The sequence below is a fragment of the Emydura macquarii genome, unplaced genomic scaffold (assembly GCF_026122565.2).
Source record: "Emydura macquarii macquarii isolate MOO-44397 ecotype Brisbane River unplaced genomic scaffold, CSIRO-AGI_Emac_v2 contig_2422, whole genome shotgun sequence".
Taxonomy (NCBI): domain Eukaryota; kingdom Metazoa; phylum Chordata; order Testudines; family Chelidae; genus Emydura; species Emydura macquarii.
Genome location: NW_027132559.1, coordinates 26,123,097 through 26,195,185, shown reverse-complemented (window position 1 = coordinate 26,195,185; position 72,089 = coordinate 26,123,097). Strand labels below are relative to the sequence as shown.

Here is a 72,089-nt window from a genome sequence, read left to right as displayed (position 1 = left end):
GCGATTTAGGCCAACGGAACTGATGTGCCAGTGGAGATGCATACTTTAGGGGGTTGATGTAACGCCATTTGTCCATTGTCAGTATAGACCAGGCCTCAGTATAGTATCCTGCCAGGATCAAAGTACATTGGCCAGTCCTGCCTAGAGTGACTAGATAGCAAGTGTGAAAAATTGGGATGGGGGTGGGGGTTAATAGGCACCTGTATAAGACAAAGCACTGAATAGGAGGATTTTCCCTATGAAATTGGGACATCTGATCACCCCAGTCCTAGCCCTGCGACGGTATTTCCTCTGCTGTGCTCTAGCACTGATTACAGATGTTATGTGGTCTCTCAGGAAAACGTCTTGTGCTTCCTTTTGAGCCGGGGAGAAATTGAGAGGCTCAGACGCAAACCAGTAGGTCCAGCTGAAGAGGACTGGGTCTGTGTAGGGAGGAAGGGCAGAGGCAGGAAGGGAAGGTAGTTTACCAAGTTGCAGCAGAGGGAGGGGGAGAGAGCGAGCGAGAGTAAGAGCGAGAGGAGGGCAGGTAAAATGAGTGAGAGCATGAGAGGGGGGAGTGAGCGGGGCACGAGTGAGGGGCTGAGGGGGATGACACAAGCACAAGGGCAGGAAGCAGACTGTGTATGTGAGGAGAGCGCTCTGCCTGGAACTGCTGCGGGGCCATGGTGCGCTGCGCTTTGGTGTGGGGTCCTAGCTGGGTGCTGCTGCTGGTGGCTGCGGCAGGCTCACTATGCCCTGGTGCCCTTGCTGTCGTTACCCCCCTTCCCCCCCCCCACGCAGCCCGGGGAGGGAGTGTTCCATTCATCTCGCAATGCGTGGCTAGGGTGACCAAGATAGCAAGTGTGAAAAGATCAGGATGCTTTCTTTTAGGAGGCAGGGGCATATAAGACAAAGCCCCTAATACTGGGACAGTCAGGATAATATCAGGACATTTGGGGACCCTATGTACAGCCTTCCTGCCGGTGCGGCAGCCTATGCACCAGGAATGGCACGTGCTTCTGCTCCAAGAGCTCCCAGGATGAGCTCTGCCAAGCACAGTCCCCAGCCCCCCAGCCAGTGCCCTCCAGCAGCTCCCCTGCCAGCCTGCCATGCAGCCGTCTGACCTGGCCTGGCTTAGGGCCAGGGCTGCGTGGGATCATCTGCTCTCAGATAGCGATGGGCTGTTCCTTTCCTGCCTGCCCCGGATGCAGAGAAGGGCTCCTCCGTCCCTGGTGGGGGGCAGAACTTCAGGGCAGAAGGAGGTGGGCAAGACCTCTCCCAGTTGTGAGGGGTCACATTCTTTCAGTCTCATCTAACCCCAGTGAAATGAAGCAGAATCTGTCTGAAAGAGCGCAGTAGGTAAAGCAGCTGGGCCAACGTCTTTCTGAGTCAGCCCTCATGGGCGATCAGCTGCCAGAAGGCACAAGGCAATGGGCTGTCCAGCCATGAATCACTGCCTCTTAGCTCTTCACGTAGTCCAGGAGACCTTGCAATGGCCAAGATGCTTAGAAAGAATGAGAGAGGAGGAGAAAATGCCTTTTCTAGCCCCAACTCATTGCCCCTCTAGAAACCTGGATGAATAAGGGCTTGCTAAGCTTTAAAGCAGAGTATTAATGTGAGTTCCAGCTCTTCTGTGAAGAGCCCTGGCATTGAGGATGATTTAATACCATTCCTGAGACAGGGAGCGCAGGTGCAGCAGGCAAGAAATAAGGTGGGTGATTCACTTGCTGTGCTGACGGCAGCCAAGAGTGCAGGCTTGGGTGAGGAAGGATAAGAAGTGGATTCCATTTTTCCCAATATGCTTTGTGTGTTAATTTCATGATGTTTGTACACTTTGCTTATAATTTTGTGACTCATGTACTGTATGTGTGGATTTCAGCATGAACCCTCATTACTCCAAAGTATCTGCCTCTCTCTAGTTGTCATTAGTGATTAGCTTTTATTGCTTTTTTTTTTTAATTGCTAGCTTAATCTTAAAAATCTCACCCTTCTTTTTTGCAGGTAGAGCAGCTGAGCTGTTCAATTTCCTTTCGCTTCCAGTTGCCCACAGGAGTTCTTTCCAGTAAGATTTTCTGGTTAATTGTATTTTGCAGATATATGGAGACATCAGTCGTTTAAATGGGGTGGGATGGGTTGTGTTTTTTATTATTATGTTATACTGTATAATAGGCTTTAAGTGGGCCCAACAGGACTAGTTCTCATTTATAACTAAACAAATACCATGCCATAACTTCAGATTCCTTAGATCCCAGTGCTGTCAACAAACTGTATTTTACTATTTGAGTTGGGTACTACTGTCTGTCTGCTGATTGGTTGTTTGCAGCAGCTGTTCCACCTATTCCGTTTCCTGCACATAATTAAAAGCTTTGCTGAATTGGAATAGATATATTTAAAGGGGCTGGAATGCTTTTCAGAGATTGAAAATGTTAGAAATATTCCTGACTGGGATCACTTGATTTTAATGCAGGTGAGGAGATCAAAGTTGCAAAGTAAAATGCAATTTATCCCATAGTCCCTCAATTTATGTCATGCTTCCAGAAATAATGGAATTTACTCCATAGATATCATGACCAACTAACTGGTTTAAAAGAGTGTCCCATGCTTATTAAAATAATAATTATTACTAAATTATCAGTTATGAAGAAACCTAAGTCCCATCAACTTTCAGTGGAGTTCTCTAACTACCATTCGTGCCCTTTGAAAATCTCCGCCGCCCTCCACCCCAAAAAACCCCCACCTAAATTACACTAATTAACTTGGCATGTAAAATTTCTAGGTTGAAATTTCTTGCTGGAAGCTTTCTTGCTCAAAGATTTCTGAGTGTAGTGGATTATGAGCAGTATTTGTTAAAAGCAACTCAAATGTATGCCAAGAAGGATTATGTGAATTTATTTCTTGTTCTGTGTTAAAGGATAATGATATTCATACAGTATTTGGCTCAGTCCTCAGTCCATTTTGTTTCAAACAGGATTTGGTTTTTAACTTTGAAATAGGATGTTGAAGGCTCATTGATACATGTTTTGGAGATTATCTACACTGCACTGCAGAAGTGTGAATTGCATAGCGTACGGAAGAGTTGCACTCTCACTGTCCCATGTGGATGCTGTTGGCACAAAATAAACAATACCTAGTTCATGTTAATGTACTCTGATTTCAAAGAGGATTACATTAACATGAACTAGGTGGCTTTTAGTTCGCACCCGTGGTATCCACATGGGACTTTTAGAGTGCAACTCTTTGGTGCACTGTGCAGTTCATACCCTTGTAGTCCATGTTACAGTGCAGTGTGGACATAGCATTAATAGTGCCTAGAGTGTCAATCAGAATCTCAGGACTAGCATAATGTATGATTAGTCACATGTCTAACGCACTGGTGAGGATTTGTTAAAGGTACCCTGCTGTGCTGCTCCACAGAGGATATGAGTTGTCACAGTCCCCTAGCTACAAGAGCTTGGCCTGTTAGCTCAAGTTGCAGTAGCTTATGCCTTTGTTTCTGGAGGTCCTCATCTCAATCCCTAATGCGTTAGCTAAAAGGGCAGGCAGTTGTCACATAAGCACTATACCATTATTGTGGCATAACTATATATAGCAACTGTGTTCCCACTAGTTGCTTTAGTAAACTTGTGCATTTCAGGAAGAGACTAATATAGGGCTTCATCGTGTGAGGTGCCCACAGAATCAAGCCCCCTGGTGAACTAGAGAGATGGCTGGGGCACTTTTCCTCGATCTGTTAATATGGAACCAAACTGCCTAGGATTCTCAAGGGAATCAATGAATGCTTTCTCTGATAAGATTATCCACACAGAAAGAAAGCGTACTGGGTAAATGAGACCCTTTATCTCAAGCTCCATCAACGGGACTCATTGAGATTAGTTACTTTTCTTCTCTCCCACACGAAGACATACAAAGGAAAGGTAACTTTGTCGTCTTAGCCTTTTTATCTGAGGCATCCTGGTCTTAGACCAGTGAATGAAGTGATTCTCTAATGTCTTCCACAGCACTTCCTGGTTGGATGGGAAAGGTTGAAATTGTACTCTATAGTGCAACAGTGACATAAGTATCATGTATTAATGTTGGTGTTGGCCTTTAATGCAAGCTTCACAGTCTAGTCAGATAAATGTTACCATGTTCTGCAGTTAAGTTGCAGACAGATGAATTCCAGCTGTTTGGAACTATTGTATTTCTTTCTAAAAAATGATGATCACAAATATTTTGGAAAGGAAGAGAATGACAGGAGCAGGAGTTACCTGCACTATTTGAAGTGAGAACCTAGTATCTTCCTTATAGACCATACAGCCTGTTTTACTCTCTTCCCCCTTGCTTCTTTCCTTTTAGTTTGTAATTCCAGTGTAATCAAGGTTATATAAGGCCACTCTCCTCTCTTTAAAATCCTCAAGACCCTCTTCTGCTGTGAGGCATATAGGAAATTGGCCAAGTGGGGATAACTAGATGTGGCAGCTGAGGATAAACTGACACTACTTATTTATTGAAAAACAAAGTCTTTTAAACATTTAGGATCTAATTCTTAAGTTATGCACACAGCCAGCCTTTGGGACCCCAGCACTGTTCCCTCATTTTCCTTCCCTTTTCACCCATTGTCGGCTGCTGTTTGCTTCACTTGTTGCATCTTGTGTCAAATTAAACTGTAAGGGCTTCAGGGTAAAGATACTCTTTTACTATATGTGTGTATAGTGTCTAGCACAATGCACTCCTGTTTGATTACCACTGCAATACAAATATTTTTCCTGCATAAACAGAGAAGGTGTAAGACTGTGAAATTATGATGATACACATTTTTTAAAATAGGCACTAATTTTTAAAAAAAATTAGTTTGATTCTGCAACGTGCTTCTAGTGAATAGGAGGGACTGGTCAAATATTGCAAAACAGTGTTTGTATAGTTGAATTTTGAATGGCTCCTTTGTTCAATCATGTTCGTATCATTTATTTACTAAACATCAATATTCGTGTGAATGAGGTTTTGTTCACATTAATATTTAGGGATGCTGTTTTTTATTCGAATACCTATATTCACATTCAACAAAGTGTATTTGGGTGCAAACAAAAGGATTTGCTATTCACTATTCGTTATTCACTGTTCAGCATTCGCTCTTAGTTATTTTTCCAATTTAAACTTTTCAGTCATCCAGTCAAAGAGGAGAAACAATAGCATGTGATTTAGGCAATCAATCACAATGATCAGTAATGGCTAGCCAACAGCCAAAATGAACAATTTGCAAAATCCCCATAATCTGACATTTGTTTGTGAATAACAAATTTGTTCACCAAAATCACGATAAATTCATGAATGATTTTAGAGTAGAGAGAAGGACTAAATGTGTCAGATAATTTATTTGCAAAGAATAATCAGACCTGCTGTTATAGTCAGAACCATGCAAGAGGGGGCTTCTTATTTGTAGTTTATGCTGCACATCTTTTAGTTGTCAGCAATAAAAGAGGCTGCTGAATGCATGAATATAGATACTGTCTCCTCAACAGATGCGGCAGATTTTCATCATAAACCATATTTATCTCAGATGAAGTCTAAGGAAACACTTTGCATTTTAGTAAGGCTGTCTGGGAAGAAAATTGAAGCAGGGCTTAGGTGGAAAGTGCTGATTTACCTTTGGACAGAGCCTGTGAAAGAGATGCTTAGAGAAGATGAGAAAATAGTGCAATTCAGTGACTGGAGAGGGATGCAGGGATCCATCTGTATTTAAAAAACTGACTGTGATATTAAATAAATCACAAGAACCAGAAGGGATCAGTGAAGCCATCACGTTTTTTTCTTTCTATTTTCATATTGACCTAAAATATCAAAAAAGTTTCTGTTGAAATTTTAGTACATTGTTGTGTTTCCTGTTCCTGTGTCTTTTTCATGTCTGTTTTGTAGGGGGCTCCAAATTCTCCTTTGTTGGGACTCTGTTTATTAAGTCTGAAAGTGCAAAAGGTTGAAATCAATGGTTTTCAACATTTTCCATCCTGGGAATCTTCGTCCCATCTAGGCAGGCTTTATCCAGGTGGCAATATGAGATGACAAGATGGCTATCATCCCTCACAGCTGTTCATGACCCCCAAGTTGAGGACTACTGTTATAGATCGACTCTGTAAGTTCCTTCAGAGTCTGCCATCTTTGCAGACTGGTATCATGCTTCCCACATCATAATTCGGTTCCTGAAGGAAAACCATGTATCTATTGTTGGCTATTTTTGACCAGGACTGGATTTAAAAGCACAAGAGTAAAGCATGTAAAAATATTTGAGATTTTGGGAGGTTCTTATCTTCATTAATACAAGAGTCTTAAGTCTTTTCCTATCTGCTATGTTGGTCAAATGTTAGAGTTAACTGGTGTGCTTTTATAGGGATCCCACTCAGAAGTGTCCTTCAGGAGATGTTCCTGTGAACATTTGTGGTATTTAATTAGGTTTGTTTGTCATATGTCTTACAGCAACTGTTATCCAAACTGCAAAAATGATGGGGAGTGTCAGATCTGAAAAATGCAGATGTCCACCTGGCTATGGAGGAAGCTACTATCATAAAGGTGAGTTAAAATAAAGCAAGCCACAGACTGGTAAGAGAACAGGACATTGGAGGAGAGGGAATGTAGTTGTCTTTCAACAAAGGCCTGATCCAAAACCCATAGAATGTCTCTACTGATTTAAATGGGAGCTGGATCAGGCCCTAACGCCTTTGCCATTAGTTTTTATTTTCTAAAGTAAGACCTACATCCATAGCATATCCTCTGAAAAGGTAGGGAAAACAGAATACCGTGTGGATTTGAGAGAATTTTGCCTTCAAAGCAGAAGCAGAGTGAATCTGTAGTTTGGGGGTTGTTAGCTAAATGTAGCTGATTTCTTCTAAGCTAATTCTTTTAACTTGGTGAGCTTGATTCTATGCTGATGTGATGAGGTAGGTATATCTTGATATCTGAGTTATAATTGTACATTCAGTTTCTGAACCTTTACATAATGTTTGTATGACTGGTGGTATTAGGACAAATGCTCATAAAAGTAGCTTGGCTAATATGACACTGATAGGTATTGGGAGATGTTAGAGGGAACAAAGGCCCACCTTTATGTTATTGGGTCATCATTAAACCTAACAATGATGTATACAGAACTGAAAAGGGTCGGCCAGAGAAGATATTACTAATTCTAGTTCTAAAATAGAGAATATCAACAATACCTATTGGGCTATGGAATAAAAGATGAATCAGACCCCAAACTGTTTGGGGAAAATGATGCAATTGGTAACTGGAGTCCTTGGGTGTGGAGGACAGAGTGGAAGAACAAAGCAAGCCCGGTTTCCCCTAAAGAACAATAAGGCTCCCCCTGGCATACAGAGACATCCCACCTTTCTGAGACACTGGAAGACAGACAAGCAATCAGCAGCTTACTGAGACAAAGCACTTTCCAATATGTTAGGCTTTCATCTTGCTTAATCAGTATGCTCTGTAATTCAATCAGACCCTGTCCCTAGCTAGCTAAACGTCCCAGGGATTAGTCTATCTTTGTTTGTAGTCAGTTTGATCTTTACTTTGTGCGGTTTTGCTTTATTTTCTGCCCAATGCCAAATAGCCACAGCTTGTGTTTAAGGTAACCTAGTGTTTCTTAAAACATGGAGTGTATTATGCTGTGGGGTGGGTCTGAACAACTTTTGCTCTGTGAAGTCTCAGCTTTCATTTAAGAAAATGTAAGACTCTAGCTGCTCTGGTTGTGAAGAAAACATGACTGTCAGCTGTGCTAGGAGTGGTCTCTTTTGAGGTTACAGCTTTCTCCTAACGAGTTCACCTCTATTTCTCTCAAATTAGCCTAATCCATCAATTCCTAAAATGCATCAATCAGCCATTACCCTCCAGGGCTGGTAATCTTCCTTTATCTCCCTTTCAGTGTCTTAGGGTACGTCTACACTGCTGGGGCTGCTCCGGGGCTGCACAGATCGATGCAGCAGGATTGATGGAGTGGGATCGGGCAGTGAAGATCCGCTCAATCGATCCCGGAAGTACTCTCTGGTTCACGCAGTAGATCCATCCCGCCCAAAAAGAGTAAGGCTGCGTCGATGGAGGGCATTTCCCGTTGACGCAGCGCAGTGGAGACGCCACAGTAAGGAAACTTTAGTAAGTCGAAGGGAGATATGCAAGCTACATGGGTCATTCAACATTTTGGAAGATGGGGCTCTGGACTGCAGGGAGTGGCAGGCTACAGCCAACATCAGAGTCTGGTTGCTGTTGTGTTAATACATATACTGAAAGTGTTAGATACAAGCTCTTTGCGCTCTAGTACAAAGAACAACTCAGAAGAAGAAGCTGGCATAGCCCAGAGGGTAGGGGGAGGCTCTGACCCAAGTGTATTATGGCTAGTTATAGGTTACCCAAAACAGAAACCCCTCCCCAATCAATAAGGCCTGATTCTCCAATTGAATTCAATGGGATTTGAGATCATGCTTAAAATTAATGAATTAATTATTAATTGTACTTAAGTGCTTCACTGAATCAGAGCCTAAGGACTCAATTCTAGAGTTGTGCAAATAAATGAGTTTTCACTTTTCTGGCTGATCTAAAAAAAAACTGAGGGGAATAAATTATTTCGGGACAAACAAAAGATTTCAGCTTTGAGGTATTTTTTTATCTTACAATTGAAGTAAAATTTGAAGCAAGTCATTTTGAATAAAAAATCAAAACATTGTCAAAATGCCATGTTGAAATGTTTAGGGTTTTTTTTTTTGTTTGGTTGGTTTTTTTTAGATTTTGTTATTGTTGATGGAAACAATTTGGCAGATTCTGTATCCATTCTCAAAATGTTTCAGTTAACTCAAACCTGCATTTTTCAGTGAAAAAAACTTTAGGCCAAAAAATTTCACCCATCTTTGCTGTATCCTGTGATCTTTTCTCGCACTGAATAGTTCCCTACTGTAGGGCTGCCGAATTAGACACTATGCTAATGCACATATGAACATTTTAAACCGTTGGTAGACATTCTGTTAATATTTAAGCAATATATTTATTTTAAATTTTAATAATATCTTGTAGCTAAAGAGCACACTGTAAATCTTAAGAAAATCAAACAGAAATAAATGCTAATAATTAATAACTGAGGAGACTAAAATTTCAATCCGTCAGCTTCCTCAGACTTGTGCTAAAATGAGAAAGTGGGCTATTTAAGGCTAATTATCTGCTGGATTTGTTCTGTGCCTGTGGTGGTCTTTTGTAGTAAGTTGTGAAGGAGGGTGTCAGAATGGTGGGGAAATGCATCTCTGTCGAAGGGATAGCAAAGTGTCTTTGTGCTTCTGGTTGGACTGGATCAAGATGCCAGGAAGGTAAGTGCCCAGATTTACACTTTGTTTGCACCTGAGGTAACTCAAATGCTAACAGTGCCTGAGGACTGTAAACATGCCCAGATGGCAACCTAATGAGAGATCTGTGGAAACGAAATCTTTTGCCAGACATGTGACTGCAGTCTGCTCAGATTGATTGCGATTGGCTGAATGTGTAAGCAGTAGTTGGGAGCAGACTCCTATGCTGTAAAAACTATTTAATTTGAAGAAACAGACTTTCTCCTGGTTAAAATGGCAGCATTGCTTTTCTATTAGGATGATAAAATGGAATTGGATTATATGCCGAGTATGCAGTGACCTCAGAAATAATGGAAATGTTTTGTTGGATCTTGAGGTATAACTGAAAAGCCAATAAAACATTTAAAAAGGAGTAAAGAGCTGCTAATTATGCAAATGGCAGCACTACCGTGAAAGTTGAGGAGCTCCACTATAGCTGGTGACATTAATCCAAACTAAAGTGCTATCAGGTTACTTTGTGCTACAGTGTTGTAGGTCCCTGTGCGACTCAATACAGGATGGGTTGCTCATTGAAATATTAAGTGAACAGTAGCTACAGGAATGCATTTAGATTATTCACTTTTAAATCTTTAAATATACAGGCCAGAACCTCAGCTAAGACCTGGTCTACGCTTACCTGGAGATTCAGCGGCAGTTGACGGAAGTTACTCAAACTACGCAGAGTAGCTTGCGTAACTCCTGTCGACTGCTGCGCCTTGTCCCTTCTGCGCGCCGTCTTCACTGCACCACGCCAACAGGAACCGTGTTCCCGTTGATGCAGCGCTACTCTACTTGAGGGGGTGGTTTTACTCATTCGACTTCCTGATCGATTGAGCGGGTCTACACTGACCGCTCGATTGATCCAGAAAGATTGATCTGGAGGCAGCGACTTTGCCGTCATCAGTATAGACATACCCTAAGAGAAAACTGGCATAGCTCTTTCGTGGCCCTACACTGATTTATATCACCTGAAGATCTGACTGTCAATCCTGAATATTTTATATCCCACATCAGATAACTAGTATCCTATTCATGACAACATTTATGATGCCTGAGGGAGGAACACACTTCTTTCTGTCTTCATTTTTTTTTCTTATGCTCTAATTAATACAACATATTTAAAGTGTAGCAAGTAACTTCTTTTTTTTTTTTTTTAAAAAGCCATTCTTTTTTTCCACCACTCTGTCCTCAGGGGTATTGGTATGATGGGTCTTCTGAGTCTCCTGGAATCTGCAGCTGTCCAGCCGAATGGGTTGGTGGAGCATGTCATTTCAGTAAAATACTGACATTTCTTTTTCACTATTTTATGTATTTGTTTGAATTACCATTTTAGTGTTCAGAACATGTACGCCTGATAAAGCCACAAAAGCATGACCACGTCCTACTCTGTTTCAGGGCTACCTTTGCGTAGGAGTGCCCCTGGACACCTACAGTAGGTGGGAAATATATGGCTTGTGAGGTTGGTACGGGACTACAGAGCCCTTCACCTCTAAGTCAGTGGTTCAAATCCAAGTTTTGGCTGGCAGTCACCAAAAATCATCTAGTGCCTTTTGAGGGCCTATGTGAAACGTATTTTGTGGTCTCAGATCAGTTCCTAGTCAACAAGTTTCCATGTCACAAACAAACCCACCACTGGCACTAGTTGGCAGTATCATGAGAGAGAGCCAAGGACTTAATGGGCATGGGAAATAAGACACCCTCTCACTAGAGATGTTTGCTCCTAGAGTTTCACAGGCTCTTGTTAAGGGGCATCCCCTGTTCCTCTTGTTTCAAAGGTAAATAAAGGGCTGCAGTAAGTAGGACTGTTAGTCCAATACCATGCCCAAGCTAGTTATGGCCAGATCCTCAAAGGTATTTAGGCACCTGTCAAAGGCACTAGACCTTTGAGGATTTGGGCCCTACCCGTTGCTGATTCAGATAAGAGCCATTCACATTTTCAAACAGTGATTCATATAGGGAGGGAAGGGTCATAAAATTTTAATCCACTCAGCACTGCCCCGTATGCTTTGTACCATCACTGCTCCTAGAGGCAGCTACTAGGAGGTACTATACGCCAAGAGTAAATGGTGCAGATTTCCTTCCTGCCATATCAGAGACCGAGAGAATTGCTTTCTAGTGATTGTCCTTGAATTCGGTCTCCTTTGTGGTAGCATTCAGTGCTACCCTTTGAGTCTCTGAATTAATCCTCTGGGTTAATCCTTTTGAAATGAATGACCTGGTGAAAAAGAACTATTTATGAAATCCCAGAGTCATCTGGGCCCCAGATTCCAAGCACTGTAGAAACACTAATGCAGCCGATATTGTCTAGGAAACCTGACCAATAAATGCTATAATCTACTCACATATAGAGGGACACCACAAATCATATCCCTGATGAAACAACTTATTGCTTGTTCTATTTAATGCAAGTAGACAGGGGAGCAGAGATTGCCCTGAGGTTCAAGGGCAGACATGGGGCATTGTGTTCAGAAATTACAAAATGCTTGGTCCCAAAGATTTCAGTTAGTTACAGTCTTGTGGAATATACAGTGATAGAAAGGAGCAGATGCTCCACATAATGTTTATTTTTATTTTTATTTTTTTTTGAGACTGCATCAATTGTAGAGCTAGTGATCATTTCAGTGACAGCAGCCACCAAACCTTTGTCACGTGGAACTTCACTTTTGGGGCTTGTGCCAACAGTAAATTACGACACTGCCACCCAGGCTGATTTAGCTGGCATGTTGTGGGGGGTGGGACCAAGGCACTGTCTATTCACTGCCTCTCCCTGCCCACTTGCTCTGGGAAGTGTGGTGGAAGTAGCACCTGAGAGACCTTTAACAAGACTTCTTGTTTTCCTTATGCTCCCCTTGCAGGCATATGGCCCAAGTCACAATCTACCCTTAAAGGGAGAACCGGATTTAAGTTTTATATTTCTCTGCCCATAAGAGGGAGAGGACAGAGAAGGGGAATGGAGTGTGAGTGAAATTAGACACATCACTGGATCCCAGTGAGGCGCATGCGGCTATAATTCAAAGAGAGTCAATGTTGCAGTACTTCCATTATGCTTTTATTGATATTGTCCCCGTACTGTCACTAGGGAACAATTCTGCTAGTACAATGAGACATGCAAGAAAAATTAAGCTGCATTGTATGGAAGATATACCATATATCTGGTGTCTCATTTCAACTGTTTGTAAACTGCCTTGTCAACATGAAGGGAAATGTGTAGCTCCAAATGTGTGCAGATGTTGCTTGCTATACTCTGGTTGGCAGGGTACAAAGAAAAGAAATGAATGAACCAACTTCCTCCGGATATGAGATGTGTTATTTTAATAATTTTGAAAAAGGGAGAGATTTTTTTAAAATATAATTGATCTTAAATTGCTTTTTGTTCCAAGTATTTTAAAGAAAAGCTCTTCCGCGTGAAAAGGCAGCTATTTAAAAAATATTCCAGACAATCACAAAGCAACTGAATATGCCTCCAAGTGCTTTTGTGTCCGTTCTTTATAAGCAGAATAATTTTATTTGTTGGTGGATGCACTTGATGTGGTAGTAAATATTTCCTTTTGAATAAAGCATTTCAGACTGAATACCTGCCCTTCTTTCTTACTTATTTCTCTTTGGTTACAAAAGCAGTGTCCCTCATGAATAAGTTTCCTGCATTAATAGCTCATTATAATAAACGGCTGTGTTTTTAAAACCTTTTGTTCATCTTTGTGGTCAAAAGTACATTGTAGCTGGAGTAATACTTACCTTTCATAAAAATCATCCAGCCACAAGGGGGAACTCTTCTCTATAGTAGTAATAATTTATAGGAGATGGAGTCTGCAGCTACAACAGTGGTCTCCTGTAAACAGAACAGATGTCACAGTAGGAAATCGTGGAAGGAACAGCAGCAAGCTGCAAAGCATCTTGTTGATGTGTCGCAAATCACTGAGCATCGCTGTGTGTGATGTACTATGACTGATCATGACCCCAATTATTTTATTTTTATTGTTAAACAGGTCTATGGGGTTTTTTTTTAGTGGAGTCAGAATCTGCAATCCCTGTCCTAACGTTCTTCTTCAAGTGATTGCTCATGTCCATTCCACTATAGGTGAGTGCACACCACCATGCATGGTTCCCGGAACTTTTTTCCCCCTTAGCAGACCCTTTAGGACCAGCTCTGATGCCCCCTAGAGTCCCACGCACATGCCACGGTATATGAGGCACTGCTGGCCCTATGCCCCCTCAGTTCCTTCTTTCCACCCGTGACGGTTTCTGGAACTAGCCTTGCTCTCTGCAAGTACTATTCCCCTTCTTTGAACTCTGTTATTCAAAGTAATTTAGTTAGTTTTAAGTAGTTGTTAAATAGCGTTAAGTGTAGTTAGATAAGAAGTCCCTAAGGGACTTAGAGTGGCCATGCCATGCCCCGGTCACCTGGATTTAAGCCGTGTACCTCCTGCGGGAAGGCTTTCCTGCTCAGCGACCCCCACGATCGGTGCCTTAAGTGCTTGGTGGAAGAGCACAGGAAAGACAAGTGTAAGATATGCAGCGCTTTTAAACCGCGGACTCAGAAGGACCGAGAGATCCAGTTAAAAGCCCTGCTCATGGAGGCAGTGCTCCACTGGTGTCTGAGCCATCCCGCTCCACTACTCGGCACCAGCCGTCACCTCGGTGCAGAGTGCACTGCTGGCACCGGGCTTGACTCAGCACCAAGCAACATCCCTGGTGCCGAAGAAGAGAGAGTGCGGACACTCCCCTGTGCCATCGGTACGGGCAGGGTCGAGTGCGGAGATGCACCGGCCACGGCCCGTCAAGTCTTCTCTGATGCCTGCATCTCCGAGCAGGGAGCCTCCCCTGACTCCTGGAAGTGGGAGAGTGCCTCTGCTGACGCCATCGACACCGGAGGCTTTTCAGGTGACAAGAGCCTTGTTGGCCTTGCCTGTGCCACCTCCGCCCCTCCCTCCGCCAAGGGAGAAGGGGCCGGTGTCCCGAGGCAAGGATGCATTGGGTTCCCCCGAAGGGCGGTGGAGATCCCTGGTACAGGGAGGAAGATCTCCCATCAGATGGCCACTGGGGGTAGAGTGAGGACGCTCCCCCAGCAGTCGTTCCAGGTCGGCGTTGTCAAGCCGGCCTGCTTCAACTCAGGATGCGGAGTCTCCCTCTTGGTGCCGACGTTGGTCCCCAGCACCAGAGGCAGTGCAGACCAAGAGGTGGCATCAGTCGCGGTCCACCAGGCAGCGCTCAGACACCTCCTGCTCCAGATCCCCGGCACCGAGGAGTTCGCCTGCACTGAGGTGGCATGGAACCCGGTTGCCACATGAAGACCCTGCACCACTCAGTCCCCGATGCGGAACCTGGTCGCTGGAGTCAGGCTCAGCACCACGGAGTTTGGAGCGGCACCGGTCTCGATCACCAAGGGGCAAGCGGTGCCACAATCCTCGGTACCAAGATGGCCCTCCGGTACCGAGAGCTCTTCAGAGCTTGCCTCCATCCATCAGCAGTGCTCGTGGTGACGGAGGCAATCCTCGTCATCCTCCACGTCAGAGGCATCGAAAGGATGGTCCCCAGCATGGCACAGCACCTGGGACCACCGGTCTACTGGCTTGGGATCCCACAGGGGTGACAGTCGTTGGGACAGCTGGCACCCCCACAAGGCGTCACAGCAGATGACACAGTCAGCCCCGGTTTGGCCCCAGGGACGATAGGCACAACAATGGCCTTATTGGGTCCCATGAGGCATCCCAATGGGACCGGGGGCCGCAATCCACCCTGTCATCAGGGATGCAGTCCATGCTCACAGCACACGAGAAGGCCCATAGACACCATTCCTTGGACGAGGAGTCGGACCCCATGGAGGGACCCTCTACGGATGCATCCCTTCGGCAGACGGGGGAGCACCTGCAGGATGCGCCTCGGCAGTCCTCTTTCTCCTCCCCGGACAAGGCAGTCTCCCGGGACCACATGGCACCACTGGAGGATTTCAGGGCGCGCTAGGAGCTGCTCAAGAGGGTGGCCTCTAACTTGGGGCTGGAGGTCAAGGAGTTAGTGGAGACCGATGAAACAATATGCTGGTGGCAGTTGCCCCAGGAAGAGTGGCCCTACCAGTCTACGATAGGGTCCTCAAAATTGTTAAGGTCCTGTGGCAAACCCCTTCCTCGGTCGCCCCTACGTCGAAGGTGACTGAGAACAAGTATTATGTCCTGGCCAAAGGTTCGAGTATCTGTTCACTCACCCAGCCCCGGGAACCCTGGTGGTAGACGCAGCCAACCAGCGGGACAGGCAAGGTCAACCTGGTTCCACACCCAAGAACAAAGACAACAAAAAGCTGTATTTTTTTGGGAGAAAAATGTATTCCACGGCAGCCCTGCAGTTCAGGATTGCCAACCATCAGGCCCTCCTGGGAAGATATAGGTGCGGCCTAATTAGCATATTAGGTGACCTGTAAGCTGATTGGCTGAGTTTGGGTGACCTTTGGATGCACTCCCTCCTAACATCACCCCTCCTTTATCCATTTTAACGTTCTGATAGCTATAAATAGTCAACTGTCAGCAGGCTAAGCTTTGTAGAGAGCTGAGATCACCTGAGGAGAAGCAGCGCTGTCCATCTAAAGAAGAAACGATGAAATCACTTGGAAGAAAAGAGCTGAAAAGAACCACAACATCCCGAAACCATCTGAACAGCCATTAGCATCACTGAAGCAAAGGTGCACCTTGGGCTTTGGCTAACCGGGCTAACTGAGTTCCCGCCCTGTGTCCAAGCCAGGGTAATCCTTCTACTAGGAAACCACACAGGTGCCTGTGGGCTTACAGGCAACTGGGCTAACTGTGTTCCCACTCTGTGTCTGAGCCTAAAATAATACTGCACAGCTGCCTCTGGGTTTACAGGCAACTGGGCTAACTGAGTCTGAGCCTGAGGTAACTCTCTTAAGAATCTTGGACAGAACAGAAGGACCTTCCATGATGAACAGAGGGATGTTTTAAAGGTTGTGTAAGTAAAAGACCACCTGAGTTTGCACGTCAATGAAGGAGGGGGTCGCAGGGAGGCAGAGAGAGAGAGAGAGAGAGAGAGGAACAGAGGACTTGTTCACACATACCCGGAAATTTGGCGGCAGTCGACGGGAGTTACACAAACTACACAGAGTAGTTTGTGTAACTCCCGTTGACTGCTTCCGCGTGCTGTTCACATTGCACTGAGCCAACGGGAAAAGCGTTCCCGTCGGCTCAGCGCTATGCTAGTTGAGGAGGTGGACTTATTAAGTCGACTTCCTCATCGACTGAGCGGGTCTCACTGACCGCTCAATCGATCATGAAAGATCTATCTGGCGGCGACGATTTTGCCACCACCAGTGTAAACCTAGGCTAGAGTGTGACTGCAAAAAGGGGTGTCAGCCTTGCAGAGCTAATCCCCGGAACTGCCAGGAGGGGGTATCCCTAGCAGTGAGTAGAGACAGCCACAGAGATGACTCACTATTTAGAAATGATTAAAAGTCGGGGAAGCTGTAAGGTGACCGCAAAAGGGCTTGAGGAATTAAATTCTAATATTTTCTGATCTCAAAAGTATAGCGGCAAAGAAAATATATATAGCCCAATCCACAAAGAGCTTAGAAAAGCAGCAGGAAATCAATGTGAAAAGCACAATTGTGACTACTATGTTTTCAAACAAGAATTCTCAGAAATCTATCCATATTTAAAAGCAATTTTTTCATGGGATGGAAGGAATTTAACTTTTAAGCATTTGTCATTGGAATAAGCCTAATCTAAAGTAAAAAAAAATGTCTGAACTACAAAAAAACAGAATATTTTTTGGGGTTGTCCTTTAAACTGATGGAAGACTTCCAGGGCTACAATAATTGAATAGGAAACACAATTTGACTATCTTTCAGCTATTTCTGGGTCATATCTAAAAGAACTATGAATTAGACCCTTTAGCATCATGGAACATTTTAGCAAATAAAGAGTGGTGGGTTTGTTTTTAGCTTGACAGCTAAGTTTTTGAACACACTGAAAACAAAATATAGCTTTAATGTAGCACCATCTATTGGCGAAAGTTACTTTTACTCTGTCTGAATACGGTAAAATATTTCTCCCTGGGATTTTGAATTAAATGAATTATTTAATATTTATATTAGAGTTAACATTTAGAGTTCAGCCAAGCTTATAGTAAAAGATCAGTGGATCTCCAAAATGTTCGAGTATTACACTATGCCACTAAGAGATGACAGTGCCCAATTTTTCCATGTACTGCCTACCTCCTGATGCATATTTGATTGCAGTAATTGAAAGAAAGTGCCATATGATACCATTTACATAAGAAATAGAAAATCGAATTGACCAGAAATAAAATTTGCTGTCCTATATGTGTGTGTGTGTGTGATGTTATATCCATCCACATTAATATTTTTTTTAACTATGAACTTAAACTTTAGATTTTCTCAAATGGGGCTGAATAATGAACTTGAGAAAGCCAAGCTGGTGAGTATCTGATGTTATGATATAGTCCTCATTGTATTGATTGCAGACCCTTGAGAAAGTATCCTTTAATGTGCCAAATGGAAGTGTTAAATCATTTTCTATGTTGAGCTATGGTTGTATGTAATCATCTTCTGTGAATGAAGATCATTTTATAAGTGGCACATGTGAAAAGCTAGGCAAAAGAAGTACAAATCTAGGAAACCTATTCCTTTCCTTCATGAGCTCTTTAGAGTTGTGTGTGAAAAGAGTGACTTTTTTCCTGCAGAAAACATTCAAAATATTACTTATTCTTTCCATAGCAGGAGAAGTCTTCATAGATAACATGCCTATTGAGTGCAAGAGTTTTTAGGCTCTCTACTCATCTCTGTAATGTCAATGAGACTAAATTGGGAGATGGAACCTGCTGTCAGAATCCAACATCTTGTGGTTCAAAGTGTTTCCAATATTTAAGAAAACTATGTTAGGTAAGTTAGCAGAGGCAGTAAGACTCATGCAAGCATAACTCATTCATTCTGGGTGTCTTTTTCCTCTAAGCCTGCCCTTTCTTTAGTTACTGATTTTGATCCAAAGTCCACTGAAATCAATGGAAGGGCTCCCACTGATGTTAGTTGGTTCTGTGGACTTGGGCCATAGTGAGTCGTTTTACAGAAAAGACTTCTTCTGCAACAGCAGCAACTGCTGCCTACCCCATGAACTGACAGTCACTGGAAGATTCATAATTGTGTCAAATTCTCCTTCACTCTAAGACAGATCATGTTTGTAGCAATCCCTGCAACACACTAAAATAAAGATCTCTACGTCCTTATTTCAGATTACATTTTGCAGCCTTTGGACCACACCTTCAACCCCTTTGACACAAGTCCTTTGTGCTAGTTCTTCATATACACTTGTTTCCTGATTAATACCTTATATCTATTTATCAGATCATTGCACTGTAGCTTTTAATTCAATTTCTAGTGTATCCTTCACATATGTAAAACTATCCAGCCTGCTGTTGTTGAGATTTCACATCAAAGCAATGTATTCACTCACTGCATGAAGAATTTCTCTCATTTCTATTAATATTAAAAGGGAGTCATGACTGTAAATAACATCAATAAGAAAATACTCTTTTCTGATATTGTATTTTAAATTTTTATATCAAGGCAATCCGTGAAAATAAATTTTCAGCCTTATAACAAAGTAGGATACATGTACACAAAGACACTTACAAGAAACCAAATGTTATTTAATGTACATGATTTAGTCTGGTTAAAAACAAAATAGCTCACCACACCTTACAATACAGTTTTGAAAAGTCTTACTTTATGTACACACTAATGATTTTTCCCTTTGTTTCATGAACTAATTTTGGTGGTTTTGGTTTAGTGTGCAGATCCTGGGTTGGTTGGGTGACCTGTGATAAGCAGGAGAGAGAGGCTAGAGGATATGGTGGTCCCTTTCAACCTTAAAACTCCATGGCACATTCATTGAAAAATATAATATAGAGTTTTGCTGTGTTTTTTAGATTTTAACTAGTGTACCAGAACTCTGGTGTGTTTTGGTTTGCATAGCTTGCTTTTCAAAAAATTGAAAAAGCTAATTGTAGTTTGTTTGAGGCACTGAAAGTAAGTTGGAAATCCTAAAGGCTGTAATTTTATAAAGGAAAGTTTTATGCCAAATGAACCCGTAGCAATATGTACAACCTCAGTGTCACTTGTAAATGGAAGAATGTGCAAAACAAAAAATAACTCTAAAACAGTAAATCACTGACAGATATAACTCCTTTCTTCCATTTCTAAAAAACCCTGCTGTTATTAAATGCTACGTGGAATCAACTTGTTACTAGTTTACTCATGTGGTATTGGCACTTATGCATTTTTAAAATTTCTTAATATTTTAAGATTGTTTATTCATGGAATATTGAAAAAACCCTAGGGGATTGGTTACAGCAGTTGCCAAAATGGTGGAGGGTCTTTGCTCAGATGGGTTTCTAAAGAGTAGAAAAGGGAAATAATTCAGTTGAGTAGATTTTAAATATAAGAGAAACTGCTGGCAGCAAATCTGGATATCTGCCATATAGATGCTGGGATTTAGGGAATCTGTTGAAAAGAAGACACAGCAGCTTGCCTGCGTCTTAAAATGCCAGTGGGAAATTGAAAAGGCTTTTGAAACACATCACAGTAAGACACATAGAAATCCACAGGTATTATGTGGGAAGGAGACTGAGCTCTGAGAATGCCAGCTTATTTTACAAAAGAGGCTGAACAGGGCTATCTAGAAGAACAAGAATCTACATCAAGAGCTGCTGAACGGCTACAGGGTGGTGACCACTGTAATCTGGTAGGTGACATCCCATGACAGCAGTCCACAAAATGGCAAAATCATACTACTTCCAAATTGGCACTGGGAAAGAGCAGACCATACAAATTTGACATCCCGCAGCAGAATCTAAGGTCATGAAACTTCCTTTCAGTAAGCATATAATTAATTAAACCCTGAAAACTGAATTGACCTCTCCTAGCTAAGGTGCATTATGCATCATTCAGCATTGCTCTGCTGGCTGCCCAAGGGACTAAAATGGCTTGTCATGCTTTGCTGGTGAGGACACAATGCCTAGAAGAGCACATACAGGTTAGAATCTAATCCCCAAAACACTCTGACTGGTGGAGGTAGCTGCTCACAATTGCCTGGAATTCTAGGTAGTAGATGAAAGAGAAAGGATCTCCAGTATTATTCCTACCTACCATTTGTAATCTACTGATCTCAGATATATTACTTTCTTCTATTGAAACAGAGCATGGGCATGTGCACAGACGATGTGCTCTGCACCCACCCCACCTGACCCATGCACTGCACTCTTCACCATTTCCGCTCTTTCTAGTACTGAAAACTCCTTGGACAAAAACACTGTCACACCTGCAGGATTTCTAGAGCTAACACACTATCCCCATTGAAAGATCTCAGGAAGCATATGTTCCTCGCCCTCCCAAATCCCAACTATAAGTGAGGTGTGTTAGGGGACACAGGGAGATCAAGAACAATACAGAACAGGAATAATCTTACAATTTGCTCCTTAAACTAGTCCCAAAGCACCAAACAACAAAGAAACTCAAGACTGCATTCATCAGCCAGAGTCAGACTGCTTGGTTCAGCCATCCATTAAATCAGCACCATTCTGGATTTGATTTTGGATTAGACACATTCCCTTGACTGCATCATTGACACCTGGTTTATTTTAGCCCAGCTAGTCCTGCAGGCTGCTCAGTACAAAAGAAATCAAGGGAGATCACAGACAAGCCAAAAAGAAGAAAAAGTAGTTCTGGTTCCCTCAACCCTCAGATGCAGAAGACACTCCACTCCAGCAACAAAATCTAAAGACCAAAAAGAATCCAGCACGTCTAGCGTTCGACAGCTCTCCAGTGGGAGAGCTTGCTGACTTCCTAGAGGGACCAATGGTGCTCATGATGATGAAATCCTCCAAGTTCATTGCTCGTGGAGACCTCAGTTTCCACATAGCTAATGCCAAAGACACTCTAGCGCCAATCTCTTTTCCATGATCAAAACTACAGGTTTCACATGGACCGTTTCCAGACTCTCCCTCTCTGCCAGTAACATACTGGGCAGAATCTTCAGCCTATGAGTGCACTGTTAACAAAACTACTCATGTTTCATTGTCCTGGTCTGGCCACCATTTCACATAGGCAAAGATCAGGGCCTTAACAGGGAAAAAGACTAGATACTTTTCTTTTTTAAGGAAAGCTGACAGTTGCTTTTAGATCCTCCACATTAGCAGTGGAGAGCCTACAGCCATAGGCGAAGGCCAGTACTGGGAGTGGGCACTGTGTGTGGAACATATGAATAAAATCAGAAATAATTTGGTATGGACTATAGCCATGTATGTGAGATAGATACATAAATGCTTCCCCAGGGAGGAGCCATTAATTCTTAAATTAAACTCTCAAAAAATGTTTGTTTTTAAACAATTATGGGCCTTTATTTACAGTCTTTGTTTCCCAAAAGATCTGACAGATAACTCATAGCTGAGGAAAATTGCTGAGTTGAGAAGGTCCTTTTACTTTAATACATAGTTATTTTCAATTATCAGTAACTTTTAAAAGCATTTCTTTGAAAAGCCCATTGTTTACATTTATGGCAATTACATTATCTCACAGATATTCTGAAACGATGACCATGCACAGAGGTATAGATGCAGTCAGAGGTAAGCATTGAACTGTTTCAACCTACCTTAACATGATAGTTTCACATTAAATATAGTTAGAAATGGATGTTGAGTCCATCAATCGTCATGAGACACTATGGCATGTGTGGATGATGCAGTATGAACCTAGACTCTTTTTCACATGTTCATTACAGGCAGAGGATTCTTAAATCTACAGAACTTGCTCTTTAAAATCAATGTGTGAAAACAAAATGCGGTATTCATGACCTGATCCTGTGAGGTGCTGCCTACCTGCTCCTAAAAGATGCTTAGATTAGGTCCAAAGAAAGGATATTCACTACAGATCACTGTTCCAATGACTACTTCTCGAGGCATTAGCTGGCCATGGATCTGCTGTTTGTATCATCTATAATATCTAAAGGTCCAACAGCGAGTCAGAGGCTGTGATTTCTGAGTGTGAGGTAGCAACAAAATATGAGGATTTACAACAGATTACTACATTTCTGCTCTTAGTATGTTAGGGTTCTGCAGCTCTTTAAAATGTATGTCCTTGGATTTTAAATCATAATGAGGAATTTAAAGGCATGCTTCAGGATATTGCTCCCTTTCTTTAAATAAACTTCATTCATTATTGCCTTCAAAGCACCATTATAGTTTCATGTGCCTCTTAGTCCATACAGCATGGTTTTGTGATCCATGTACTTGATTTTCTTCAACCATGATGTCTCTGTACCTTGAGGAGGAAGGGGGGGAAGGAAGAAGATTTTAGTGTACTCAGAACACTCTACTTTCATCTTAAACTTTAACAAACAGTTTCCAATTAACATTAGCCTTCCCGACACGCCCAGAAATGGAATATTTAATACTAGTACATATTTAATTTAGTACATAATTTGTCCATAAAGCTTGTTTAGTTTTTTGAAAAATAAGCGACCTTTCCAAAAATAGAGAGAAGCATATTTACAAACAAAGATTCTTTGCAATGGTATATACTGTACTGTTAGTATTGAAAGGCAAATGTCTACTACTCAGACCCAAATCATCTATTTACACAATCTATATACAATTTAATAATAGATTAAACCTTTCAAAATGTCTCTAAAGGGAATCTTTGAATCAAAGTTATTTCATGAGCATTGAATTTTTTTAAAATCAGGTTCTGATATATAAATTAAACCCCCTTCAAAAACTTGCAGTTCAGACATTAAAATCCAACAAAACAACAACACTTAGCACAACTACAGCTTTGCGTTTTCAAAAAGCTGTATAAACTCTCACACAAACTGATAAACACTTTGACCCATCTCTAGTAATTAGCTGACAACTCGCCCCTGAAATTAGATTATTTGGGGAAAGTGGAACCTGGATTTGAATGACTAGTCCTTTTAGTTTTGAAAAACAAAATCTGGTTTTCAAACAAGTTACAAAACAGGCTTTTGTAAAACCAAAACAACTGCAGTTTTTCCATTTCTTTTGCCCTCTGTTCCTTTACATTAAAGGGACACAATGTATTAATTACCGGTAGTTTCTTTGCACAGCTGACTCCAGTATAACCAGGACGACAAGAGCACACATTAGGTAGCGCACACCTACCTCCAAAGAGACATTTCTGACTGCACACAGCTGAAATATACAAAGGTAGATGGCTTTAATCTCAAAAGCAAAGTTAACTTCTTTGTAAAGAAAACAGCCCAATACTGGGTTATGCCATGGCCTCTGCTGGTATAAAGGGGCCATAAACCCAGTATATCTCTTCACTGGGGAATTCTCCCAGTGTAAGGGGGATTCCATGGCGCAGTAAGACAGGCAGAATGGCCCTATGCCACCTATCTTCACAGCCCACAGGGTAGATACATATTTGGGGGCAGGGTATAAATGAAAGAGGGAAGGGGGCATGGCTGAGGCTCGGCCAGAGCATACTGTGATCTGGGCTATTGCAATGGTTCATAAGGGCTGCTGTAGCAGTGCACAGAGCAGCTCACCAAGGACTGCAATGCACCCTGGCCACCTCCAGCTACAGGTGGGCTGCAAAATGGTACATAGCCACCTCTGCCCAACATCCCACTTCTGAGTCAGGACCGGGACCAAAATGCGAAATAAAAAAAAAAGACAGAGGAGTCATGGGCATGATGTATGTCTGTAAACTTAACAGTCATTCACTTTGTTGAAGCAACATCTATGTCTTTTTTTCTAAAGAGTTAAAAATCACGTCAGACTTACGTGTTTGACACCAAACCCCTTCCCACTGTGGAAGGCAATGACACGTACTGGGTCCGATACATTCCCCGCCGTTCTTACATTTCTGAAGACAAATAGCTGCACCCCCAGCCCCAGAAAGATATGTTAAATCCCTGATTGTTAGTATTATCTATTTGCACTCTAATAATGCCCACAGTGTGCAAAGTTCTGATCACACATACATACTGGAAGACACCAGCTCATCTCCGAGAAGCTCACAATCTAAGGCTATGTCTACACTGTGAGCTAGGGATGTGATTCCCCTGCTTGTGTACACATCCTCATGCTAATTCTCATCCATCTAGCAGAAGTATAAATAGCAGTGTAGCCTCAGTAGCACTGGTAGCGGCAGTGGAGGCACAACTGATTCATGCCAACTACAAAATAGCATGAAACTGGTGTGTGTGTACTTGGCATAGGTTTTAAAGAGATGCTTTGTCCAATACAAAAGAACAAAAGTACTTGTAGGCTAAATTCCCTGCTGACTTAACCCTGTTAAAGTCAAAGGGGTAGCACAGGTGTAACTAGGGGCTGACTTTGTCCTGATATTTTTAAAAGCTGAAAATATTAAGTATATTAATATTATATAATATTAAATATATATATGGGAGTACATACACGTGTTTAATGACATGTTTGTTTCTGTAAGAAAAGACATATGGGGCTGGATTTTGTTCTCACATCAGTGTAATTCCTACTGATTTAAACAAAGTTCCTCTTGATTTTCCCTGCTGTCAATGAAATCAGGATTATGGCCATGGCTGGGACTCTCTGAAAAGTCTCTCACAGACATACTTTGTGTGTGAGCATTGGGAACATGGGTCTTTTAATTTAGACAGTAATTGAGATAGAAGAGAAAAACATTACATGCTACCCTGGAATAGAAAGTATGTCCTGTTTCCATGAAATCTCCATGGCTTTGGCTCAGTAGTACTGACATCACATACCACATTTCAGTGTTGGTCTGTAGTCAGGGTAGAAGGTGTTGTTGTTTTCCCCAAAATTGTTTGGTATTATGTCCATGTCTTTTGTTGGACAGAGTTGTCAGTTACATTATTTAGCCAAATATTTTCTTTAATAAGTTTTACCATGTTAATTATAAGATACTTACGTGTATTACATCTTTTTCCTCTCCACCCTGAGGAGCAAGAGCAAATGTTTGGCCCCACACATTTTCCTCCATTCATGCACATTGGGTCACAGACACCTTAAATCAAATAACATTTACTGTTTAACACAAAAAATAAACCTGAGAGCATTTCACCAGTTGTTTCTGGATCTTGGAAGCATTTTGATGTTGTCTTACTTTTTTCACATCTTCTGCCAGTGTACCCATTAGGACAGGTGCACACATTATTTCTCATGCAGTGGCCACCATTCTTACAGGGAGGGTAGCAAACAGCTAAAAGATACAAATGTGGGAATAAGGCATAGCTTCAAGCATTGTACACTATAGGAAGGTATAGCTTTTTGTTCCTTTTTATATTGCATATTACCCTAAGAAAATAGATTGTAACAACTGTTCAGATGCAAATCTGTTAGGAATCTTACTCGGATATTTATATTTAATAAAATCCTACCTGTCTGGCACGAGCCATATTGACATGGAGCAGTGCCTACTCTGTAGCAGATACAGAACCCATCCTACCAGCATAGGGTAGGATGGCTCAGGGCTTACAACTGCACTGCAGGATGCTATGTACTCTAGTATCCCTGATAGCAGTGTGCATGCTAGCCAGCTAAGGGCCCTGTCATACCCCATAGCCAACAGTGCTTTGTGCAATCATAACTGGCTTTTGTATGGGTGCAAAAGCACAGAGTGAGCAGAGTTCCGTGCATCCTCCCTCCTTGGGCATTCACCCAAGGGGCTAGCCACAATCTGGCCAGTATAAACAATGAAATCTTAAGGAAATCTCTATCTTTCACCTATTTACTTTCCTGGGAGTTTTTAAAATCTTGAGTGTCCTTTTAGAGAGAGACGTTTACCTCAGGGTCTTCTCATAAAAGAAAAGTAAGAGAAAAATTATTACCATTCTGACACTGGGCACCAAAGAATCCATTTGGACAGAGGCAAACATTTGGCTTAGTACAGGAGCCACCATTGAGGCAGACGGGGTCACACACGGCTGCAGAACAGCAGAAGACAGCAGGTAAAATAACTGAAAATGCCATTCACTTCAAAGTTCCACAGGCAGTGCTAAGAAATGAACTAACAGTTGGCGGCACAAGGGATCGCTAGGGTACCACAGCAGAAGCAGTAGTCCCTTTCTCCTACTTGAGCCAAATGGTTCAGAAGGTTGAGCAATGGAAGTCCTTTCTGCTTCTGGTCAGTGCCTGCGTGTGGATCTTTTGCAAAGCAGTTCCCTTTGGAGAATAACTGATTTTACCTGTATTGCATGTAGGTCCGTACCAGCCAGCTTTACACTGGCAGACATCTGGAGTAAGACATTCACCACCATTTTCACAGTGTCTGTTGCAAACCACTATAATCGAGGAAGTCAGGAAAAAAAATATAAAGCAAGAAAACAGCACAAAAGAGCATGTTACAATTTTATAGCTGTGAGAAACCTCATTAATTTCTCAGTTCTTCCCAGATATGCGCATGTATATTGTATTGATGCTAATGGGAATTACACACCAATCCATCACTTGAAGCTTCATTTAAAATTAATCCTGTCTCAATGCAATATAGAAGCTTGACACCAGATTGAAAGATGTCCAAAAAAAAAAGTCCCAATTTGATCAGATGCTCCTGGCTTGGATTTATTTAATGATCACCTTTGCAAGTACATTCTCAGAAAAGGGAAGGTTCAAGACTGAGCAACAAATGGTATATTAACATCAAGTGATGGTTTCTTGAATAAATGCTGACTTCAAGATATTTCATTCCAATCTCCTTCCTTGCTTTGTCATTTCTCAGAGTTCAGTTGTAAACCCTGGAGAGACATGATACTTCTGGTAAGGAGACTTCTAGGAACACTCATGGCTGCAGAGAGTCACAAGTCATCTTTTCAAGATCAGTCCCTTCCTCAGGGATTTTATAATCTGATAAAAAGCAGTGATTATTGACATGGCAATTGAAAACCAAAAGAATGAAACAGACTTGAGGATTCTAAGAGAAACAAAGACAGGAATATACCTAGTCCACAGGCAAATTCATTGTCATGTTGAGATGGATGGTATTCCAGTAGAATTTCTGGTTTCTAAGTACAGACCTTTCATTCAGTAACAGGTAAGACTTGCGTGCAAATTAACCAAAATTCTGGGTCGAACACTTGATGCATCTAAGGCCAAATGTAACTAACATGAAACACAAAAATCTCATTTGGGACTAAACTATTCAAACTGGCCCAGGAAAAGTCTCTGTTTTGCATTCCAGGTCAGAGGACAAGTCCATAAATGTGCTGTTAAGTTCAATTACACACCGCTGGCCTAGCATTTACTAACATCAGAATGAGGCCCATTCCCACAGCAATCAGTCAGGTTAAGGAAGGATCATGTTAGGAGTGCAGAAACAGTAACCAGATGCCAAAAATTATACTTGTTCTGGTTAATGTCCCAACCTCAACTCTAAATCCCTCTCCCTGAATGACTAATAATGATAAATTATTTAGCACGTTACATAAAGTTTCATATCTTCAAAGTGCTGTACAAACATTGTTTGATTGATGCTAGCAAGCCCCAGTTCTAGTAGCTTTATAACAGTCATAATGGATTTTACTATTTGCTAACAGCAGATACAGTGCATCAGTAATGTAAAGCATACATCCCAATGTAGGGGAATAAAAGTTGTATTCTTGATTTCTACATTTTTTTTGTCTTACTTGTTTCGCACCTTGGTCCCACAAAACCATACGGGCAGGTGCAGAGATTTCTGGCCAAGCATGTGCCTCCATGTTGACACAGCGGGTTACAGTGTGCTGTAGATATAGAATTATGTTGTTCAAGAAGTCAGCTCTAAAAATATCTGTTAAAATTGGTTCTCTTTTAGCGATAAGTCAAGGTAACATTGGTATCAGAAAAAAGACCTGGAAATAAAATGAAGACTCATTGATGAAATAACGATTGTGCACCATCTTCTTTCCACAGTGACAAACTCCAGAAATGGCCAATGAGCACATGCAGCTTGACATGGGTCAAATCTACCACAAATATGAGTGTGCACAACTCCACTGAAATCAATAGAGCTATACCCATATATGTGTTCAATGGGAACACATTGCATCTGAGGGCACAGTTTGACTCAAAGGGACTAGTCTTCATTTTATCAAAAATAACTAAAAATGCATAGTGGAGAGAGGAACAGCCAATTTCAAACTAAAATATTAAGCATGGTTTCTGCCACTTAGAACTCTGTTTGTTCGCAGATGTTTGTGTCACTTAGAACTCTGTTCATGGGTGTGACAAGGGGTGTCATCAATAGTATTCCTCCCAGAAACAAGGGGTGTGTCATCAATAGTACTCCCCCAAAACAAGGGGTATGTCATGAATACTGTTCCCCCAGAAACAAGGGGTATGTCAGGAATGCTATCTCCTCAGAAACAAGGGATGTATCATCAATAGTATGGGTGTCAAAATGCCCACTGTCAATTTTTAGTGTGTTTGATTTGTATATTTTAAGGACATAGGAGAATGGGGTTTAAACTTTACAGTCTTGTAAAAATGATTAATCCCTAATTGTACATGTGTATGTATATGTGTATATATATGTGTAGGGTGTAGATATAATATAGCAGCCAAATGTATTGATAATGTCATAGATAAAAATGAAAAAAAAAAAATTTTTTTTGGCCTTTATAGCTCACTAAATTTAGGAACATCTGACCACATACAATCTTCATGGGAGATTTCAATATATAAAAGGTACCTTTATGACAGTTTATACATACATTTTATTATGACATGATAATAGTCTTCATGTATGTAAAAGGTTGTTAGAGGAGGGCGAATAATTGTTGTCCTTAACTGCTGAGGACAGGACAAGTAGTAATGGGCTTAGCCTGCAGTAAGAGAGATTTAGGTTAGACATTAGGAAAAGTTTCCTAACTGAAAGGGTAGCGAAGCACTGAAACAAATTACCTAGGGAGGTTATGAAATCTTCGTCATTTCATGTTGTTAAGAACAGGTCAACAAACACTTGTCAGGATGTCTAGATGATACTTAATCTTGCCTCAGTGCAGGGGACTGGACTAGATGACCTATTAAGGTCCCTTCCAGTCCTACATTTCTATGATTGTTCTAGGAGTTATGTAAAAGAACAGACATCCTTCCCCTGTTAGGATGAATACTCACCGTAGTGACAGTCAATCAGGGCACCTTTTTAGGACTCTATCATTCTAATTTTAAGGAGACAACACAATTACCTTCCTCGCAGGTTGATCCATTGTATCCTGGGGGACATTCACAGACATTGGGCTTAGTGCACTTCCCATGGTTTTTACAGTCAGGTCGACATACAGCTGTGCAAAATCAACACATGATTTTAGACACTTTCATTACCACATACTAGTTAGATGGGGTAAATCCAATATACCATACTCACCACTCTGACAGTTATAACCGGAGTAGCCAGGTTTGCATTTGCAAATATTGGGTGCCACACACTCCATGTTCTTACCACATGCGTGCCTACATATTGCTGCAAGGCAATAAGAGAAATAAGAGCAGAGGAATAATGAAAATGACAGCAGCACTGTAGCACAATGAAGTCTTGCTTAATATGATTACATTATAAACACATCACACAGAATCAGCTAAGATTCTTGCCATTAAGCATGGAAGCTAATGGACACTAAGCAAAAAAAACTTTTTAAATGCATTCATGCAACTCAAAGTCTTGGTGTGAAATCCAAGCTGTACCATTTTTAATAGTGAAATAATGGACAATTTAAAGCTATTTTCTTTTCAGCCACCATATAGTAGAATTTTTTTTAAAAAAATTATAAAAATGTCACAGATTCTTCATTGTAAAACATTTAGCATAATTATTTGCAATACCTCTGCAAGTGACACCATCTCCATAATAACCATAAGGACAACGACCGCATTTGAAGCATCCATCTTGGCTTGGTTCACAGAGAACTCCAGGAAAACAGGGTAAATCAGCACAAGTTAATGCCTTAGGAACTGCTGTTGCATCTGATTCCTGATCTTTGCCAGTCACTTTTGGTGGGACAGTGATTCCAACAAAAACAGATCGTAAAAGACTATCCTTATGCTTGCCTGATGGGTGTTGAACTTTGTTACTATTTCCTCCTTTTAATACTCTGCTCATTATGAAGGTTGTGTTGGTTTTGCTGTTAAGCAACATGTCCTTGTTAGTCTCCAAAGGATTGTAGGCCTCAGATTGTGTCATTGTTGTCTTATCATGTAATATTGGATTGTTCTTAAAATATGTACTGGTCATAGTGTTCACTGCAGAGCTTTCTCCTGTGTTAGCTATCTGGTCACTGATGGCAGTGAAGGTATGGCCAACATATCTGGTACTAGCAGATTGCTCAAAAGTGGTTATTTGAGAATTAAGTGGCTTCCAAGGTGTGTTGGTTTTTACTGTGGATGTTGAGGGGGTGCTGCTGGCCCTTTCAACAGAAATAAAGCTTTTGGCAATATCTGTAGGACTGGTAGCAAAGCTTATGGCATTAGGAACTCTGTCAATGGATGACTGTTGATAACCTACAGATCACCATAGAGAAGAAAAAAGGACAGAAATATTACAAGACATTTTGTATGGGATATTCATATCAGACAAAATATGTTCTGTCAGCATTCTATGCTTCATGAACCCTTTATCCACACTTGCCATGCCAGAATAAATACACTCAATAGCATTTAAACCCTGAGAATGGCCCCCCAGCAGCGAGGATCAGCAAAGCGCAAGGCACTCTAGCTATATGTTCTCCCATCCCCGACATGTCCTCTATGCTGGGAAGGTTAGAATAGAACAGCATAGATCTGTCATACAGCCAGGGATTCCTTCTCTTTCCCCTCTTCCCTCATACGCACACAAACACACCAGGGCAACAAGCAGCTGTTCCGTTAGGACAGATTACCAACCCCTTTGTATTGCTGGGGACTGAGTATCTGGACCAGAGAGTTTAGTTTAAGTTAAACAGATTGCTTGCTGTTATAACAATGAACATATATGCCAAGCCAACCCAAGCCCAGAGTTTAAAAAGCCAAATACAATTATTACTTTGAAATAGCATAAGCAATAGGAAATGGTTGCCTGTAATCCTGATAAAAATATTATTTAAAAGGCATCAAATTGCTATGAAAAAATAGTTATTTCACATTATTAAAATCCAGAGATTAATTAAGCCCGTATTTTTGCTTGTTATTCAACCGTGATTACATTATTCCAAGTGGTCTGCACCGCAAAGGTTTTGTTTTTATTGTTCCAAGTTATTATTTGATAAGTTTGCAATATCAATCCCTGCCTCAGCCCACCAGTTTATGCTTACAATCCATCAGAAACTTTAACAGGCAAAACTAAAAATAAATATTTCAGCAAGTCTATCATAAAGCAAGCAACGTGAATATGAATATCAACTTCAGTGAGGCAAAGTCCTGTGTAAGACTGCATGTTTATCAACAAGGTTTATATCTAGGAAGTAGAACTGCCACCTTTAGCTTGCAGATCTCGATATAATATTCATTACTGATTCTATGCACCAGGGCTTTGATTATGGGCAAGAATACTGTACATTGGTGTTTTATGATAGATTGCTGTATTAGATGACTCCATCTGATTTACATTATTTGCATGCTTATCCTTGCTTTTCTGTACAGTGATAAATGTTTACTGGATAGAAATGGGCATAATATAGGTTCCTGTCTAGGCTCACTGGTGGTATGTCTACACTGCAATAAAACACCTGTGACTGGCCCAGGTCAGCTGACTTGGGCTTGGGTTGCAGGGTTATAAAATTTCAGTGTAGGTGTTCAGGCTCAGGCAGGAGCCAAAGCTCTGGGACCCTGCGATCCGCAGCCTGGAAGTCTACACTGCAGTTTTAGAGCCCCGCAGCCCAAGCCCCGTGAGCCCGAGTGTGACACGAGCCAGCCACATGTGTTTTATTGCAGTGTAGACGTACCTTAAGAGTCTCAGTAGAACACCATCTGCTGTCTATGAACTCTCAAATTCTTTCAATTAACTGAAATTTCAGTTAATTAAAATTGTTTTGGATTATACTTAAAATGAAAAAAAAATGTAAGTGAAATTTCCTGAGAATGTGGCTTGACAAGACACAGAATTGGAAATGCTAGGCATAAAAGTTAAAGGAGCTTCTGAGGTAAGAAATCTGGAGTTCATTTGCAATACTCTTCACCTATGTATTAAGTTTTAGAATTAAAATGTCCCTCAGTATAATACCATAAACCACTGTCTGTTTCGCACAACAGATGTCCCTACCCTCATATTATCTATTTTATAGCACCAGGCAGGCACATATACAAAATACGACATAAACACTATCCCTCATCACAATACCAATCAGGTGACTTTGCTAACTTAAGTGATGTCTTGATATTGACATTTTAGTCTCATTTTTGAGATCAGAAATAAGAAAGCAGCCCAAGTAATGAATATATTGTGTTTCCTTTTAATCTTAAAAATTCATGTGAACAACATAAAATTGACTGGTAGCTTTACTTGCCAGATACATTCTCATCAGTATGTGCATAAGCAATTCCATTTTCTTCATGAAAAATGTAATCTTCACCCTCATTCCTTCCCATTTCTTCAATGTCGTCCTCTCTTTCATCATAAACCTCTTCAAAGCTTTCTGGAACCAAAAGATTGAAGGAACATCACTTGTCAATTTTGTTTCAACTGCATATAAAATGTTAGCAGAGTTAAAATGCCAGTAAGATAAAATATCTCAAGATTCTGAAAGGTCAGATGAAGAGGGGAAAAAAGGGGTTCTCAATAGTTTTAGAAAAAGTACATAACCATAACAAAACTTGAATTATTCAGTAGTTGCGATATTAAATAATCTTGCAATCACTTCAGAAAGTTATCTGTGTGATTTGAATACATATTTTTATATTGCTTGAAAAAGAATTAGGATATTTGGTGAATAAATGCACATGGGAACAAAAATTATGCAGCAAAAACCACTGCATGTTAATGGTAAGTATCCTAGTTCTATAATATTAAATATCTGCAAAATATTTACAATTCCTTTTTCTAAACATCTGAAGAAGCATTTTATAGATAAATGGGCTGGTGAAAACTGGAGTTGTTCCAATGAATTAAATAGAGTTATTTCTGTTTGCAGCAGCTGAGGACTGGTCCAGCTGCCTACTGTCACATAATAGTAGGGGAATTATAAACCTAATATCTGACTTAGTGCAGATACATTTTGATGAAAATTATAAAAGATACCTGTCAGCTTTCTGATATGATATAGTTTGAAATATGCAACAGACCAAAGACTCCTAGTCTGAATTAATGTAAGATGATTTCGATCTTATAAGGAAAGGTTATTTTACCATGGCATATCTTCCCATCTCCTTCTAGACCTCTTGGGCATGGGCCACAATAATAGGAACTAAAAGTATTGAAGCAAAATACTCCAGGGAAGCAAGGCTTGGATGCACATTCATCGAGATCTTCTTGGCAATCTCTACCTAAATTGGAAAACAGACTTTTAGAGTGTCATGTTACTTAGCAGCTTTGGCTGCACATTTAAATAAAGTGGAATTTACGTGGGCAGTGAAATAGAAAACAAATTCCATATATATAAGCACAAACTGCATGAATTCTGCAGGTCTGCCATTAAACCAGATATCCATTACATAGGGTATGTCAGTGAAGACCTGCTCAATCGATCCAGAAATCGACGCAGTAAAACCACCCCAAGTGGTGTAGCACTGCATCGGCACAGTGCAGTGAAGACACCGTGCAGAATGGAAGCACAGCAGTCAACGGGAGTTACGCAAGCTACTCTGCGTAGCTTGTATAATTCCCATCGACCGCCGCTGAACTGCCAGGTAAGAGTAGACTAGGCCATAGTAAATATTTTCCTTATTGCACAGTATGTATAGAAGGAGGTTTTGTGGGCTATAATCCAGCAAAGCACTTAAGCACCTGCTTAACTTTAAGCATGTGAGTAGTGCCAATAAAGTCAAAACTACTACTTATGTGCTTAACTGCAGTGCTCTGGGGGAGAAATTGTGAGACATTTGCTTTTAGTAGACATTATCAGCCACAATATTAATCACTTTTTAAAATACAGTGAGAGCAAGTCAAGATCCTTTACTTATCATTAAAAAGCACAAAAAATAATTACCTGTGTTGGGTTTGAAATGAATTAAAAATATGAACACAGATAAACAAGTATGTTCCTGCATGTTCTGCACATCCTTTTTAAAGGGAGACAGAACTGGCTGGTGATTCTGGGTGGATCCGCAGGTCTCACTTGGGGGATCCAATGCCAAATTTATAAACCATTCAGCCATGCTGAAGCATAGGGATGCCTACGCTGTACCCCACAACTTACTGGGTATACAGACCTCCTGCATAGAATCCCTGCATCCTGTTCTTTGCACAATGCCTGTTTATTCTCGGCAAGTAACTGCACATGTTTGGGGTCAAATTGTGCCCTCAGTTATACACATGCTGTCCCACTGACTTCAGTGGGCTAATGCAGGTGTAAATGAGGGAAGCATTTGGCACTTCATGTTCAGAATGCTTTTGTTTCTATTCAATATTATAGCAACTGATTCACAGAAGAAAATTAAAACCCAATATTTATCAGCTTTATTAGGTCAGCCTCTTCAGTCTATAGTGGCCAGTGAACCAGTTTTTACAGTCAGAAACATTATGATTTGGGCTCATAGATTGAGTCAGCTGAGGCAGGACTGACAGCTTAATAGTTCTTCTGATGGAATTGTGTCATATGGCCAAGATTATGCACACAGATGCAAGAAAAATATTAAAGTCATTGAATATATTACATACAGTACTTGGTATTATAATCACAAGAGTATGATGCTTATTCAGATTATCACAGCAAATTAATTTCAATCTATAAAAGCAAAATTTAAAAAAATAAACAATTAGAAAATGACATTTATCTACTAAATGAGAATAATAAGAATTTACCCTGCAGCTCAGGTGTGCATTCACAGTAGTAGCTATTTATCCCATCAACGCAATTGCCAGTACCACAGGGATTAGATTTACAATCATCAATATTCACTTGACAGAGGTCACCTTCAAAACCAGGCAGACAGACACACAAATATCTTCCACTTCCAGATGGGAAATTTATATTTGTCACACATGACCCACCATTTAAGCAATCACATGATTTCACATTGACCTACAAGACAAGCCCAATAAAAACAGATTATTGCTTATGAACTAGCAATTAGTTTTGTCATTAATTATCTTATAGGTTAGAAATTAGTGTGGATTGTTTGATTGTAATATTCATTACCTCCATTATTACTTTAGTCTCAGCATTGCAATCATCTGTCAAAGAAAATGTCAATTTCTGTGAACTCTTTGCCACAGCTTTCCATATAAGGAGTCCTGAAGGGGAAAGGCTGGCACCTTCAGGACCAGAGTCCAATGTAAAAAGGATGGCAGAGCCTTCTGGATCTGATGCCATAAATTGGTACACAAAATTTTCCCCATAAAATGTCTGTAATGTGCCTTGCAAAGTTTGAAGCACAGGAGGCTCATTGTCTGCAACAAAGTAGACATTTTCTCTTTTAAACAACAATTAAAACATATTTATACATATGAAAAGGGATACATTTCTTCTAAAGTGTCTATTCTGACTTTGATTAATGCAATTAATTCTTCTTAACTTTAATGGAGCTTAAATGGCACAGAAAAAAGACCCTTTTATCATAACTTTAACAAAGCTTATAAACAATTTATTACATATAAAATAAGTTTTCTGCAATATTTTTCTATGTATGTACATAGAACCTCAAAGCCCTTGAACCACCTGGACGTATACTTTGTTTCTCTATAAATATGAGCATAAACCTACACTTGAATTACATTTTGTAAATGAAAGTTCAGACCCAATAAAGCCCAGAAATGGTTTACATTTTCTTTGAGGAATCAATCGATCTATATAATTTCCTTACGCGACAAGAGCAATGTCACCCTTGAGCAATTTGAATGAAAAACACTACACTAAGATCCATTAGCTTCCATGGATTTTTATTCAAAACATCCACTAATATTAATGGGAGTTCTGCACACGGACTGCTTGCTGAATATAGTTTCATTTGAAGATGATGCTCATTAACTATGAGATTCTGTTAAAGAACATGCACATTAGAACTACATTTTCAGAAGTGAACTCTAATTTTGTGATTGCAATTTTAAGCCTGTAGATACTTGTGTCCATAATGAATGGGCACAAAAATGAATTTCATGTGAAAATAGTCGGTGATCACATACAACAGTGATGGGACCCGGCATGTAAAAGATAGTTATCCATCCAGCAACTGGTCTGAAGGCATATCTCAGGCAGTTAGAATTCCATTTGCTATAATTAATGGCTATAAAGTTGAAGACACAACTGTGAACACAAGATCTACTAAGGCATAGCAATATTTGTCTATTTGAAGCCCAGCAGAAAACCAGGGTCTTACTTAAATTATTTTTTTAACAATCACATTAGATAAATTACACAAAATTGCTCAGAATAGTTATTTTGTTATACTTGAAAGTAATTTATTTAGAAAGTCTGCACCGCACATGCTTATTCTGCAAAATAATAATAATACCGAGCTCTTATATAGTGCTACTCCTCAGTAAAGCTCAGAAAAGAATGTTCTATTCTCAGAATGCAAGATGCAAAATTACAGTACATGGTAAGTACAGCAGGTATGCAGTCTTGACTGAGATCCATAGCCCAGCTGAGCTCTGAGCCCACAAAGATCTAAGTGAATCCCATGGGACAAGGCCACCCAAAACAGCAGCTATAGAGATGCGCTGCTACCACCAAATCCCACCCTATTCCATGAGTCACTGACTATCTCCTACTCATATATTGCAGTGGGGAGTATGGGAAAGTGACATCAGGAATCTAGTGTCAACCTTGAATTTCCAGTGGGAGAGGCAGATTCTCACTGGTGGAGTGGCAGCCACGGAGACAGTGAAAGTGCGGGGCCTGAACTGGATCACTACATAAAAACAGAGCTACCAGCTGTCAGGAATGGGTCCATTGGTACCAAGGAATTTCTCACTAGGACTGTCAGAAGACAGAGAGGGCTTAGCGCCAACTCCCCATCTATTCACCAGCTAATTTCTGGCATACTGTCAGTGAGCTCCTCATTTCATCTGGTTCCTCTTTCCCCTTCCACTCCGCACAATCAGCTCTAAGGGGACTACTAAAACCCCAGGGCTGCATTAGCCTTCATGGTTCATGCACATGGGGGGGGAGGGAGAAAGAAAGTGGATAGGTTCTACAGCAGTCCAGTGAGCAGATAGGGATGCCTCGTCTTCATGAGCTCCCAGCCCCTCCAGCAGAACTGTGGAACTGAGTTCGTCCCAGTAAGTATAAATGTATATTAAGTTAATATGAATTTAGGTTTCTCCTAATTAATTTTTTTTTAAATTGTATATGAACACAGCCAATGACTATTCTTTTAACATGTAATAATTAAAACTATTTATATATTGTTGTTTGTATATACACAGTACAATAGGCAAAGTGTGTCAAACATTTAACAGGTTGCTGTCGCCAAAATCATAAAATGCTGAACAAAATGCACAGAGTGTGGTGAGTACATTATTAAATAATGGGCTGATTTTCATTGTCATGTGTGTGCAAATAGGCACTCACCTCCACTTACTGCAAACTTACCAGATCACCGGACTTGGGCAGGTGCACCAATCAGGTCATGTGCACACATGTAAATTTGTGCACTAAGGGCCTGATCCAAATCCCACTGAAGTCCACTGACTTCAAAGGGCTTTGAATCAGAGCCAAAGTCAATGCCCATTTCACATGCACAGTTTAACAGAAGGCATGATAAATATTTTGCTTTATCAACACAATTTTGAAACATCACCGCTTTATTAGATTTTAGATTAATTCCTGTGAGAGGCTCCATGACTACTTTGAACTTACTTTCAGTAACTGACCAAGTTAACTTTGAGATGTCAGGTCTGCAGAGTAAACAGGGGCTGATAGGATTTGCATCTCCTTCACCATAACAGAGGCCATCTATGTTGCATGTTTTCTCCTTAACAGAAATGTAATTAATTAAATGTTTAGGATTTTATCTTGGCTCTCAAACAATAAATCTTTATGTACTATAAAATGTTAGAGAAGAACAATCTACTCTAACTTAACAATATAATTGAATACAGTATTCATTTTTGTTTGGGAATGAATTGAGGGCAAAATTTTCAAAGCTGCCTCATCCCAATCTCTAAATCTGTGCTTGTAATTTTTGTGCATGAAAATTCCTCATTGTTACGATCCGAACATCTGATTTATAATATTGTTTACATTTCTTGCACTTTCCCCCACTTGCTAACTTCCTGATTCTTTGAAGATATTCCAAAATACATCATTCTAGGACAACACTAACATCTTGCATTGCATGCACAGCATTAAGATTTCTAGGACCAAATTTATCCCTGGTGTAACATCAGTGAAATAAACAGTTGCACTGGGGATAAATTTGGACCCTGATCTTTGTTATGTCACAGAGTAATGTATTACTTTGCTGAAGTGGAAAATACCAAGGTGACATCACAGAAGGAAAAAAATGAATTTTAATAAATTCATTTTATTGATGATCTGAATGGATGGTGGAGGCTTGTATCAGATAAACCTGTGCTTCATTCAATTTCATCCTTGCTTTGCAGTTGACTATGAATGGCAGGTACACCTTTAGATCTAGAATATGGTATTTATCTATTTGTCTTAGAAGGACATGGTGGTGCAAAGCAACATCCTCCCATAGCAAGCTCACGGGCACAGGAGGACTGTACACAGACTTGGTGCATAGTAGGATTGCTGTCTGCTCCCCTCACTGTGAGACTTCTCTGATGGCTGCTGGTCACAAGAACAGACTTATTAACTTCAATGGTGCTATTTGTAGGCCAGATTCTGACACCCTTATTTATTCATATTATGTGGCCCCTTACTTCACAAGTAGTCAAATTAACTACTTGTGGAATAAAGTACAATTCATTATTCACCATGAATAAAGGTATCCGAATCTGACCCTGTTTGAGTAAGGCAAGCAGTATTTAATGAAAAATGGTCTGTTGTGTGAACACATGTATTAGATAGCTCCCAAGAATTCAGTTAGCCTTTATATTTGTTTCCTAGCTCAAACTAAGATGCAAATATTCAAAATAAGCATAAACAATAATGAAGCACATACCTTTAATGTACATAACCCATTTGCCTGTGGTTCACATGTTTGACAAGCTCCATCAAATAGTGTCATTGTTTTAGCGTTGCTATAAATGAATCCATCATTAGAAATCTGTAAGATGTTACAATAATAATGCACAGATATAGGGTTCTAGTACCATTTCACAAATGGTAACATATAAATACCAATTTATATTTTAATACTAATAATTGTATCTCAAATGTTATTATTTGAAATGACTGTAGGTACCTTGATTTGCCACCTCGCAACGGGCTTGTCATCAACCAGATCCATGACATCAGATTGCTGACCATCAGTCGGCAGTTGGCAATCAACAGTTCTGGTGTTTCGGAAGACAGATGGCATGAACACAGGTTCTCCAAGGATCCATTTACTATCGCTGTACTAAATTTAAGGATAGAATGCCTGTTTTTCATATCAGCACGTTCTGAAAACATGTTTATGACAGAGAACATGTACTGAACACTATTAAAGCATCCTGTCTTTTCTCTGGCTAGTCACACTTTGGAAAGCTGAAGTGCTATGGGAGTGCTAAATATTATAATTTACTTACTATCACATTTCAGCTTAGTTCTTTTGTGCCTAATTAGAAGTGCTAATTTGGAACTGATGGCCCAGATTCAGCCCTGCAGTGAGGCCATTTTGCACCACACAGCCAGAAGATAATGGATCTAAAGCTACAGCAGCTGGCCATGAGAGGATGATGCCAGCTTGGGGAGTGAGGAATTCTTTACTAGTGTAAAGGTGGCATAGCAGTGCCTAGACCTCTGCTCCGCCCAGTTCCTAGTATGTGGGCAAGGCTGGGGTGAAGGGAATGGGACTGGGTCTTCCCTGAGTCCTGGCTATTGTATCAGCCCCTCTGCCAGCCACTAAGCTCCTCTAACTTGCACCAGGGAACCAGCCCAGTGTATAGGTGGCCCAGGCTTGAGGAACCACAAATGTTGTTTAAAGCCACCTTTGTATGCCCCCATCCTGAGTAGCAGCATGTGCTCCTTGACTGTAGCCAAGGATCTGCCCTTACAGTCCAACATAATGGAACAGAGATGATAATGTTATGGGTCCTTGTCTTGAAGTCCTTGGACAAAACTCTTCTTGACATCAATGGGAGTGTTTCATGAGTGAGTAATACAGAATTGTACTCATAACTACAATGCTGGTGGACCAGGTGCCAGTTCATGCCAAGGTCCCCATGTCTCCACTGAACACTAACACGTCCATAGCTGGAACCAGTCTGTCTCCCCCCTGTGTTAATATTGTTAAAATAGATATTAGAATTATAAGAATGTGTTTAGACTTTATGGAATGCTCTTAAGTTGCAGCATGCATTAATTTCACTTATAACATCTGTATCCCGTGTCGTAAGGTATTGTTTGCAAAAGATCCCCAGTGCTTACCTTGGGTTAGCCCTGAAGAACATATAGAGCTTGCTTATTGTAGAAGCTTCTATTACTTTGGAAATGTAAGATTGTAACTTAGTTGTGTATGTATGTTTACCAACTTTAACCTTGAAAGTAACTCATTTCCTTTTCCAGTATAAAAAACCTTTAGACAGTTTATTACAGGACTGGATACAAGCGTTGTCTTTGGTGTGAGAGCAAAAGTTCAACTGACTTGGGGTAAGCGACTGGTCCTTTGGGACTGGGAGTAAACTGAATATTGCTTTGATCCTTGGATAACGGACCATCTGTCACAAAGTTAAGCTTACCCAGGTGGCAAAAGAGATTGGAGTATCCAAGGGATCTGTCTGTGACTCCGTGTTAAGGCTCTTATAGCGCCTGAGGAGTTTACGCTTGATAATTTGTTGGTGAAATCAAAGTATAGAGCTCACAATAAATTTGGGGTTTGTTCCCTGTTTCCTAACAGTCTGCCCTGAGGCTGGTACTCACATTCTTGAGTCACAGAAGGGCAGCTTGACAACAACTAGATGCATTATTCGTATGACCAGATGCACATATCACATAGTTTAATAAAAAATATAATAGTTAAATACACTGAAAGAGATGGTACACAGTGTATCTGAATTAATTTGTTTTTACAAAAATATTAAATATTTGTGACACAAAAAATAAGCTCACAAAAATCTCTTCTGCTATAAAGATGGAATTTTTATCTTGGGTCAAATTTAACTTGATTATTTAAACAGCTAATCTTTTTCCAATATAATTGGGCTGTTATTTTGCTAACTGGTTTTTTCCACATATGAACTATTTTGGTTCTGATGTAAAGATATTCTGTCTTTATTCGCTTCCTTTTTTACAAGGAATGTGGCCAGAATGGATTTATCTGTAATTACACTGAAGGAAAAAAAGCTAATAGAAATATTAATAAAAGTGCAATTTTGACAGCATTTATCCTCATAACCTTTGAAATGTGAAGCAGACATTTTCCACAGTAGTCTTTTGTTACCAGTCTTGGGAATTTTGAGATATGAATTTGCTACAGAAACATATTGAAATTTAAATTTAAAAAATTACAAAGCCAGATGTCAGGGCTATTGGGACAAAGTATGTTCCCAGGTCTATGTGCATGTACAATTTCTGCAAATCAGACTGAATCTTACTCAGTATTTTGCTTCTTTGGGCTAAACTGTCTCACCCCCTATCAAACCTGAGTAAATTTTTCCAGTGGATTTGTGTAATCATAGATTCACTGGCCATGGCCCCCAAAATCTCCTGCTAAGGCACAGATTGCTGCCTTACAGAGGGGAGCCTAGCTGCTCCTGCGAGTGTAGCGTACTCCTATGTAGGATCCCTTTAGTCATATTTGTTTCCTTTCTGCTTTTTATCAGGTTTGACACATCTGGGGAATAGGGGTGTATTTGGCTTTTCTAACCAGAAGTGAGAAAGTGAAGAACAAGAATTTTTGTCCTGGTTTAGCTAAATATTTCTTCATTAATGAGGTGCCTGCTAAATGATTCCTCTGTGAGTTGCCGGAGCAAGTAGGTCTGCCCCAAACCACAGAGGGGTTGATTCTAATGGACCAATTTCACACTATTATATTTTTACAGACCTCAGTGGGTAACTCCTGAATTACACCACTATAATCGTACAGGGCAGAAAAAAGAATACCAATACTTGGTATTCTCTGGACAATACCTCAGATTCCCCCTCAAGTTTGATCCTGTACAGATATTAGCAGGGATGCTCATTTTCTAACTATCCTCAAGTTAGTGTTAAGCGTGTCAATAAAAGTGATTTGTAATAATGATTTTGTACCCGGGAACAAAGTGTGCTACCATAGAGGGTGTTATAACAGAAAACCTTGCCATGAGGTGAGAATGAGACATTTCAAACTGTGATAAGCAATCTCTCAATAATTGCCTCACTGGGAACTTGATCTGAAGGGCTTTTAATCTAATGGAGTGTACATTTGCTGTTGACTTTCTCATTTCAAACCAACATGCAGATAAGTGGATCCATGTTGTGCTCAAGAAATATCTATAGCCGGCATTCTATAATCTGTCAAAATAATCATAGCATCTGAAGGAACTAGTTGAGTAAAAGTTTCTTATCTCAATAAGGACAGTTTTCCACTGAACACACTCCAAACAAAAACCACATAAGTGAAAAGCAATTGTACTTTAGAGCTTTCTTAGTCTCTTGTCCAAGATCAAGAGGCTAACTCTTGACTGCAGCATGACTACTTCAGCATGACTACTATTCCAATACTTAATGAATTAATCAAGTGTCCTGGGCAATTCCAGAATTCAGTCTACCTAAATTCCTCCTGTAATTTAATTAGCATGTGTTACAGTATTCTTAATTTCCTGTCCTAACTGATGTGTAGTTCTGCTCTGCATTATTAAATAGCTGCTGTATTTTACCCCAGAGTGATGGACAGAGTGTGGTAAAAATTGCACCTCCATTTTTATAATAGAAACATTATATTTCAAAATGCAATTACAAGCATCCGGCTCCAACCTGGAAAACTTAGGGGTGTCTTTCAGCTAACTGCCTTGCCCTCCAAATAATGGGATTCTACTCTTCTCTGTACGCACTTTTCTTTATTATTATCTGGTCATTACCGAAAATCCCCAGCATAGGGTTGCCCTTGTATAAGAGTATTTCTCAGCATGCTTTTCTGATAGGTGGCTACTGTTTCCTGTTATGTCCTTCTCAGATGTTAAGCATTCCTATTATGTTTTTTATTTCTCTTACCATTTAGAAGATGGTAGACTTGTAATGAGTTGAGCGCCTACTGCAAAGTGCTGAGTATATTTGTTCTCAGCTTCCATTGCATGACTGGGCCCTGTGTATATTAATATAAATGCCCTTTATTCTGCCCAGGTAATTAGAAATTAATTCCAGTACTCTGAAAAGTTCAAATATAAGTATTACTGTATAACTGACATACTTGTAGTTTGATAATTTCACATTTCAGACTTGGTGACTCCCTGAATCCTTGGCCAAAAGCTCTCACAGATGTGCAGTCATACTGTCGAACATCACACAATCCATCATTCTCCAGAACTGTAATTTCTGGAACCTGATCTTTGAAGTAAAGATAATTTGTTGACTTACTTAATTGATTAACACACATGTAAAGCATAATGCATATCTCAGTCTATAGCAATGCATCTCTTAGAAGAAAGAGTAAACAATATTGCCCTGCCTGGGCTGTCTTCAACATTTCATTTTGATGGCTTAAAATGTTAAATGAAAATTCAGATATAATTTTAGAAAGCCAGAAATCTCCCATACAGCAGATATTGGAAAGAGAGATACAAATACAGTACAGTATCTTGTAGATCTAAGTCAGAGATCCAACCAAAGAAAGAAACTAACTGGACAATTTTATAAATTTAAAATAACAACCTTTCTAGATTAGCTCTACTTTTGAAAATGGCATATTGACGGGGGCGGTGTGGAGAGGGGGAATTTCATGCTGCTAAGAAGTGGCTGGGCACGTGCTGGGTTTGCTTCTCATTTATAGTAAAATCCCTTTACACTCTTCTGGCAGTGTAAGGTGTAATTGAGAATCAGGCCCTAAAATCACAAATGATAGAAACGAAAATGGGTAGGGAAAGGAGTCTATAGCCCACTCAAACCTAAATTGTTTTGTTTCTGATACAGATACTCCCTAAAATTGTTTGATCTGAGGGAAGCAGCTCCTTCAAAATGAAAAGTATTCTAGTGCCAAATTAACAATCAGGGTCCTTAAAGAAGTTAAAAATAGGGAATGGATATGTGTGACAGCTCTCCTTGTCAGAAGAATGTGTGAAACATGCTACTCTCTTCAGCTAATAGTCTACATTGTATATTCAGTGGGTGGTAAATATTTAATTTGGACATGCCAGAAACTGAGTCTGTGGCTTGTCCTTGGGAAACAAGGAGGCAGGATAGATAACAAACATAGCGGTTTTAAACTGGAATGAAGTTGTGGGATAATGTGGGATAATGAGTAGACCCAAGCAAAAACCCAAGAACATTATGAGAGGAAATCTTCCTGTATAGTTCAACTTACCAGACAACACACTGCAGTCATAGGAGCTAAAGCCTTGAAAACAGGCACAGCCCCATTCTACACAGTGTCCATTACCACTGCAGAGATTGGGGCATTTTAATGATAAGAGAAGGTCTTCAATTGACCCCTGAAATCCTTGTGTGTTGTAATTTATTTCTTCCAAAATCCTCTTTTCACATTCATTCTCTAACAGGGCCATGCCTGCTTCTGACCAGCTGAGATCATCCTTCAGCAATAAATCTTTAACACACATATCTACTGTATCCTCTATCCGTCTGCCAAGAAGAGCAGTGCAAGATCTTCCTATGGTGGAGTTAGCTATTGTCAGCTTGCACAGTGCCAAGGCGCTGGACTCAGTGAGGCCAGAAGGTGTGGGCCAAGAAGGAAAAAACTCCTGGTGCATGTCAGAGGAGTGGTCCTCTGGAAAAAAATAGCTAAACCCCTCCAGGTCCATTTGGCTGAGACTTTGGAATGGAAATTCAGAAAGGTATCCATAATAATCCTGGCGCTTCCATCTATTTCTGACAGGCTGTCTTTTGTGCAGGTGGCTATCATACTTCTGTTTATTTCTTCTACTTCCCAACCTTGATGAACCTTGTTTTTCTGTTCCAGTGTCTCCCTTTGAATTTGCAGAGACAGCTGTATGTGCTAGGGTTTGTGCGTGAAGGTTGGTTTGATTAACAGATTGGTCTTCTCCTGGCAGAAGAGCAGAAGAATCATTTTCATGTGAAGATGCACGTCTGCTTAAGCTCCTGATAAAATCAACAGAGCTAAAATACTCAGCAGTGATATCCAGACCTGGTATTAAAGAAACAAACATAACATTTTCACTTTCTTTGCAAGATGAAGCAAATTCTGCTTGAGAAACAGAATCTAGTTTATTCACTGATTGATATAATCCAGCATCATCAACTGTACAACTACAGAAGGGTGTTTTCTTGGATGAATTTAAAGAACCTGGTGTTTTGTCAAACAAACTGTCTCCTGGTGAAATTCTATAAAAGAAGAGAAAAAGAAAAATGAATACCCTGCAAATTGTTATATTATTTAATTCCTTTATTTTAGTGTAGAAATCCACAGTGTTGTTCTACACCACTGAACCTTAGATTATAGGAATTATACTGTAGACACTGAATATCACCATATAGCCTTCCAAAAAATTAAGGGTCCTATTTAAATTGGAAAAACATGAGAATAAATTTTGACAATATGATTGAAATGCATGAATAAATGTGTTGGTTTGTGCAGAACACTTGGTTATGTTGTTTAATATCCTTTTAACAAATACTAAATAGCAATTAATTCTCAAGCATTAATTTGTCACATCAATAATTACTGCCATAGGATACTTAAATTTCTATAGTTTCTTTCCATAATTAAATATCAAGCAATAAAGTTAGGAAAATTTTGTAGTAAGACAAGTTTTCAAAGTATGCAGGGGAAAAGCTGAATTAAAAATGAAGACATTTCTACTGGGGATTGATATCTGATTGAAGTAAATGATCTTTCTTACCTCCATTCATTAATAAAAGTAAGATGATCATTAGAATTCTTTGGGATTTCGACTCCATTCAGAGTGTGGTAGTCATTCTCTGCATCTCCATCGAATGTGCCACAAAGTCCTAAAGTGTTCTTATAATCTGAACTGGGTGCCCGGAGAGTCACACTCATTCCCCATTCGCTCACATCAGCACGAATGAAAGCTCCAGAAGAAAAGAAGATCTAAAAATAGATCAATGCTATTACCATAATAGGACACAACTAATTGTTAGGCATAAAAGATAAGATAGAAGGGGAAACAAATAGGTAAGTGCCAGATATACTGCAGTTAAATTCTACATTTAAGTAACCTTTCCAGAACTATTTTTATATTGTATCTCACAGTCAAACCCTACACGCAAGGGTTTCATGGCCACATAATCTTCATGATTGTCAGCTATATTATACATTGTAGTCCTGTAGGACTTCAAAGTTGTTAGCAGGGATAAAATGGAGGACCAACTGGTCCAAAATCACAAGGAGTCAGCGATCAGATGGACACGGAGAAGCTCAAGTCCCTCCCTGTATGTTGGCACTAGGAAGAGGGGAGATACAGATGCCACCAGAGAATCACCTTACACTGTAGGGTCACCCTCAATCTTCTTGTAGCTGGCTATTCTGGCTTTAAGGCTAGAATCTGCTGGCAAGATGATGCAAAGTCACCTTCTACACCTGAGAAGCTGGACCTAAATGTTCCAGAATACCTCATGAGAATCTCAAAGTTTTATTATTTTAGTTTAAACCTCTCTGCAATCTATTTGAAAAGGAATTATGTGTTTTAAGAGTAAAATCTTCAGATAGATGTAATAAGACATTTTCATAGGTTAATATGGCCAGAAGGGACCATGGTGATCATCTAGTCTTATCTCTTGCATAACACAGGCCAAAGGACTCCACTGAATTAATTATTTTTTGAACTAGAACATATATTTTAGAAAAACATTAAATCCTGATTTAAAAATTGCCAGTGATGGAGAATTTACAAGCCCTGATAAGTGGCTCCAAAGGTTATTTATCCTCCCTATTAAAAACTTGTGTCTTATTTCCAGTCTGAATTGGTCTGGCTTCAACTTCCAGCCACTGGATTTGAATAGGGACAGTCTTTCAGTAGCTAAAGTGATAATGCTTTGCCCATATTTTTTTTCTTCAATGCTAAGCACTATTTTTGCTAGTTTCATGTGAGAAATGCTTTGTTAGAAAAAAGTTGATAATTAAATTGCAACAAGCAGGTAAAGAACATAATCATGCATCATTAAACTGGTTTATCTCTTCTGTAATCAGAAACAGTGAGATCTAGGCAAAAGGAAAAAGAGGGAAGCTTGTACATACACAGAAGAGCAAAAAATGTTACTCTTGCATGGAAGGTAGTGGTAGAGGAGGTGACTGGCTTAGTAGCTGAAGCAAGGAACTTCAAGTACTTTACAACTCCAGGTTTTCACTCCCAGTTCTGCCATTGACTCCGTGAGTAAATTTGGGCAAGTCAGTTAGGGAAATTGAGGCACAGAGAGGCTATCTGTAGAATGGGGACAATGAAACTTATCTACCTCATAAAGGTCTCCTCAGGTTTAACTGATTAATATTTGAGGTCCTCAAATGAAGTATGCAACAGAAATGAAAATCCAACCACTTTTATTTCAGTGCCTAAACATGGATTTTGCCACCCACATTTGAAAATGTTGATCTTGGTTCTTAATTTACTAAAATTGTCATGCAGCCGGTTTATCTAAAATTATGAAGTATTGAGGGCTAAACATTTTCTTTGTAATTCAGGCTTCAAAAGATAATCTCCTTTGGATATGTGTATGTAACTTCCAATAGCAGTGGGGGAGTTATACATGTGTTCTGGGAGGATATTATACCCCTTTGATTCAATGGGATTAGAGTTGTAAAACAGGCTTTACTGTACTGTTTCACTATAGAAGATAACACAGGCTTTAGCAGTATGAATGGGCAGAAATACTTTCCAAAATGAATAGCAAATAATATTTACCACATACCGTGACTTTTCGTCCTAAATAGGATTCAGTGATCCTGACATTGCTTCCTGTTTTGTCTCTACTCTTTACAGATAAATGTGGCTGTGACTCATGTAGCTGACCACTGCACATGTCAAATGCAATTATATCATTTTCTTCTTTGGCAACAAAGCCACAGTTACATGATGCTGGGTAGTGAAGGCTGCCACAGTCCCACTGGCGCACATGAACTTCAAAATCTCGAGATGTGCTCTTATAGAGCACAAATGTTCCCGTTTTAAAATTATCATACAATCTGGGAGCAAAAAAAAAAAAGCATGTGACATCATCTTCATCTTAAAGTATAATAAAAAGCTGTTACATTATTTGTCAAAAACTTTGCTTCTAAGATACAAATTTCTAATATTTTCTTTGCATTAAGTCTGTTTCCTTTACAAAGTTACCTCCATGCACTAAGTAAGCCAAACATTAAAGTTAAAGACAAAAAATAAAAATAGAAAACACCCCTTTTTGTTCTAGATATCAGCATAATGACTTGTTACATGGAGACAGTTGTAAATCAAAAAATTAAAATAGGAGAAATAAGAGTATATTAAAAAGTAGACTTAACGGAAGCTGCAGAACAACATCCGGCAGGGTAGAAGGATGGGCAGGTGGCATAGAAGTGGGGAGTGTATGTATGTATGGAAAGAAAGCCAGGAGAAGAAGAAGAGGGGTTACATCAGAAGATGCAATGTCAACAGAAGCACTCTCAACCCTTTGATATGGGAGCAGCCGCTGTATGCCTCTAAGGATTAAACGATTTGAACAGGAGGAGGTTGAAGTGTGAGGTTGGGGTTTTACTGAAGTGTGTAAATACCACTTTCAAAAATGGTTTAGAGGATCACAGACTTGGGTAAGGGTCTGTTTGAACATAAACAGCAATGGAACAGCAATATACATATTCTTGAAGAATCAAAATAGGTTAAGATTAAACACAAGTTGTGTTTTTTCCCTCAGGAGGGAACTTTCTGTTCCTAGAAGATAAGCATCTAATTCACTGGGATTCAATGAAACAGATGGAAGATTGTTTGGTACCTAACAATATCTTAGGACATATACAGTGTCTGATATTTAACAATGGCATAAATGTTGTTTGATTTTTGCTCTATGCACAGTGACCTGGTAGACACAGTGCATATGAGGTTGGGATGGCCACCCTACCAGATTGCAAGGTATTAGCTAGTGATTCATTAAAGGAAAACTGCCCTGTACTTCTTCTTTCCAGCTTATAAATAAAGAGGTTGCATTGTTTATTCCAAACCACCAGCCTCTCTCTCTCCTTGGCACCATGCTTTCAGGAAAAGAATACCATTAGAAATCACAAACAAGCCCAATTCTGCAGTGACTCAATGGTTAAAATAGCCACTGAAGACAAGACTTCTGTGAAGCTAACTCCCACTAAAGTAGGAATGACAGAATCAAGCTATTTTGTCTATTTTTTTTATTGCTAGTAACATAAGGCCCACTATGATGAACATGCTAATAAAATCTTTGATCATGTGAGACTGTGCTGCAATACAGTCAGACTGAGGGTAGGAATCTCCAGCGGTCCAGCCCCAATATATGCTGTAGGGCCATCCTGTAGCTGACCCAATCCTGGTAAGAGTAGATGCATTTCTCCGTTCCTATATGGGGTTCACTGTGTGGCTCCATACTATGAGTGGACCAACATCTTTGTTTGGGAGCCACATGTTCCCAACTGATCAGCCCTGTTACCCTGACGAGAACCAACAGGGAAGTTTTTCTCTGTGGTGCTCAGGAGACATATAGTTTCTCCTGCCTGGCTTTCTCTGCTGCTTTGACCCTCCTCATGCAGTGGAAATACCTTAGAAGACGGAAAAATACAACAAAACTTGAACTAATTGAGGACACGTGTGGGAAGGATTTGTGGTGATATATGAGAGGCAGGTGGACATATGAGTGGCTCAAACTGCATTCACCCACACAGCACTTTGCTATGTAAATTATAGAACCTTGCTAGGAGACTGTGCTGTTGGCGTGGCTGTTTTTTGCCTCAGCCCCTCTTGTTTGGCCAATCCTCCTGAAATGTGTGTGTTTTATTTTACACATGTTACCATTAGGTATGCATTACATGTGTGTGTCTATATAGATATATATATATATATACACAGAGAGAGCGCCTACAGGTAGCCACCATTACTCCCCTGGCATGCTCTACAGCCATACTTCACACGGAGCAATACCATTTGCTCCAGCATCTTGCCTTTAGAAATACAAATAGTAGCAGCATTACTCTGACAACTGTACAAACTGAAACATGCTTATCTCTATTGTTTTGGGGATGAGTGTGTGGAGGAGAGGGGAAAATGTACAATAAGCAATTTAACAGTTGCTAACATAAGCTCATGAAATCACTTAAAATTAAAAGTATCAATCCAATGATTACCTGCCATCAAATGTAATTATATGTGGGTCAGTAAACGAGTAGCAGTAGGCAGAGGGAAGATCCTTTACTGTAATCTTAAAAATAAAGAGATCCATAGTAAGTAATTGTTGTTAAGTCAGGCAATAATTACATATCTACGTACTAATACTAATATCACATATTAGTTACTGATCTTAAAACACTAGTTTGCTTTATAATTGGGGAAAACACTATTACAGTGGTCACGGATTCTGTGACTACCAGAGACCTCCTGAAATTAATCTTTTCAGGTTCCACCTCGTGACCTCGAGCTGTGGAGCAGAAACTAATAGCTTCTGGGAGATGTGGAGCTCTCAGGGGACAGCAGCTGTCAGCAGCTGCAGGGACCCCCAGCTCCAAGCTCCTGGGCTGGTGGCAGGGATCCTGCAGTTCTGAGCCGCTGGCAGCAGTACTGATGCCACCGGCTGCTGTCAGCTGGGGTGTGTGGCAGGGACACTGAGGCAGAGCCAGGTCAGGTGGCAGGGACCCCACGGCTTGGAGCTGCTAGCGGCAGCAGAGGCCCCGCAGCTGTCAGCCAGGGCAGGTGGCAGAGACTCTGCGGCTTGGAGCCACCGCTGCCCCTGCTGCTGTCAGCTGCCAGCGGGCAGCAAGGACCCTGCAGCTTAGATATACGTGCTGGGCTTGGAGCTGCAGTGGGGGGACCCCAGAGCCCCAAGCTGGTGCAGGTGGCAGCCTTGCAGCTCCAAGCCAAGGGCAGCAGAGGGACCTCAGAGCTCCAGAGACCTTTCACTGCCCATGGCGGCTCTGAGCTTCGGGGTCCTCTACCGTCAGTGGCGGCTCTGAGCTGCAGGGTCCCTACCACCCATGGCAGCTGATAGCTGGGATCTCTGGAGATCTTAGCCACCAAGGGGGGACCCCATAGCTACGAGCTGTGGGGGGGAACCCGCAACCCCAAGCCACAACAGGGGACCCCAGCCTGGAACCCCCCCGTTCCTTGCTCCGCCTCCTCTTTCCTCCTCCTCAGCAGCTCCTAGCTGCCCCCTGTTATTTGTAGTAAAAGTCACGAACAGGTCATGGCTTCCATGAAATTTTGTGTATTGCCTGTGACCTGTCTGTGACTTTTACTAAAAATAACCATGACAAAAATCTTAGCCTTATTTATAATCAATCCATTCATCAAATCTTTTTCCAAATTTCATTTTTTACTATTCTCAGTGGCTAACTTTAAAATGTCAATATTTCTTGAATTCAAAAGACAAACAGTTGCATTCAAATGAAAAATTTGAATTAGAATTTACATTAGAAATTACAGTGTAACTCAACACAGCTCCATTAAAGCTAATGGTGGTTCAACATTTTATACCAGATGAGGTGCTGGTCCTATATTTTTAAAAATACTTTAGTGTAATGGTTTTCAACCTGTATGCCTTCTGGGATGTAGCGGTTCCACAGGAAATTGTCACTTAATATAGGTTCCACCATAATCTGGGTAACTCTGTCTCCATCCTGAACAAAATCGGTCACAGCAGTGAAATGAACAGTAACCTGGCTACAGGTTCCATTAATGCAGGGTTTCTGAAGAAGATCCACATGACAAGAAGAAAGAGCCAAGTTTAAGCCTAGCTGCTCTTTACCTGTTTTAATGAAAACCAATCATTAGTGACTCAGAGTAAAAATCAAATCAGAAGATTTTTTTTTCCTTTAGCGTTTGCCTAGATTTTGCTGGTACTGTGTAAGTAAATGATGAAAGAGTAAGGCCTTCTATTTTCCTGATATTTTGGTAATTCAAAAGCTATCTGGATCTCCAGGCACAGATAAGCTATTGGTCTTGGATTCTATATCTATAATCTTATAGTTTGTTGATGTTACACAAAACCATAGGTCCAATCCTAGTCTTTCTCCATGCAAAACTTCCATGGAAGTCAACAGGAGTTCTGCTTGACTGCAAGAATAGTATAATAATGGCTAAGAGTAAAGACCACAGGACTAAGTGCTATAATAATTAAGAACAATGTAATGAGCCAAGGAGAGAATCCTTAATACTGAATTTTCTTGCACTGCTGGGACAAAATTAGTGATGTGCTACCACTGGGCCCAATCCTGTTCCCACTGAAGTCAATGGCAAGAGGCTTGATGGACTGCTCATAGGAGTCAATTGAAAGCCTCCTATTAATTTCAGTGGATGTTGGATCAGGCCTTTGCTTCCCAAGGCCTTGAATGGCAGCGAGTTTGACCTCTGACGTTTTTGTGCTAATCTATACTATAGAACATATCAGATAATTTGCCACCGCACCAAAACAATCTGAAATCTAGAGGGAAAGTTTAAAAATACATATTCAAAGTGGGAAACAGTAAAAATTAGGACAATACTTACCTTGATCAATAGTATTTAATTTTAATGAGATTTTGCAGTCATTTTCAAGTTGGCTAAATTCGGGACAAGGAATAGGAATTCTACTTTCTATTGTCAGTCTGTATTCTTTCCCATCTTCTGATATATTAAGTGACTCAGGATGCAGCTGGAATACAAAATAAGCATGCTAAGAATGAAAAATATTTACTTGTGACTCTCTTACTGTGTGAACTACAGCAATAACACAAAATAGCATTTTCTGATGCAATACAGTAAATATTGTTTCCTTTCTAAAATACCTTAATGCCAGCAAAAAATTCACTGCTTTCAACAGGTGGGCTTTGTATATCTGGTTTTTCCAAGAAAAAGGTAGAACTTCTACAGAAGATCTGTGAATGAAGGTAAAACAGTTATAATAGAACAACAGTTTTTTGGATGGCCATGTGGCCTATGTAGGATTGGCAATTTACCATGACTGTACCTAAGCAACTGGCCTTCTGATTGGCTCCCAGTGCAATGTCATTACCAAATAGCCCAGGTAAAGTGGTAGCCAGACACACAAGGAAATGTTTTATAACCTTTTGGGGGATGGGAGGGACGAGAGGGAGCATTAACCCTCATTTTAACATGTATGAGTAGAAAGCATCTTGTTTTTTAGGGACCAACACCTTTGTTTTTATAAAAAGTACTAGGGGATCTGAAAGCTTGATCCTGCTCCCACTGAAGTAATGGGAAAACTTCAATGGTTTTAATGGTGCAGGATCAAGCCCTTAATGTTCATGAGTAGACAAGTGTTTCACTTTACATCTAATCAGAAAGACAGAGCCTCCAACAACATACTGCCCTGAACACCATATTAGGGCAGTGGTTTGTTACTAATTCAGTAGAAATGCTTCTTACTGAATCACCAGTACCATCTGCTGCAGCAGCTAGGTGTTACAGGCTCTTATCTACACATTGATCCATCCCAAACCCTCTTAATTTACAGGATCTGACAAACAGTAGAAGATAGCAAACATGAAAATTCAAGCTTGAATAAATAAAATTAGCTAACAGGAACACAATTCACTCTGTATATAGGCCATGGTGGCAATAATCACTACTGATGTACTCACGAAGTTTCTGCACTCATATTGGCATCACTGATATAAACAACAACTGGAGGCACAGTACTGCTGTCAAGAAAATTCATATAGAAAGATGTTGGTAGGTACCCTGCCTTTAACATTTACTGTTGCTACTTGCTGAGCATATATGAAATGATAGGTTGGTAGATAAAATGGCCATTGAGGAAAATAATATATTTACAAATATACCAAAAGATTGTATTAAACATACCCTATCTCCTAGTCTGAGGTTTATGCCATCTAGTTCTAACCGTGAGAATGCCTGGACTGTTGTCTCTTGTCTCAGTTCTTCTTTGATGCCTTCAGAAGAAAGCCTGGACCAAGTTACAATAAATCCCACTGAACTATGTGTGAGAGGAACATCAAAAGTACATCTTAAGTAAACACTGGTTTCAACCAACTCTGCCACAACTTCAAGTGTACTAGGAGGTGGTGGTGATGAGGATGGAGATGATGGAGACAGTTTACCTACCATAAAACATACAATGTACAAATAAAAAAAACCATAATTTGTTAATTTCATTCTGAGGAGAATCAATATTGGTTTATGACTGAAATCACATTGAGAAAGTTTAGACATCAATTATAAAAGCAAGAACGTTTACACTTCCCAAATATAGGTTCTTTTGCATTACATTTTACAAAGTCAGTGAATGAAGAAAACAGGTGAGAACCCCAACAAGAAAACATGTATCTTTTCTTTTTACTAGTTATTAAAATAAGAAAAGTCCTTTTTCAGATATTGATTATTCATAGACTGGTGCGAAGGGTGAAATAATTAAAGAAGATTTGCTTCCCCCCCCTCAGAACATTTGGATAGCAAAACTACCACTGCCTTTTTCAAGAGATGGGAGGGGAAGAAATGGAGTGAAATAAAAGGCAACAAAAAAATCTTGCCAGTGAGGCCAAAGTAACAGGCAAAGCAATTTGACTGGCTGAGAGGAACAGTTACTTAGCCTGTAAACAAAATTAGGAATGGTCTAAGAGTAATGGAACAGCATGCAGGCAGTAAAGTTTGCAAGATAGTGGTGCTATTGGGAGCCAGCATTTAGGTGTCAAAAGAATCTGCAAATCCAAGTAACTTGTAAATCAACATTGTTAACCATTATTATTATTTAATACTTGTGTATGGAGTCACAATGTGAATCACATTTTACACAGCAATTATAATCTAAGGCGCTGCAACAGATCACATGGACAGAACTTATGCCTCCAAAGAGTCCCACTGAAAGCATTACCAGACGCACACATGTAACCCCAGATTTGTAAATGCACACTGATAAATAATAGATGATGACTTAACAGAAATATTTACTGCGGGTATGTCTACACTGAAACACACACACATAACCTGCAGCAATGGAAAGGCCTAGACATGCTGACAATATCCCTTTCACTGATAGACATTGAGATGTGTATTTGATATAAGTGCCTGAAAAAGCACTAAAAGGGCAATTTTTATTACAAAACTATTAAACCTGCAAAATAAGTTTAATATTTTAATGTTGTTCCTTTCAGAGTATCTCAGAACCCGGGCTCCAGCCCGAGTGGGAACATCTACACAGCTGACTCCATAGCGTGAGCACAAGTCAACTGACCAGGGCTATAAAACTCACTACCACAGGGTTTGGTTTTTTTTGTAATGTAGGTGCACCCCGAGACATAAGCTGTTTCTTACCTGGTCACTAATGGTGCTGTTTTATTTTCTTCTAAGCAGAAGGACTAGATACTTTAACAACAATAAAAATAAAATATATAACAAAATGTTGAAATTATTAGGTCCTGGCTAGAAAGAAAATCTTGAAAGTCAAGACAAAATACTTACTATTATAGACGCTTTGAGTTTCCACTTCCCCAGGATCACAGGTTTGTGCTTTTGTTTCTGAAATAATAATAAAGATGTTCCTTAAGTAGTATATCTATATATAAATTAATTATACACCAGCTTTCTTAAAATATTGCCCCATTAAGTAATGATAAATATAATTAAGACGCTAATTAAAGGCTAAGTCCTGGTATTTGCAAACAGATCAATCCTCACAATCAGGTCAGATAGTGCAGTGATGGGGGTCAGTACAAAACCCTATGATAGATAGATCAAGTAAATAGGTTGTATCAAGGGGCAGGGGCCCCCCCACAGTCCTCCCTCACTGGCTAATACAGAGACTGCCTTTCAGCATGTACCTTTGGATTTTGGCTAGTGAATACACTGGAGCTAAAGCACTCTCCTGAATCGGGATGCTGCTCTGAATAAGAGCCTAAATACCTTACGGATTAATTCAGACCTATGACTCAGCTGAATTCCATGTAGATGAATTTTGAAAAATGATCTCTCCTACAGTGGCCAAAGATATAATATTTGTGCAGTTGACATTGTCTGCAGTGAGAAAATCTCTCCCGATTCTTAATAAGTACAACAGCAATGGTGCCTTGATTAAACATGAAAATACTTGTGCATTTGGAAAAGTTTTAAAAAGCAGTTAGTCAATTAATTACACTGAAACACTCATGAGTTTGCAAGAATGGGGAGCAGATTATGCTACTCCAAAATCCAGTGTTACAAAGTTAGTATTTGTTTCTCATTTCATACTGGTTATCACTTTTTGAAAACTGGAAGTTTGCAGCTACCAAATGCTAATGAGGAAACAGTACATATGGCAGACAATGCAGAAGAAAAAGCACAAAAGTAAAAACGACTTTGCTTGCATGAAAATGTGACAAAGCTCAAGCCACGTCTACACTAGAGAGCTGTACCAATGCAGCTGCACCACTGTAAGTTCTCCTGTGTAGCCACTCTATGCCAACAGGAGAGAGCTCTCCCATCGACATAATTAAACCACCCCCAATGAGCAGCAGCAGCTATGTCAGTGCGAGACACTCTCACACTGACACAGTGCTGCCACACCAGTGTTCCATCCGTGTAACTCATGTCGCTCACGTCGGTGTGTTTTTCACACCCTTGAGCGACAAATTATGCTGACAAAAGTGCTAATGTAGACATAGCTTCAGGGAAGCTGAGGAAAGAAGTCCTTCACCTTAAGACATGCTTCAGGCTCAGAACACCCATGTAGCACTTTGCCAGCTACTGCTACTACTCTCCTACATCAGTTTTAGCAGTGGGAGCTTGTGCGCCAAGGAAACCACCGACCATATCTCTAATTGTGTCTCACACCCTCTTTCTCCTCTTCATGAAGATTTCATCCAAACAAACACAGGATGCAAAGTTGCCCTGCATGGGTTTAATTACTTGTATACTGAAAGTACAACATTTTTGCTCTCTTTAACCCCAGAAACGAGACTTAATAATTGATCTCTGTGTATAGATATTGGTGCTAATCCTGCGCCACTGAAGTTAATTAAAGTTTTGTCATTGGCTTCAATAGGAACAAATAAGACCAGGCTCATAATGCCAAATTCTGATACACCTATTCCCAAAGAGACACATCTAATACCCACTGATGTCAATGGTAAGGCCTACATATTAACATTATCCTTTTCACTAACAGACATTGAGATGTGTATTTGGCATAAATGCCCAAAAAAGCAATAAAAGCTCAATTTTTAATATATAACTATTAAATCTGAATGATAAATTTAATATTTTAAATGTTGTTCCTTTGAGAGTGTTATAAATTTACCAAATAGCATTAAGCCTTTAAGGTAAATCTACTGTTATTTTTTAGTTCATTATTTTCTGTTTAGGAAAAACTGTCTCTACATTTAATATAATACTATAAATGTATTCCAATACTTAGCATGTTTTATAATATAAAAATAAATGGTATATTATCCCATACACAGTTAGCAATTTGTTTGTGTAAGCTCAGTAAATAAGGTACACTGGGTAATGAAAAATGTCAGTGCTTCAACAGTTTATTTTCCTGTATTTATTTTTTTAAATAAAGCAGTTCATTAATTGTAATAATTATTTCTTCCCTCATGTAAATCAATAAATGTAAATAAATGCATTATGTTTTACTATAGAATTAAAGTACTCTGTTTCCTGATAATGAAAGATTTTCTTAAATTCTTTAATTAAAATGCTAGAATACATTTTGAAAATAAATTTTTACCCTTAAAGTTTTAGTTCAAACAAATACATTTTAGCAGAAGAAACTTTTCTATTAGTGGAGTCATCAGCTGTAAATGGAACTTTTCTCATCTATTAAGTCGTGTTATGAGGTATAGAATCATAGAATATTAGAGTTGGAAGGGACCTCAGGAGGTCATCTAGTCCAACCCCCTGCTCAAAGCAGGACTAACCTCAGCTATATTCACTCTCCACCAGGGCACCTCCTCCTATCTGTTCTGGGAATTAGCTCCTTCCAGGTCCAACACCCTCTTCCATCACTTGTCCATGCAATGTGCAGCACCTCTCTCTGACGGGGTGCTGCCTCTTCATGGGTTGGCCTTCCAGCCAGGTCACCATGAGTTTTCCCCCCTTCAAGGGCAACAAAGTCCCAAAGGACAAATCATCCCAGGCAGTCTCCAAATCCACTACCCCAGTAGCTGGTAGGGGAACTCAGGCCTGCCCTCTACTCCAGGTTTAGCTTAGGGTTCCACTAATCAGCAGCCAAGGTCTGCAAGGTTCCACCTTGCTGACATTTCCCTAAACCTTTTCCTGCTCCGCCTCTCTCAGGCTTCCACTCCATCACCCTTCATGGTCTGGATATCCATGGTTTCTATTCTCCCCCTGGGTTTCCTTCCTTCCCTCACCTATGTCCAGAGAATCACTATAGATTCCCTCACTGAAGCCCTTTTCTGCTGCCATCTTTCTGGCTTTATACTAGGCCCTCCTGTTCCTCTCCGCTGAGCTCCATCAGCAATCCAGGGTTACTTAGGCCACACCTTTGGGGAATTGGGTGGCCTATCTACTTAACTGGCCCCTTCTCAGCCACATGAACTCTTCCTAGGCTAGTGTGGGGTGAATACAGCATCATAAGTTGTTTGTAAAATAATGTGATTTAGAGCATTAGCAGATCTGTATTAATTAAAATAATATATACTATGAGGTAAAATAGTTGTACATTTCCATACATGATAGATTAGACTACTCTGATTTGCTACTAATGCAGTACATTCCAATAAATTTCTATATTCTAAGAGTTTGATATGGTGAGATGTTTTATCTAGGTAACCAAAATCATTTGAATCAGAGTTTTTGTTGAACATGACATTGAAGGCCAAATTTTTAAATTTGCATCTGCAAAAAGACTGACTGTGTAAAACTGATAGTACAATCTAGACCCCAAATTAAGCACACACTTAAGTGCTTTCCTGAATCATGGCTCTGTACTCCTGTGGCTCTGTATTGGCATAGGGATCTGTGCTAGAAAATCTAATTGAAGAGTAAGGGTCCTAGCAGAGACTTCATAATTTGGCCCTTGATGCAGTTCCCTTGGGAACAAACAGGTGGTCTTTACAGGCATTCTACAAAGATACTTTTCCTGTTCTTTTACATGCCATTTATACAAATACATTTGCTATTTGTTGGTGTTTCCAACTTTAAATTTCTTCTTGTATAAAACGCGCATTCTCTCCAGAAAGAAAAATTTAGTTATAGCAAGACAAATAAGGTATTTTACTAGTGGATCAAACCACTAATAACTGATATATGCATAGTTGAATTTCTTGTACTTTTAAATACCCAATAACTAAACAAAATATAATTTTATCTCACCGTGATGTCTCAAAAATTATAGATCTACACTACCAATATTACAAATAGAGCATACAGGAAAATTTTAAAATGTATATTTTCATTTTCAAATGTTTACATTCAGTGAGATGCCAAATCAAGCAGGGAAAACACACATTAAAATAATGAATGCTACACCACAAATGATTAAGAGACATTTACTAACACACACAGATTTTGTAGAATAATAGGATGTGCTTCCTCACCTTCTGCACAATATCCCATGCATCCTTGGGTGGGTTGTAGCAAATAAACAAAGAATTCTCCACAGTTCCTCACACTGACAGGGATTCGGAAAAGGCAGCAGTCTTTTGTAGTGCTGAAGAAAAACTGCCATGTCGCACAAGCTGTTAATTGTTTGATCTCACCAGGTAGAGGCATGGATTCTGACTCCGTCAAAGATAACCAGACAGGGGCTTGCGTTCCACAGTGATTCATCTTTAGTACCAAAGAAAAGCAGTTTAAAATGGTTAATAGGGTATCAAGCTGCTCTAGTGTTTAATGCAAAATGCATAGGTTTTCAATTTTATTGCACCAGCTTTTAGTAAATGGGGAATTCACCTCCACATGGAAAATGTGTGTGGTGTTTTTTCATAGTTGAATGCAATTATACACAAACTAGGTTTAACTGGAAGTGCATATTTTGGGCTAATGTGAAACTTGGGTTTTAGAGAAAAAGTATAGTCTTGTTGTTAAGGCACTGGACTGGGACTCATTCTGGACCTACCACAGGTTTTCTTGGGCCAGTCACTTAATCACTCTGTCCCTCAGTTCCCCATCTCTAAAATGGGGATAATAATGCTTTCCTACCTCACAGCAGTCTTGTTAAGATAAATTCGTTAATGTTAAGAGGCACTCTGATACTACAGTGATGAGTGCCATAGAGAAGCCTATACATACATTTTAAGCACTGCTGTACTTCATCCAACTAATGATTCTACTGAGCATAAATTGCTTTTCTCACCTGAGGGTCCACATAGGGTTTCACTCTTGTCAGTCCTCCTACTTAATATACATGTAAGGCTGCTAGGGAAGATTGTGAGATGGTGTGGGCTGCCATCCCACCAATATGAGGAAGACACCTATACTCTACACCTGCGCATCAACAGCAGACAATGCAATTCCCATGATGTGCAAATGTCTGAGTAATATAGGGACCCACACGTAAGGGTTTGGTTCAGGCTAAAACTGACTCTCAGACAGAGGACATGCTAGTTGGACAAAAAGAATTTTGAAGAATTTTTGGAACAATTTTTAAGGACAGCTCTGCCATTGACCTTTAATGGTAACTGGGCCTACCAATTTGCCCTAATTATGAGTTCAACTGCAAAAAGTGAGTGTAAGTTAATAAGATGTTATAATAACCTAGAACAACAAATATTGAGGGGAAAAGATGCGAAAGAAAGAAAGACCTACTGATACAATTCAGGGATTGTGTTAACATTATGCTTGATAAACAAGAGAAGTGTGGAACCAGAAATCAGTGAACCAAAATTGGTGTGTCTGAAACTAGGCCTACCTGGACCTAGGCCTACCTGCACCCATCACTCCCTTTTGGGGTCCTTAAAGAAAGACCTTTCAGGAGAAAAACTGGCTACTGGAGACAGCTTCACCAGCCCCACTATCTCCTGGACCTTCTTTATCCTAATCCTGAGTAACGCCTGACAAGACTAGACCAAAGAGAAGGAGCCATGTGACACTGCTACCTTCACTGGCCTAGATAAATCCCAACCACCACCTGGGATGCGAGACTTTGTCCCCTTCACCATGTTCCTTTTCCTTCCCTATCTTATTTTGTCTCTTTCCAATCTCTCCTTTTTCCTTCCATCTTACAAGAGTCTGGCTTAGCTGGCCAAGACTGCACATTCTGCAACACTGCAATAAGTCTGTGACCAAGAAGGCAGCTAAAAGCAATGCTCTAAACAGCACGATACTGGTACAAATTTGCCAGGTCTCAGAGTGGCTGATAAGACCACGTACTGTGCCTGTGTTTTTTTCCAACAGTGCGGTTACAAATGAGAGTCAACATCAAAAGCAAAAGCTATATTTTCTATCTTTACTGTTCTTTCCTCTCCCCCTACTGAGTGTGTTTGTCCTGTTTTGTCATCTTCTGAAATGGGATTGTAAACAAGAGCAACCACAGCTCCAGTCCATCTCAATGAACTTATTTTCTTTTCCTCAAAAGGACAATTATTACCACCTTTGAGATCATATAAGACTGTCGAACAAGGGGGGGAGTATCTTTAATAAAAGGTTAGAAGGATTTTTAATGATGTGTTTGGCATGGTAATAAGCAGACAGAAGTCTCTGTATGCTAAACGCTGATCCTTACTTAATACTGTTTTATGTTGACAGTGACTGGGTTAACACCTTTAACCCATATATACCATCTAAACTAATACAACAGACCTGCTGAGTGATCTTGTGCAAGACACTTCACCTCTTTGTGCCTCTGTTTTCTCTTCCATCACTTTGCCTGCCTTGTCTATTTATGTTGCAAGTTCGGAAGAGCAGTGATTATCTCTCTGTGTGTGTTTCTACAGTGCCTAGAACAATTGAGCTCCAATCTCATTTGGCATTGTTAGATGCTAATATCATACAAATAATAAATAATACAAATGACAATACAAAAATTAATATTGATAAAAGCAGACGGACAGACATTTTTCAAGAATTTGGGAAATACTGCCTGCCATTTCACCACAGAATGAAATTTTTCTGGGAAAATTAGTTTAAAAAAAAAAAAAAAAAAAAAAAAAAAAAATCAGACACACAAACCCGTGTAGTTGTAGTGCAGTGCATAGCCTAACAAAGATATTAGTCCTGGGCAAAGCCATGAGAACAAATCTGGAAGTTATGCAGATGGTTCTAATATCTAATAATAAAGCATGGGACTCCAAATCTTTCCAATAACACTAGAGCAAATGAAATCGGAGCATGAAAGTAGGCTAAGCTCTTTGAGGCAGGGACCAACTTTCTGTTCTGTGTTTGTACAGCATCTAGCACAATAAGACCTCGTCTCTGACTAGGGCTCCCAGGCACTACGGTAATACAAATAATCAATAATAATAGTAATAGGTGGAAGATTGCAGCCTTCATGCTCTGTTAAGTGAGAATTCATGACACATGCCATCAACTCAGTGACCAAACATGGTTCAGCGATATCCCCGGTCATCAGGGCAGCAACTCAACAAATCCTAAAGTTCTTCCTCAGGGCCACATAAAGTGCCAAATAGGCCCTAGAACAAGAATACTGCAACTTAATATTGAAGGACTGTCATGGGCAAAATGCAAGTACCTTGGAAACCTGCAGAAGACTCACAATATCTAAATCCTTATGTTGCAAGAAACCCATGTTAGTAATGACCAACAGACTAGGCATTACCGAATCTATGGATACAACCTAACGACCAGCCACTATCATCTGAAATATGGCTTGGCAATAAACATCAAGGACACTATCACAAATCTTAATGTTATTCCATCAACCAAAGAGGAGACCACATTTACCACAGCCATCAAAGTAGGGAAGCTCCACATCCCCAACATCTATAAAGTCCTTAGTACAAGATGGCCAAAACCAATGCTACCTAGCACCCCTATTCCATGCATCTATGAAGGTGATTTTAAAAAAGTCACCACACTATGTGGGGCTATAAAACAAATGAAACCAATGGTGACGGTCTCATGAACTCGATATCTTCACAAACTTTACAATTAATTTACAAACTAAAACAATCAACATTCCATTCAGGTTGCTGGCAACATAGGCACAATCCAGACCTAACATTCATGTCTAAAGACAAAAGTGGAAACACTCTCATCGTCTCATGTGAAGTACTACCGGCATTTCCCAATAGCCAACACAGGCCCATAAAGATCTATGTAGGAATAGAAATTTCTGTGTTTTTTACGAAACAGGTACCCCAATGGATTTTTTCTAAAGCTGATTGGGATGCCTACAAAAGACTGTTGAAAAAACTGTCCCAAAAATTCCGGCAAGACCAGAATGCTACCAATGGTTCGTAGGGCTCCAGAAAGCAGCAGGAAAAAAGAACATTCCCCAAGGCTTTCAGAAAAAGCACACCCTGTTGGATGAGAGAAATGCAGAAGTTCTTCCAGCAATACAATCAGATTGGGAGCTCTCACACCGCAGAAGCCCTACTACACTCCTTTGACAAAGCACGATGCCAGTGCTGGCTTGACTGTGTGCAAAACCTTGATTTTACACATTCAAGCCATTGAGCTTGGACACTACTGCAACACCTTGGGGCTGCTAATCCCAAAGAGTATCAACCACCAAAAATCTGGACAAACTCAATAGCTTCCAAACTGGTGGAGAGCACAAAAGGACCACTTGATAAACACACAAGAAGAGAAGTATATCAACAACTCTAACGGACACTTGCATCAATTCCCCAAGGAGAACCTTCCACTATCAGTATTGAGGAAGTAGAAGAAGTACTTGCCATGATGAAAAAAGGGAAGTCTGCAGGCCCTGACAATATTCCACCAGAATTTCTCCACCATCTTGGACCCAAAGAACTCCAGTGGCTAGCAACATTGTACTCTGCTACCTTAAGGACAGTATGGATCCCCGAAATATGTCGTGAGGCAATGGTAATTGCCATTCCAAAGCCTGGGAAGCCCACTGATGAAGTGGAAAGATACAAGCCAATTTCTCTACTATAAACGACCTATAAACAACTTGAACATATCATCCTTAAAAGAATAAGTACTTTTACTGAGCCAACTATCCCTGTCGAACAGGCAGGCTTCCAGCTAAAAAGTAGCTGCTGCGACCAAGTTCTGGCACTCACAACTCACATTGAGGATGGCTATCAGAAAAAATGAAACACTGGTGTAACATTTGTTGACCTGTCATCTGTGTATGACACTATATAGATTAAGGGCACTTGCAAAAATTATACCTTGCTATCAAACATGCCACTTGCTGTGAACTATGCTGAGTAATAGATGCCTTTGGGTGTACCTGGTTAATAAGACCAGCTGGAACATAAGAACGGCCTTATTGGGTCAGATCAATGGTCCATCTAGCCTAGTATCTTGTCTTTGAACAGTGGCCAAAGCTAGGTGCTTTAGAGAGAATTAATAGAACATATAATCATCAAGTGATCCAACCCGTCGGCCTTTACCAGCTTCTGGCAAACAGTAATCCCTGCCTATCCTGGCTAATAGCCATTGATGGACCTAACTTCCATGAACTTATCTAGTTCTTTTTTGAACCCTGTTATAGTCTTGGCCTTCACAACATACTCTGGCAAGGAGTTCCACAGGTTGACTGTGTGAAGAAATGCTTCCTTTTTTTTGTTTTAAACCTGCTGCCTATTGATTTCATTTGGTGAGCCACAGTTCTGAGAAGGAGTAAATAACACTTCCTTATTTAGTTTCTCCATACCAGTCATGATTTTATAGACCTCCATCATATCCCCCTTAGTCGTCTCTTTTCCAAGATGAAAAGTCCCAGTCTTATTAATCTCTCCTCATATGGAAGCTTTTCCATACCCCTAATCATTTTAGTTGCCCTTTTCTGTACCTTTTCCAATTCCAATGTATTTTTTTTTTTTTAGATGGGTCAATCAAATTTGCATGCAGTATTCAAGCTGTGGGCGTACCATGGATTTATAAAATGGCAATACGATATTTTCTGCCCTATTATCTTTCCCTTTCCTAATGATCCCCAACATTTCTGTTAGCTTTCTTGACTACCGCTGCACATTGAGTGGATGTTTTCAGAGAACTATCCAGAATGACTCCACCAAGATCTCTGTCTTGAGTGGAAACAGCTAATTTAGACCCCTTCATTTTATATGTATAGTTGGGATTATGTTTTCCAAAGTTCATTACTTTGCATTTATCAAAATTGAATTTCATCTGCCATTTTGTTGCCCAGTCACCCAGGTCTGTGAGATAGATCCCTTTGTAACTCTTCACAGTTGTTTTGGACTTAACTCTCGAGTAGTTTTATATCATTGGAAATTTTGCCACCTCACTGTTTACCCCTTTTTCCAGATCATTTATGAATATGTTCAACAGTACTGGTGCCAGTACAGATCCCTGGCGGACACCACTATTTACTTTTCTCCATTCTGAAAATTGACTATTTATTTCTACTTTTTGTTTCCTATCTTTTAACCAGTTACTGATCCATGTAAGGACCTTCCCTCTTTTACCATGACTGCTTACTTTGCTTAAGGGCTTTTGGTGAGGGACATTGTCAAAGGCTTTCCGAAAAACTAAGTACACTATATCCACTGGTTCACCCTTGTCCATATGCTTGTTGACCCCCTCAAAGGATTCTAGTAGATTGGTGAGGCATGATTTACTAAAACCATGCTGACTCTTCCCCAACAAATCATATTCATCTATATGTCTGATAATTCTGTTCTTTACTTTAGTTTCAACCAATGTACTGAAGTTAGGCTTACCAGCCTGTGATTGCCGGGATCACCTCTGGAGCCTTTTTAAAAAACTGGCATCACATTAGCTATCCCTCAAGTCATCTGGTACAGAAGCAGATATAAATTATAGCTTACTTACCCCAGTTAGTAGTTCTGCAGTTTCACATTTGAGTTCCTTCAAAACTGTTGGGTGGATACCATCTGGTCCTGGTGACTTATTACTGTTTAATGCATCGATTTGTTCCAAAACCTCCTCTAATGACACCTCAATCTGGGACAGTTGCTTAGATTTGTCACCTAAAAAGAATGGCTCAGGTATGGGAATCTCCCTCGCGTCCTCAGCTGTGAAGACCGATGCAAAGAATTTATTTAGTTTCTCCACAATAGCCTTATCTTCCTTGAGTGCTCCTTTAGCATCTCGATCGTCCAGTGGCCCCACTGGTTGTTTAGCAGACTTCCTGTTTCTGAAGTATTTTTAAAAATTTTTGCTGTTACTTTTTGAGTCTTTGGCTAGCTGTTCTTCAAATTCTTTTTTGGCCTTCCTAATTATATTTTTACACTTCCCTTGCCAGATTTTATGCTCCTTTCTATTTTCCATAATAGGTTTTTTAAATCCACTTTTTAAAGGATGCCTTTTTGCCTCTATCTGCTTTTTTTACTTTGTTTTTTAGCCACGGTGGCACTTTTTTGGTCCTCTTACTATGTTTTTTAATTTGGGGTATATATTTAATTGAGCCTTTATTATGGCAGCTTTGAAAAGTTGCCATGCAGTTTGCAGGGATTTCACTTTTGGCACTGTATCTTTTAATTTCTGGTTAACTAACTTCCTCATTTGTGTGTAATTTCCCTTTCTGAAATTAAATGCTACCATGATGTGCTGCTTTGGTGTTTTCCCCCACAGGGATCATGGAATCATGGAATATTAGGGTTGGAAGGGACCTCAGGAGGTCATCTAGTCCAACCCCCTGATCAAAACAGGATCAACCCAAACTAAATCATCCCAGCCAGAGCTTTGTCAAGCTGCACATTCAAAATTCTAAGGATAGAGATTCCACCACCTCCCTAGGTAACCCAGGACAGTGCTTCACCACCCTCCTAGTGAAAAAGATTTTCCTAATATCCAACCTAGACCTCTCCCACTGCAACTTGAAACCATTGCTCCTAGTTCTGTCTACTACCTCTGAGAACAGCCTAGCTCCATGTTAAATTGTATTATGTTATGGTCGCTATTACCAAGCTGTTCAGCTATGTTCACCTTTTGGACCAGATCCTGTGCATCACTTAGGATCAAATTAAGAATTGCCTCTCCTCTTGTGGGTTCCAGGACCAGCTGCTCCAAGAAGCAGCCATTTAAAGGTGTCAAGAAACTTTATCTCTGCATCCTGTCCTGAGGTGACATGTACCCAGTCAATATGAGGATAGTTGAAATCCCCCATTATTATTATTATTGAGGTTTTTATTTTTATAGCCTCTCTAATATCCTTGAGCATTTCACAGTCACTATCACCATCCTGGTCAGGTGGTCAGTAGTATATCCTTACTGCTATATTTTTATTATTCAAGAATGGAATTACTATCCATAGAAATTCTATGGCACAGTTTGGTTCATTTAAGATTTTTATTTCATTTGACTCTATGCTTTCTTTCACATACAGTGTCACTCCCCCACCAATTCTGTCCTTCTGATATATTTTGTACCCTGCTATTACTGTGTCCCATTGATTATCCTCATTCCACCAAGTTTCTATGATGCCTATTATATCAATATCCTCATTTAATACAAGGCACTCAAGTCCACTCATCTTAGTATTTACACTTCTAGCATTTGTATATAAGCACTTAAAAAAATTGAATGGGACTCTTCTATTTGACTGTTTCTCATCAGATCCTACCTATCTTTTATCCTTTGCATTCTTTTCTCCTTACTGGGATATAGAGAACCTCCATTAATAGATCCTACCCAAGGGATGTCTCTGTCTGAACCACGTACTCCTCTGCACTTCTCAGTTTTCCCCCAGTCCTTAGTTTAAAAACTGCTCTATGTGCCAGCAATCCAGTTCCATTTGGATTTAGGTGGAGCCCATCCCTCCTGTATAGATGCCCCAAGTTTTCCAAAAGATTCCCCAGTTCCTAATAAATCTAAACCCTTCCTCCCTACACCATCATCTCCTCCAGGCATTGAGACCCTGCAGTTCTGCCTATCTAACTGGCCCTGTGCATGGAACTGGAAGCATTACAGAGAATGCTACCACGGAGGTCTTGGTCTTCAATCTCTTACCTAGCAGCCTAAATTTGGTCTTACCCCATACCATAAACAATGGGCTACCACAAAGCTTTGTACTCACGCCAACCCTTTTTAATATTTACATAAAGTGACATGTCCCCAACTAAATCTGAAAATTTGGATAGGCAGATGATCTGGCTATGACAATCCAAACACCAAACTTCCATGACACTGAGGAAGCATTAACTGAGGATCTCCAAATATTGGAACGATATTTCTGGAAATGGAGACTCAAACCAAACCCTGGAAAAACAATAGTAAGCACATTCCACCTTGATAACAGGTGTGCCAAAAACACACTAAAAATAGCTTTCTCTGGTAAAAAATGTGCAACATGGTTACACCCCATCATATCTCGGAGTGAAGCTCGACTGTACCTTTACCTTCCATCTTGAGAAGGTAGTTGCAAAGATAAAAATGAGAGCTAACATAATTCAGAAACTAGCAGATACAACCTGGGGTGCATTGGCATCAGTGTCGCAAACATCGGCAATAGCACTTACATATTTGGTAGCTGAATATTGCGCACTACATGGATTCAGATTCAGCCATATGTGACTTGTTGATGCCCAGTTGAATACAGTGAAGCAGTGCATCACTAACACCCTTAAGTTGACTCCAACACTATGGCTACCTGTTCTATCTAACATTGTTCTCCTGTCGATACACCAAACTGGTGCGACACTCTGCGAAGTTCAGTGAATCCAGGAAAACAGATGTCTTCTTATCGACCAAGACCTTGACAATGCCTCCCCTCCAGCCCCAATGCCTTAAGTCGCACAAGCCCTTCTGGGAACATTCACTTAGCCTCATGCAATCAGGCTATGATCAGGAGGAGGCTTGGAAAGGAGATTGGGCTAAACAAGATTTTAAAAATAAGCACCTTGTGCTGATCCCACGCAAAAGGTTCCTCTCATGGACATCTTGGTCAACTCTAAACTGAATCTGAACCAACCATGGCAGATGCGGGCACTTAATGCACAAATGGAAAATCAAGGACTTCCCGGCGTGTGAGTGTGGGTCCCCATGACAGACTATCAAACATATCACCACCTATTGCCCAATTTATAAATATGAATGAGAAATCACTGCAATACATTTTGCCATTCCTGATGTAACCATCTGGCTCGATCAATTTCAGGTGAAATTGTAGCTGCTGCTCGACACCAGCCATATGAAAAAAGAAGAAGATAATAGCAATAATAATAATAAAAGTAATGGGTGTGAGTTTACCAGACTAAGCACGCACGTTTAAAGGTCCCCAGTCTACATATGGTGTGCTATTGAAAAACATCTGAGAAGAAACACCTTGAGGAGATAAGTATATTATATTTTGACAAAGACCTATAGCTCTCTCTCCAGAACATTCATTTTACCATTAAAATGGAAAACCATCATTTTGCTAAAGAGTTAGTGCAGCACTATTAAAACTAATGCTTGGAAAAAACTCACATGAAGATCATGGACCTGAAATTCTGAGGTTTTTATGAATTTTAGTGAAGTCTCAGTCTGGTCTTCGCCAGAAGGAACTGGGATGTCCTTTTACCTCAGATGATTTCTTGTTAGGGTGAACTCTAATGGCCTACAAAGAATTTTTTCTTATACAGAGTCACTAAGCCTACCACAGAAGATCATGATCTCAGAAGGAAATTTTATCTCTTGAATCTAGGCGGTCATAAACCCAGCATTAACCTATCAGGTAAACAGAGTCCTGTGAGATGAGGTTTTGTTTTAAAGGAAGTCTGGAACACATTGTTTGGCAGTGTTTGGCAAAGAGTTCATTGTAGCTCTAATTATAAGTTTTCTAATAGTCAGAGGAACTGAAAATGGAAGAAATTTTCTACACAAACTTTCATTTTTTTACTTCATTTTTAACACACACACACACACACACACACACACACACTCACGCATGCGTGTTTCTGCCAGTAAGTGTAGAGAAAACAGTTTATAAATGACATGTGCTGTTTAGGTAAAAAGCCAGGGTTTTTTTTCAACCTATCATTTATGCTCCGACATGCTCTTTATTAAATTATATATTTTTAAAAATGTGTATTTTTAAAAGAATTAAATATTTGGGTCTAAATTTTCAAAGTGGCATCTGAAAATACACAAAAACATTTGGGGTGAACAGCTGTTCGTATGCAAAAGTAAGGCAGTTAGAATCACAGAAGATTAGGGCTGAAAGGGACCTCAGGAGGTCAGCTAGTTCAACTCCCTTGCTCAATGCAGGACCAACCCCAACTAAATCATCCCAGTCAGGGCTTTCTCAAGCTGCACCTTAAAAACCTCTAAGGATGGAGATTCCATCACATCCCCAGGTAACTCATTCCAGTGCTTCATCACCCTCCTAAGTGAAAAAGCTTTTCCTAATATCCAACCTAAACCTCCCCCATGGCAAGTTGAAACCATTGCTCCTATTTCTGTCATCCACTGAGAACAGCCTAGTTCCATCCTCCCTGGAATCCCCTTTCAGGTAGTTAAAGGCTGCTATCAAATCCCTCCTCTCTCTTCTTTTCTGCAGACTAAACAAGTCTAGTTCCCTCAGCCTCTCCTCATAAGTCATGTGTTCCAGCCCCCTAATCATTTTTATTGCTCACCGCTGGACTCGCTCCATGAATTTGTCCACATCCTTCCTGTAGTGGGGAGCCCAAAACTGGACACAATACTCCAAATGTGGCCCCACTGGTGCCGAAAAGAGGGGAATAATCACTTCCCTCAATCTGCTGGCAATGCTCCTACTAATGCAGCCCAATATGCTGTTTGCCTTCTTGGCAATAGGGGCACTGTTGACTCATATCCAGCTTCTTGTCCACTGTAACCCCTGGTCCTTTTCTGCAGTATTGCTGCCTAGCCAGTCAGTCCCCAGTCTGTAATTAGATGTGCAATACCCAATTAACATACTATCACAGGGTGAGCTAACCCTGTTGGAGAGATTTTGGGCCCAACTTCATCTGTGCCTGATCTACCCTCCACATCATGGGAGTGACAGTCTAAAAAGCATATGACAGACAGCTAGACCTGCTGAGAGATAAGGGACAGCCTGTGCTGTGTGTGGAAAGGGGTAGGAGCAACAGTGTGTGGTGGGAGGCACTCCAGAATTGGAGAAAAACCAGTGATGGCTTCCTGTTGAAAGGAATCTAGTGTAGAGCGCTGGAAGGAAAGCAACGTGCTGGGGAGGCTCCTCCATAGCCAGTTTTGGTTCCTTATGGCAAGAGGTGGGGAAGGAGTCCAGAGAACAGGCCTAGAGCCAGGTTACAGAAGGA

The 72,089-nt window shown here is 40.2% G+C and overlaps 1 protein-coding gene across 1 annotated transcript; it reads right to left on the bottom strand.

Annotated features, from left to right (window-relative positions):
- Positions 1–21,604: 21,604 nt before the first annotated feature.
- VWDE (von Willebrand factor D and EGF domains) lies at positions 21,605–56,290 on the bottom strand. Its single transcript, XM_067561718.1, has 26 exons — positions 56,245–56,290; positions 54,631–54,887; positions 53,592–53,681; positions 53,314–53,458; positions 52,359–52,573; positions 46,510–46,718; positions 44,997–45,991; positions 43,887–44,023; positions 39,762–39,917; positions 39,519–39,623; positions 38,249–38,363; positions 35,588–35,838; positions 35,251–35,470; positions 33,636–33,773; positions 32,798–32,926; positions 30,144–30,818; positions 29,689–29,784; positions 29,510–29,605; positions 27,971–28,066; positions 26,534–26,629; positions 26,177–26,272; positions 25,453–25,548; positions 25,258–25,353; positions 24,129–24,224; positions 23,428–23,531; positions 21,605–22,641 (listed from the first exon to the last, which is right to left on the bottom strand). The coding sequence occupies exons 5-26, from the start codon at positions 52,419–52,421 to the stop codon at positions 22,621–22,623; spliced, it is 4,086 nt and encodes a 1,361-aa protein (XP_067417819.1). The 5' UTR covers positions 52,422–52,573; positions 53,314–53,458; positions 53,592–53,681; positions 54,631–54,887; positions 56,245–56,290; the 3' UTR covers positions 21,605–22,620.
- Between the last annotated feature and the right edge of the window lie 15,799 nt (positions 56,291–72,089).

Bases quoted from the DNA above. Each gene is read 5' to 3' on its own strand.
- VWDE (XM_067561718.1), bottom strand. From the start codon at position 52,421: ATGGTGGAACCTATATTAAGTGACAATTTCCTGTGGAACCGCTACATC. The intron at 38,364-39,518 runs GTATGTGCTTCA...ATTTCTGTTAAG, and splicing joins ATGGGTTATGTACATTAAAG to GAGAAAACATGCAACATAGA. The intron at 30,819-32,797 runs GCAAGTAAAGCT...GGTGATCTGTAG, and splicing joins TACTGATGAGAATGTATCTG to GTTATCAACAGTCATCCATT.